This window comes from Aegilops tauschii, chromosome 5 (assembly GCF_002575655.3).
Source record: "Aegilops tauschii subsp. strangulata cultivar AL8/78 chromosome 5, Aet v6.0, whole genome shotgun sequence".
Lineage (NCBI taxonomy): Eukaryota > Viridiplantae > Streptophyta > Magnoliopsida > Poales > Poaceae > Aegilops > Aegilops tauschii.
Window position 1 is genome coordinate 394,366,508 of NC_053039.3, and position 72,089 is coordinate 394,438,596.

The 72,089-nt window shown below is 44.6% G+C and overlaps 2 protein-coding genes and 1 long non-coding RNA gene across 10 annotated transcripts; 1 reads left to right on the plus strand and 2 right to left on the minus strand.

Annotated features, from left to right (window-relative positions):
* Positions 1 to 2,100: 2,100 nt before the first annotated feature.
* Positions 2,101 to 4,438, plus strand: LOC109777382 (cell division cycle 20.2, cofactor of APC complex). Its single transcript, XM_020336026.4, has 5 exons — positions 2,101 to 2,590; positions 2,688 to 2,954; positions 3,051 to 3,320; positions 3,409 to 3,999; positions 4,094 to 4,438. Exons 1-5 carry the CDS (start codon positions 2,459 to 2,461, stop codon positions 4,238 to 4,240), a joined length of 1,407 nt encoding a protein of 468 aa, XP_020191615.1. The 5' UTR covers positions 2,101 to 2,458; the 3' UTR covers positions 4,241 to 4,438.
* Positions 4,439 to 31,487: 27,049 nt separating this feature from the next.
* LOC109761078 (uncharacterized) lies at positions 31,488 to 32,966 on the minus strand. The gene is made up of 3 exons (XM_020319872.3): positions 32,601 to 32,966; positions 32,219 to 32,492; positions 31,488 to 32,070 (listed from the first exon to the last, which is right to left on the minus strand). The coding sequence occupies exons 1-3, from the start codon at positions 32,715 to 32,717 to the stop codon at positions 31,793 to 31,795; spliced, it is 669 nt and encodes a 222-aa protein (XP_020175461.1). The 5' UTR covers positions 32,718 to 32,966; the 3' UTR covers positions 31,488 to 31,792.
* Positions 32,967 to 40,193: 7,227 nt separating this feature from the next.
* On the minus strand, positions 40,194 to 45,836 carry LOC141023457 (uncharacterized). 8 transcript variants are annotated; one of them, XR_012184978.1, is made up of 7 exons: positions 45,168 to 45,836; positions 44,431 to 44,621; positions 41,791 to 41,941; positions 41,433 to 41,487; positions 41,235 to 41,312; positions 41,037 to 41,155; positions 40,194 to 40,791 (listed from the first exon to the last, which is right to left on the minus strand). It is a non-coding gene; the product is annotated as an uncharacterized lncRNA (long non-coding RNA). The 8 variants fall into 8 exon arrangements; XR_012184974.1 differs by having other exon boundaries at positions 41,433 to 41,506; XR_012184973.1 differs by having other exon boundaries at positions 41,433 to 41,506; positions 44,431 to 44,707; positions 45,168 to 45,830.
* Between the last annotated feature and the right edge of the window lie 26,253 nt (positions 45,837 to 72,089).

Genomic DNA, 72,089 nt, shown 5'->3' on the forward strand with positions numbered 1-72,089 from the left:
GTTCTATTCGATGATCTTCTTTTGTGGTGTGTTTGTTGGGATCCGATGAATTGTGGGTTTATGATCCAAACATTTATGAATATTAAATGAGTATTCTCTGAACTCTTTTATGCATGATTGTTATACCTTTGTATTTCTCTCCGATCTATTCGTTTGGTTTGGCCAACTAGATTGATTTATCTTCATTGTGAGAGATGCTTTGTAATGGGTTCAATCTTGCGGTGCCCTATATCCCAGTGACAGAAAGGGACAAGACACGTAATTGTATTATTGCCGTTAAGGGTAAAACGATGAGGTTTATTCATATTGATTGGGTTTACTTTGGCTACATCATGTCATCTTGCTTAAGGCGTTACTCTGTTTTATACTTAATAGCATAGATACATGCTGGATAGTGGTCGATTGGTGGAGTAATAGTAGTGGATGTAGGTAGGAGTCGGTCTACTTGTCTCGGATGTGATGCCTATATACATGATGATTGCCTTGAATATCGTCATAACTATGCGCTTTTCTATCAATTACTCAACAGTAATTTGTTCACCCACCGTATGCTATGTGCTCGAGAGAGAAGTCTCTAGTGAAAACTATGGCCCCGGGTCTACTTTATCATATATGAAAACATAAAAAATACCTTGCTGCTATTTTATTTCTTTTATTTTGTTTTGCAATTTACTTTATTACCTACCACTACGAGATTTAATCCTTGCAAGTAACCACCGAGGGGATTGACAACCCCCTTGTTTCCGTTGGGTACAAGTATTTGCTTTTGTGTGTGTGCAGGTGTTGTTCACGAGGCTTTGTGTGATTCTCCTACTGGATTGATAACCTTGGTTCTTAACCGAGGGAAATACTTATCTCTATTGTACTGCATCATCCTCTCCTCTTCGGGGAAATCCCAACGCAGCTCACAAGTAGCAGCTATCTATCTCAACTTGTCTCAAATTCATTCTTGCTATATAAAAAACTTGAACAAATTCTTATCGGACCCTTCGGGTGAGGAGCACTCGGAGCCACCGATCTGATTACAACTGGCATCCAAAACCTTCTAAGTGTATTTCGGTTAGACTAACCCACTCCTATTCGGTCCCACCGATTGCATTTAGATTGATCCAAACTTCCATCTCGGTAAGACCGATATGAAAATCTCCGTATCACCGATGCTCTCTGTCTCCGGCAGTTATGCATCTCGGTGAGACCGATTTGTTTTGATCGGTTCTACCGACAACACATGGGTATATATCGCGTGGACCGTATGTTGAAAATTCCTTCAACCGTTTCGCTCCTGCACCCCGTTGCTGTCGTCGCCCCTGGTCTTCGGATTGTCGCTGTTGTCTCCAGTGCGCCCTCGCCGCCAGATTCCGTCGCCGTCAACGGGATTCCTCGCCGCCGTTGCCGCCGTAGCGGATCTCCGCCGAGTTAGGGTGAGATTCGAACCCTAGTGCTTTGCCCTTCCGATTTTTGCACTAGTGATTTGCGCCCACAGTTTTCCCACAGATTGAAACTTCTGTCCAACATTGATTCCTAAAACTAGGTTTGAGCAAAATTTTAGGTTTAGGGTTTCTCAGAGTTCACCTCGGAGCAAACGAATTGAACCCACTTGGAGTCACCGATCTGGCCTCGACCATTGCACTTAGTACGTTTCGGTGTAACCAAAATAAACTAATCGGTGAGACCGAGTTTGTCTCTCTGTTGTACCATATGCGCTTCGGTGAAACCAGGATTCACATCGGTCTGACCGAAAAAGTGAAACCCTAGTTTCAGTTGCTGCTTCCGCACTTCAAGGAGGAGGGAGCACTTTGGATGAAGGCCGGTCTACTCAAGGTGATGTGCACAGTTTCAAGGAGGGTAACACTCATTTCATCAAATAGAAAAGGAGGGTAACGCACGTGGGCAGGTCAGGAGTAGTTCGTTTAGATTTTTGGGGTGGCGCCGGATATGTTCCTCATGTAAATATATTGTAAAACTGTGGAGCTTCGGGGAGTCTTCCCCCTTCTTCTTTAATGAATGACTATTCAAGGAAAAAAATAAACATTTCTATTTTTTCAATTATTAATTTTTCTTTCCCATATCATCAGGCGGTAATAATCCCCCTCTCTTCCCTGGCAACTAGCCGTTGCGAGCTTGCGGCCGCCCCTGTCGTCGACCCCTACAAATACCGCTCCCAATCAAATCCCTAAATCTCACAAGTCATCGAGCAATCTGTGACTTTCTCTCTCTCCCCTTCCCTCTCGTGCTCGCCGCCGCCGGTCCGGGGGAGACGAATCCCTCTCGCTCTCGAAAGATCCCCGTCTCCTGTCGCCAGTCCGCTCGTTGTTGAATCACAGCATCCCGTTCGCGTGCTAATTTTTGCCCGATCGATCGATCCATCGATCCGCGTTTACTTCTGCAGCTCCGCGCCGCCTTTTCTTGTTGCGATTACTGTTATTTGTTTGCCTGTTCTGTTTCTTCTACTCTAACCATGGATGCAGGCTCCCGCTCGATCTCCTCCGGCAAGAACCGCGCCGCCGTGCAGCGGCCGCCGCTCCAGGAGGCCGGATCCCGCCCCTACATGCCGTCGCTGAGCACGCGCAACCCGTCGGCTAAGTGCTACGTAAGTTCTTGGATCCGAGATCCCGCAGATGCGTGTGCGCGTACGGTGTTCGACGGAATGCCTGACCGGGTTTCTTTTTCCCCTTCTGTGCGTGCAGGGAGACAGGTTCATCCCGGACAGGTCAGCGATGGACATGGACGTGGCGCACTACCTGCTCACGGAGGGCAAGAAGGACAAGGAGAACGCAGCGGCATCCCCGTCCAAGGAGGCCTACCGGAGGCTTCTGGCCGAGAAGCTGCTCAACAACCGGACACGGATCCTCGCCTTCAGGAACAAGCCGCCGGAGCCCGAGAACGTGTTTGCTGCCGACACGGTTTCTTCTCACCAGGCCAAGCCGGCCAAGCAGAGGCGCTACATTCCCCAGGTATGGGCATCCTCGTGGTTCTACTAATGCATTGAAGCAAAGCTACAGATGTGGTAGCATTTGGTGGTGGTTATTGATGTCAGTTGACAATTGCAGTCTGCCGAGAGGACTCTGGATGCACCTGACCTCGTCGACGACTACTACCTCAACCTAATGGACTGGGGGAGCAGCAACGTGTTGTCCATTGCGCTGGGCGACACCATGTACCTGTGGGACGCCTCAAGTGGATCCACATCTGAGCTCGTGACAGTCGAGGAGGACAACGGCCCCATCACCAGCGTCAGCTGGGCTCCTGATGGCCGGCACCTTGCTATCGGGCTCAACTCGTCTGACATCCAGCTCTGGGACACCAGCTCCAGCCGCCTGGTTAGCATACACTTCCAGCATCCCAAAATGTTGTCCATGTCCTAACGAGGTTGATCAGATGCTTAATTACATTCTTCTTTGTATGCAGTTGAGAACTCTGAAAGGTGTGCATGAGTCAAGGGTCGGTTCGCTGGCATGGAACAACAACATCCTGACGACCGGCGGCATGGACGGCAGGATCGTGAACAACGACGTGAGGATCAGGGACCATGCCGTGCAGACTTACCAGGGGCACAGCCAGGAGGTGTGCGGGCTCAAGTGGTCTGGCTCAGGGCAGCAGCTGGCGAGCGGTGGCAACGACAACCTTTTGCACATCTGGGACGTGTCGATGGCTTCGTCCATGCCGTCTGCAGGCCGCAACCAGTGGCTGCACAGGCTTGAGGACCACACGGCTGCCGTGAAGGCGCTCGCATGGTGCCCATTCCAGAGCAACTTGCTGGCAACCGGCGGCGGCGGTAGCGACCGGTGTATCAAGTTCTGGAACACACACACCGGCGCATGCCTGAACTCGGTTGATACCGGGTCACAGGTGTGCTCTCTTCTGTGGAACAAGAATGAGAGGGAGCTGCTGAGCTCACACGGGTTCACTCAGAACCAGCTGACATTATGGAAGTACCCTTCGATGGTCAAGATGGCTGAGCTCACTGGCCATACCTCCCGCGTTCTTTTCATGGCACAGGTACATTCCCATCGCCATTTTGATTCTTTGCAGATACTATCAACATGTTAACCTGATCGTTGTTTGATCGTCCTCTTGTGGTGTGAAACTGCAGAGTCCTGATGGTTGCACGGTAGCGTCGGCTTCTGCGGACGAGACCCTCCGCTTCTGGAACGTGTTTGGCACTCCTGAGGTGGCCAAGCCTGCACCCAAGGCTTCCCACTCCGGCATGTTCAACAGCAGCTTCGCCCATATCCGCTAAGATGAACAATGCGAACAATCTCTTGAACTGGATATAGTCCTATGGACCGCTGTGTTGTGTGTACAGATAACAGGCTAAATACCTGGGTGTATATACCGCTGATGTACTGCCTAAACTGTGGATAAGATAATATACGGATGGAGCCGCCGAAATTCGGCTCCCGGGGACGTAGGCACATTGCCGAACCTCGTTAACAAATGCCTGTGTCTTTGTTGGTTGGCTGTGATTGCTTTACTTTGTGTGCATATATTTTGTTCATGGTATATTTCTCGAATTCGCACTTGCGCCTTCCCAGCTTAATCATGCTCAGCTTGGGCTTGTGATTCATCCAGCTTAGACTTGTGTAGTTCATCCAGAAGATTTAGGGGTATGCTATTTCTTTTTCTTAGTGTGATGTTTCTTCCAGAATCGCCCTTTGGCTGAGCAGATGACCTGAAGGAGCATGGAACTCGTAGCCATATGCAATGCAACTTTGCTGTAATCAAGCTCCACTGCACGGAAGTTGTGCATAATAATCTTTGTCTGGAAACTGAACCTGTTGCTAGGTGCTACCTGTCCGAGCAACACGGCTTTGCTCTTGCCCAACTCAGTCTCTCAGTGGTACGACCTCGAAATGTAGAGCCTGGTCAGACTGTAACTTCAGATAAGATTGATTTCATTCGTTTGATTTAGTTTGTTCTCTGGGGACGAGCATCAATAGAAGATCAGTAAACAAGTTTGCCAACTCCGCGGCAGGTCTGAACCTATTGCCGAATTGAATATATGGTGCCTCAATTGAAATTTAAATGGAACTTTCCACTCTACTGAATCTGTGTGTGTTGCCTCATCTATGTACACTGTAGGAGGTCCTTTGCAGTGTAAGCAATCTTCAATTCAAACATCACATAGCACCAGAATGATTTTTGGTTGCATGTTTCGATTTCGTACCGCATACTTCATGAGCCTGACCAGGGAGTTTTGATTCGGCGAGGGTTGAGATGTGTGTAGGTTTTCTGTTATTTGGTTTAATAATTCGTCTATGCTTTGTATTTGTAAGGCCAGCTCTAACCGATTCCGTAAAAGTTAAAAGGAGGATCCGGCTGAGTAAAGTTAGGTGGTCGCACCTATCTGGTCCCCTAAACTTTAGTGGAGTTAAAAGAAATTTACTCCTCTACATTTTTTGTTCTAGCCGCATGAACTTATATTTAGTAAGGAAGGGAGTATATCATAAAAACATTGAAATGAAAACATGCATAACATAACGTTATAACATATAGTTTTATCATCGCGATTTTCAAATTAAGACATGCATAGTACATCCAAAAGGCATCACTTCAGATACAAAGTTTGATCTAAAACCACCATGAACATAACATGTGTATGGTATGGACTGAGCCAACCAATGGCATGCACGAACTCAAACAAGATGGTTGCCGAAGAAGACATCACTGCTGCCACCACAACCATCCTCTGGGCCGGCGCCACCACCACCACCATCCTCTCGGCTGGCACCACCACCACCACCACCATCCTCTCGGTTGGTACCAACACCACCACCACCATTCCGAAGAGAGCCTTCCACTTGGGTCAAGATCTCCCCACGAGTGAGCTCCCAATACTTTCTTGTGGTTTCATCCGTTGTGGTTGGATTCATGAACATGATAGCACATTCTTTCGCCTTCTTGGCATCACGAATCCTCTCCTTCTCAAGTGCAAAGCCTACACTCCTCCGCCTTCAACTTTCTCTCTTCCTCCGCCAACTTAGCCTTCCATTTCTCATCCTCCAACACCTTGAGCTCATTCCACCTCGCCATCTTCTCTTCTTTGCGTTCGGCCGCCAACACCTTCTTGGCCTCAATCACGACGACAAGTTCTTCTTTGTATGTGCGACTGTACGCATTTCTCTTCTCTTCTTTCTTTTGCAATTTTGTTCCCTTCCAGTCTATTGTTGGCCTATTCATCAATCTCGTCCTCCTCAACGGATACGCTCAATCCTTGATCTCTTTGGAGTGGTCTTCAAAACTCTTTGAATCCACTTCTTGTTCTTGCATATTACTTTTGTGGCAATGATGCAACGTGAAGGGTTTGTGGCCGAACTTCGTGTTCCTATGCTTAAATAGTTCTTGGATGTAGGAGCCATACTCCGCCACTTGCGCACAGCTTGGTGGTGCATGATTCACTTGATTGATGCACCCGGAACATCGGTTGCATTCATCATGAATGGTGCTCCAACGATGCCCAAGAGAACTTTGCGTACGGCTTGATTGCACCTCCGTGAAGTTATTGTAGTGGTCTGTAATTCTCTCCCAAAACATGGTCTTAATTTGATCCGTTCCAATGGATGCATCCATGGAGATGTTCATCTAAGCATCGTAAAGAGCAACATCTTCAATTTGATTGTAGTTGGCAGTGCATGACCTTGATGACCGGGTGCTTGCTTTGGTTGCCTCCACAACCTCCTCTTCATTGACCACCTCCTCATCAGCGACCTCCTCTTCTTCGGCCGCCTTCGGATGATCCCAGATTGGGTCATAGTTGAGATCATCTAGCCCCATTGTCACCGAGGACTCCAAAGACCCTAAGAATTTGTTGGGGAATGTAGTATTTCAAAAACTTTCCTACGATCACGCAAGATCTATCTAGGAGAAGCATAGCAACGAGCGGGGAGAGTGTGTCCACGTATCCTCGTAGACCGAAAGCGAAAATGTTTAGTAACGCGGTTGATGTAGTCAATCGTCTTCACGATCCAACCGATCCAAGTACCGAACGTACGGCACCTCCGTGTTCAGCACACGTTCAGCACGATGACGTCCCTCGAGCTCTTGATCCAATTGAGGACGAGGGAGAGTTCCGTCAGCACGACGGCGTGGCGACGGTGATGATGAAGTTACCGGCACAGGGCTTCGCCTAAGCACTACGACGATATGACCGAGGTGTTAACTGTGGAGGAGGGGCGCCGCACACGGCTAGGAACAATTGATGTGTGTTCTAGGGGTGCCCTCCCCACGTATATAAAGGAGGGAGAGGGAGGGAGGCAGCCTAGGGGGCGCCCAAGTATGAGGAATCCTACTTGGGCCCCTAGTCCAATCCCCCCCCCCCCCCCGACCATATTTGGACAAGGGGGAAAGGAAGGAGGGGGGAGGGGAAGGAAGTAGGAGTCCTACTTCATACTTTCCTTTTCCTCCTCTCCTTTCCCTTTCTCCCCACGTGGCCGGCCCTATAGGGGGCGCACCAGCCCCTTGTGGGCTGGTGTGTTCCCTTACTTGGCCCATTAAGCCCATATCTTTGCTGAGGGTTGCCCGGAACCCCTTCCGGTGACCCGGTATCACCCGGAACACTTTCGGTGTCCAAATACCATTGTCCTATATATGACTCTTTACCTCTCGACCATTTCGAGACTCCTCTTCATGCCCGTGTTCTCATCCAGGACTCTGAACAAACTTCGGTTCATCAAATCACATAACTCATAATACAAATCATCATCGAACGTTAAGCGTGCGGACCCTACGGGTTCGAGAACTATGTAGACATGACCGAGACACATCTCCGGTCAATAACCAATAGCGGAACCTGGATGCTCATATTGGCTCCTACATATTCTACGAAGATCTTTATCGGTCAAACCGCATAACAACATACGTTATTCCCTTTGTCATCGTTATGTTACTTGCCCGAGATTCGATCGTCGGTATCATCATACCTAGTTCAATCTCGTTACCAGGAAGTCTCTTTACTCGTTCCGTAATGCATCATCCCATAAGTAACTCATTAGTCACATTGCTTGCAAGGCTTATAGTGATGTGCATTACCGAGAGGCCCAGAGATACCTCTCTGATACATGGAGTGACAAATCCTAATCTCGATCTATGCCAACCCAACAAACACCTTTGGAGACACCTGTAGAGCATCTTTATAATCACCCAGTTACGTTGTGACGTTTGATAGCACACAAGGTGTTCCTCCGGTATTCGGGAGTTGCATAATCTCATAGTCAGAGGAACATGTATAAGTCATGATGAAAGCAATAGCAATAAAACTAAACGATCATTATGCTAAGCTAACGGATGGGTCTTGTCCATCACATCATTCTCCTAATGATGTGATCCCGTTCATCAAATGACAACACATCTCTATGGTCAGGAAACTTAACCATCTTTGATTAACGAGCTAGTCTAGTAGAGGCATACTAGGGACACTTTGTTTTGTCTATGTATTCACACATGTATCAAGTTTCCGGTTAATACAATTCTAGCATGAATAATAAATATTTATCATGATATAAGGAAATATAAATAACAACTTTATTATTGCCTCTAGGGCATATTTCCTTCAGTCTCTCACTTGCACTAGAGTCAATAATCTAGTTCACATCGCCATGTGATTTAACACCGATAGTTCACATCACCATGTGATTAGTTCACATCGCCATGTGACTAATACCCAAAGGGTTTTACTAGAGTCAATAATCTAGTTCACATCGCTATGTGATTAACACCCAAAGAGTACTAAGGTGTGATCATGTTTTGCTTGTGAGAGAAGCTTAGTCAATGGATCTGTCACATTCAGAGCCGTATGTATTTTGCAAATTTTCTATGTCTACAATGCTCTGCATGGAGCTATTCTAGATAATTGCTCCCACTTTCAATATCCAGATTGAGACTCGGAGTCATCCGGATCGGTGTAAAAGCTTGCATCAGCGTAACTCTTTACGATGAACTCTTTATCACCTCCATAACCGAGAAATATCTCCTTAGTCTTCTAAGGATAATTTTGACCGCTGTCAAGTGATCCACTCCTGGATCAATATCGTACCCCCTTGCCAAACTCATGGCAAGGTACACAATAGATTTGGTACACATCATAGCATACTTTATAGAACCTATGGCTGAGGCATAGAGAATGACTTTCATTCTCTTTCTATTTTCTGCCGTGGTCGTGTTTTGAGTCTTACTCAACTTCACACCTTGCAATACATGCAAGAACTCCTTCTTTGACTGTTCCATTTTGAACTACAAAAATCTTGTCAAGGTATGTACTCATTAAAAAATCTTATCAAGCGTCTTGATCTATCTCTATAGATCTTGATGCCCAATATGTAAGCAGCTTCACCGAGGTCTTTCTTTGAAAAATTCCTTTCAAACACTCCTTTATGCTTTCCAGAAAATTCTACATCATTTCCGATCAACAATATGTCATTCACATGTACTTATCAAAAAGGTTGTAGTGCTCCCACTCACTTTCTTGCAAATACAGGCTTCACCGCAAGTCTGTATAAAACTACATGCTTCGATCAACTCATCAAAGCGTATATTCCAACTCCGAGATGCTTGCACCAGTCCATAGATGGATCGCTGGAGCTTGCACATTTTGTTAGCACCTTTAGGATTGACAAAACCTTCTGGTTGTATCATATACAACTTTTTTTTAATAAATCCATTAAGGAATGCAGTTTTGATATCCATTTGTAAGATTTCATAAAATGTGGCAATTGCTAATATGATTCGGACAGACTTTAAGCATCGATACGAGTGAGAAAATCTCATCGTAGTCAAAGTCTTAAACTTGTCAACAACCCTTTTCGACAAGTCGAGCTTTGTAGAGAGTAACACTACTATCAGCGTCCGTCTTCCTCTTGAAGATCCGTTTATTCTCAATGGTTTGTCGATCATCGGGCAAGTCCACCAAAGTCCACACTTTGTTCTCATACATGGATTCTATCTCAGATTTCATGGCCTCAAGCCATCTGTCGGAATGTGGGCTCATCATCGCTTCCTCATCGTTCGTAGGTTCAGCATGGTCTAGTAACATGACTTCCAGAACAGGATTACCGTACCACTCTAGTGCGGATCGTACTCTGGTTGACCTACGAGGTTCGGTAGTAACTTGATCTGATGTTTCATGATCATCATCATTAACTTCCTCACTAATTTGTGTAGGCATCACTGGAACTGATTTCTGTGATGAGCTACTTTCCAATTTGAGAGAAGGTACAATTACCTCATCAAGTTCTACTTTCCTTCCACTCACTTCTTTCGAGAGAAACTCCTTCTCTAGAAAGGATCCACTCTTAGCAACAAAGATCTTGCCTTCAGATCTGTGATAGAAGGTGTACCCAACAGTTTCTTTTGGGTATCCTATGAAGACGCACTTCTCCGATTTGGGTTCGAGCTTATCAGGTTGAAGCTTTTTTTACATAAGCATCGCAGCCCCAAACTTTAAGAAACGACAGCTTAGGTTTCTTGCTAAACCACAGTTCATATGGTGTCATCTCAACGGATTTTTAGACGGTGCCCTATTTAACGTGAATGCAGCTGTCTCTAATGCATAACCCCAAAATGATAGTGGTAAATCAGTAAGAGACATCATAAATTGCACCATATCTAATAAAGTACGGTTACGATGTTCGGACACACCATTATGCTATGGTGTTACAGGGGGCATGATTTTGTGAAACTATTCCACATTGTTTTAATTGAAGGCCAAACTCGTAACTCAAATATTCGCCTCCGCGATCAGATTGTAGAAACTTTATTTTCTTGTTACGATGATTCTCCACTTCACTCTGAATTTCTTTGAACTTTTCAAATGTTTCAGACTTGTGTTTCATTAAGTAGATATACACATGTATGCTTAAATCATCTGTGAAGGTCAGAAAATAACGATACCCGCCGCGAGCCTCAACACTCATCGGACCACATACATCGGTATGTATTATTTCCAATAAGTTAGTGGCTCGCTCTATTGTTCCGGAGAATGGAGTCTTATCATCTTGCCTATGAGGCATGGTTCGCAAGCATCAAGTGATTCATAATCAAATGATTCCAAAAGCCCATCAGCATGGAGTTCCTTCATGCGCTTTACACCAATATGAGCTAAACGTTAGTGCCAAAAAATAAGTTGCACTATCATTATTAACTTTGTATCTTTTGGCATCAATATTATGTGTATCACTTTGATCGAGATTCAATAAACCATTTACATTGGATGTAAGACCATAGAAGGTTTTATTCATGTAAACAGAACAACAATTATTCTCTGACTTTAAATGAATAATTGTATCGCAATAAACATGATCCAATCATATTTATGCTCAACGCAAACACCAAATAACATTTATTTAGTTCCAATACTAATCACGAAGGTAGAGGGAGTATGCGATGGTGATCTTATCAACCTTGGAATCATTTCCAATACACATCGTCCCTCGCCCTCAACTATTCTTTTGTTCATTTTGTAACTCCTGTTTCAAGTTACTAATCATAGCAATTGAACCAGTATCAAATATCCAGGGGCTACTATGAACACTAGTAAAGTACACATCAATAACATGTATATCATATATACTTTTGTTCACTTTGCCGTCCTTCTTATCCGCCAAGTATTTGGGGTAGTTCCGCTTCCAGTGACCATTCCCTTTGCAGTAGAAGCACTCAGTTTCAGGCTCAGGTCTAGCTTTGGGTTTCTTCACGGGAGCAGCAACTTGCTTGTCGTTCTTCTTGAAGTTCCCCTTCTTCCCTTTGCCCTTTTTCTTGAAACTAGTGGTCTTGTTAACCATCAACAGTTGATACTCCTTCTTGATTTCTACCTCCGCAGCTTTTAGCATCGCGAAGAGCTCGGGAATTGTCTTATCCATCCCTTGCATATTATAGTTCATCATGAAGTTCCAGTAACTTGGTGATAGTGACTAGAGAACTATATCAATCACTATCTTATCTGGAAGATTAACTCCCACTTGATTCAAGCGATTGTAGTACCCAGACATTGTGAGCACATGCTCACTGGTTGAGCTATTCTCCTCCATCTTGTAGGCAAAGTACTTGTCAGAGGTCTCATACCTCTCGACTCGGGCATGAGTCTGAAATACCAATTTCAGCTGTTGGAACATCTTATATTCTCCTTGGCGTTCAAAACATTTTTGAAGTCCCGGTTCTAAGCCGTAAAGCATGGCACACTAAACTATCAAGTAGTCATCATATCGAGCTTGCCAAACGGTCATAACGTCTGCATCTGCTTCTGCAATAGGTCCGTCACCTAGCGGTGCATTAAGGACATTATTCTTCTATGCAGTAATGAGGATAGTCCTTAGATCGCGTACCCAGTCCGCATCATTGCTACTATCATCTTTCAACTTATTTTCTCTAGGAACATATCAAAAAATAAACGGGGAGCTACATTGCAAACTATTGATCTTCAACATAGATATGCAAATACTATCAGGACTAAGTTCATGATAAATTGAAGTTCAATTAATCATATTACTTAAGAACTCCCATTTAGATAGACATCCCTCTAGTCATCTAAATGATCACGTGATCCAAATCAACTAAACCATGTCCGATCATCACGTGAGATGGAGTAGTTTTCAATGGTGAACATCACTATGTTGATCATATCTACTATATGATTCATGTTCAACCTTTCGGTCTCAGTGTTCCGAGGCCATATCTGCATATGCTAGGTGCCGGTGTCAAAACCGGCAGATCTCGGGTAGGGGGTCCCGAGCTGTGTGTCACAGATTGATGGGTAACAGGAGATAGGGGACACGATGTTTACCCAGGTTCGGGCCATCTTAATGGAGGTAATACCCTACTTCCTGCTTGATTAATCTTGATGAATATAGAGATTACAAGAGTTGATCTACCCCGAGATCATATGTTGTGGTCTAAACCCTAGGGGTATGATGATTAATGTCATAATAATCTATCGACTAGCATGGCCTTGGCTTATATAATGCACCAGAGGCCTAGGATAACAAGAGTCCTAGCCGCATATGTTGGTGGAGAGGAGTCTTTGTCTTGATCACCAAGTATTGTGGAATACTCCTTGTATGCGGCATGGGCTGCCCGAAGTGGCCCATGAGTGAACCGCCATGGGGGTCCTCGGCCCGATCCACATAGTCGGGAGATGATGTGGTGAGTACCCCTAGTCCAGGACACCGTCAGTAGCCCCCTGAACTGGTCTTCAAGTTGGGGACGCTCCTCGATCCTTCCGAACTGTTCTTCATCTTCGGTCGTCGGTCTTGAAAACTGGTTCAACAAATCTTCTCATCTTCGATCTTAAGGATCGCCAAAGTAAATCCGAAGAGTTTACACGTTGGGTATCCGAGGAGCCCCTTTAAGTTATCGGCTTTTATCAATGCCTTGTTATTTTTACGCCCACCTCGGGTTTGAAGTTGTTCCCGTGCAGTGGTGTCCTCTTGCATCCGAGCCCCAACGCCGGACTGCATTCGAGGTATCTTTTGCAGCCGAGCATCAACGCCGGACTGTATCCGAGCTCCAATGCCAGACTGTATCCGAGCTCCAACGCCGGACTATATCCAAGGTGTCATAGATCACCTTGCTTCAAAAAGTTTTAGCCGAGCTTAATGCCGGAAATGCCCTCTAAAGAGCCAGCCACTTGCATCCGAGGTGGCTCAGCACCTCGGTCATGGGCTGATTGTTTGTGGATTTTATTTCCGATGCGTATAAATTTATTTGCTGACAAGATGTATTGCCAGTAGCCCTCAATGTGTCTGTCGCCTAAAATCCGAGATGCACTTGAAGGAAAATATGAAACAGTTGATCCTAGTAGCTTCTGAGACTCGGGTCGTGAAATCGGCCTGAGGATCAACTCCTAGCTCGGCAGCATACATAGGAATAGAAATGCAGTGTAATATATTAGAGGTAATAGTGATCGGCGGACGGGCCCCTGAGAGAGGGTCTGTTGGGAATCGTAGCAGAAATTTAAAATTTTCTACGCATCACCAAGATCCATCTATGGAGTTTACTAGCAACGAGAGGGAAAGAGTGCATCTACATACCCTTGTAGATCGTGAGCGGAAGCGTTCAAGTGAACGGGGTTGATGGAGTCGTACTCGTCGTGATCCAAATCACCGATGACCGAGCGCCGAACGGACGGCACCTCCGCGTTCAACACACGTACGGAGCAGCGACGTATCCTCCTTCTTGATCCAGCAAGGGGGGAGGAGAGGTTGATGGAGATCTAGCAGCACGACGGCGTGGTGGTGGAAGTAGCAGGGATCCCGGCAGGGCTTTGCCAAGCGCAAGCGGGAGGGAGAGGTGTCACGGGAGGGAGAGGGAGGCGCCAGGGGCTAGGGTGCGGCTGCCCTCCCTCCCCCCCACTATTTATAGGGGCCCTGGGGGGGCGCCGGCCCCCTGGAGATCCCATCTGAAGGGGGGGCGGCAGCCAAGGGGGTGGCTTGCCCCCTAAGCCAAGTGGGGCGCCCCCCACCCCCAGGGTTTCCAACCCTAGGCGCAGGGGAGGCCCAAGGGGGGCGCACCAGCCCACCAGTGGCTGGTTCCCCTCCCCACTTCAGCATGGGGCCCTTCGGGACAGGTGGCCCCACCCGATGGACCCCTGGGACCCTTCCGGTGGTCCCGGTACAATACCGATAACCCCCGAAACTTTCCCGGTGGCCGAAACTGGACTTCCTATATATAATTCTTCACCTCCGGACCATTCCGGAACTCCTCGTGATGTCCGGGATCTCATCCGGGACTCCGAACAACTTTCGGGTTTCTGCATACTAATATCTCTACAACCCTAGCGTCACCGAACCTTAAGTGTGTAGACCCTACGGGTTCGGGAGACATGCAGACATGACCGAGACAACTCTCCGGTCAATAACCAACAGCGGGATCTGGATACCCATGTTGGCTCCCACATGTTCCATGATGATCTCATCGGATGAACCACGATGTCGAGGATTCAATCAATCCCGTATACAATTCCCTTTGTCAATCGGTACGTTACTTGCCCGAGATTCGATCGTCGGTATCCCAATACCTCGTTCAATCTTGTTACCGGCAAGTCACTTTACTTGTACCGTAATGCATGATCCCGTGACCAACCACTTGGTCACTTTGAGCTCATTATGATGATGCATTACCGAGTGGGCCCAGAGATTCTCTCCGTCAAACGGAGTGACAAATCCCAGTCTCGATTCGTGCCAACCCAACAGACACTTTCGGAGATACCCGTAGTGCACCTTTAGAGCCACCCAGTTACGTTGTGACGTTTGGCACACCCAAAGCACTCCTACGGTATCCGGGAGTTGCACAATCTCATGGTCTAAGGAAATGATACTTGACAATTGGAAAAGCTCTAGCAAACGAACTACACGATCTTTGTGCTATGCTTAGGATTGGGTCTTGTCCATCACATCATTCTCCTAATGATGTGATCCCGTTATCAATGACATCCAATGTCCATAGTCAGGAAACCATGACTATCTGTTGATCAACGAGCTAGTCAACTAGAGGCTCACTAGGGACATGTTGTGGTCTATGTATTCACACATGTATTACGATTTCCGGATAACACAATTATAGCATGAACAATAGACAATTATCATGAACAAGGAAATATAATAATAACCATTTTATTATTGCCTCTAGGGCATATTTCCAACAGGGTCGTGAGAAGTCGTCGTGATATATCAGCTTGATGCCGAATAAGTCCCATATGGTACTTATTGTCGTCCGAAGACGTGCCTGTCCACAGTTCGGTTATGCCGAACACTGAGCACTTTGAATTTTTTGCATTGAATAGGCAATGCAGTAGCCCCCGAGCCACTGGTCGGGTGGCAACACCAGATCAGGGGATCGATGTGCCCCTTTAATATTTATAAATAATGAGCGCAAAACCCAGTAGCCCCCGAGCCTTAATGTGGGCACGGGTGGCCGAATTAAGGATCAAAATCCGTTTGACAGAAAAAATTTGTTGTGTTGAACACAAACTTTTTGAAAAGAGAATAAAGATCTTTTAAAGGAGCTAGAGCCCGCGAAAGCTGGGCTCGCCAAGGTTGGCCCCAAGGGGCTTAATAGATAGGAAATCGATGCCACTTGGGATTTAGGAGAGCTTTATGTAAGTTGCTCAGTTGTCTCAGCGAGATTGTGCCCCTTGGTCTTTAAAAGATGAGCTGCAATAAATCGACTTTACTCGCAATTTATGATCCTACGTATCCAAGTATTTTACATCATTAATGCTCGGATCCGCATTGTACAAAACTTTGTTGACCGATCATCGGCTTCAACCTCCTCGGCCAGCAGCCGGGGAGTGTTTGTCCTTCTTTATAAAGCCTTTATAAGAGCAAAGATTTATGACAAACAAGGCAATCTGGTCCTATGGTTTTATAAACAAAGGTACGCAGAGGACCAATTATATCCTTTAAGATCGCTAGCTTTCGGCTTCACCCAGTCTGAGGTACTAACTTGGATGACCCGGTAGTAACAATCACAGAGGTGCTCCCTTTACCGCCTAGCCGAACAATCGGGAACGTAGGGGTAAGCACAGGAGCCAGGCAACCAAGCTTGGCCAAAATCTTAAGTCAAATTGATGCATATTTATGGCTTTATATAACGATAATTACGGAAGGCAACACTTGTATAATGAATACAAACGCTGATGATATATACTTATTTTGACTCCATTGCGACCGTTTATCCGTTGAAAGTAGCCCATCGTCAGCTTCTACCCGTTTGTAGATACTACGCAGGGTGTTTCCGCAATAACAAGACAACCCCTAGCCGACGTCTCGGTGCCCGAAGGCGGTTGTGTTAGCGGAAACGAGGCAATCAGATATGCGGGCTTTATAACTTTCACTTAGTCATAGGAGTTTTAAACTGGGGAAGCTAGCTACGAGCCCCCGGTTAGTTTTCGGCGACAACCGAGGTCAAGCTGTAAACACTTCGGACAATGTTATGAATGGCCCGTCATTTAACATAGTCATCGGATCGCTGACTAGTTTACGCTTATTGTGACAGTCAGTTTTCGGCTTTCTCCACTGAGGTGCTTAACCATGCAAGCTGGAAGCACAATCGCAGTGGTTCTCCCTTTGCACACCTAGCCAAACAAAGCGGAACGTAGGAGGCAAGCACAGGAGCCGGGCAACCCAACTATTGACCAAAGACACAATTCGAAACTGATGCATATATAGCAATATCCGAGAATGTTTTTGCCGAATCTCTAAAGGTGTTCGGCGTTGCACTGCGAGACTTATGCTGGAAACACACAAATGTTTAAAAGTGCTATAGGCTTGGAAAACCAAAAAACTTCAGTAAAAACTTGAAGTCCGAACTAGATCAAGTGTTCGGTGCCAATCCGAAAATTGGTCTTAGAAAAAAAAGTGCTTCTGTCGTACTTTAACATGACACATCCGATCTCAAGACTTCAAGCGGGTCAGCCTACGGCCTCAAGCTCCTTATCCCGAAGGCGGAGTGCTTCTCCGAGGCCAGTTTAGTGAACTAAACTCGAGTGACTTTAGAGAGAAGCTAGGCTATCCAGCTATTGACCATGCACTCGAGTCGAAAAAGGAGCTGTAGAAAAAGACTTCGCAATGACCAAGAAGAAAACACATTTACTATAAAATGGCTCATATAAATTTTAAGAGCCCCCAGTTAATATGGGTAAAGGGAGTTTCTTTTAACAAACAACGTATGTGAGCATGGTCGAACCAATCATAATTTAAAAATTTAAAACTTTGAGCATGAAAGTAACTTAGCTGGTTAATGTGTTCGGCATCGATGACGCGGTCCGAGCTTACGGCGGGACGAGGTCGCAGCCCCTAAGCCGGTCTTGAGCTGGCGGAGCGAAGAGCTCGGCACTCCAAAGTGGCGACATAACACGGCCAATGTGGCGAGGTGGAACCCACAGTCCGTCCGAGGCGACGGAGCAGGCCGGCAGTATGATGCCGAAGTTCCCGGCATGGGTTAATGAAGTGATGACGAAGCCCCAGGTCCAGCCGAGGTGACGTGGTACGTCAGTACGCCGAGGTGACAGCGCTGCCCCACCCGGATAATTCACCCTCCTGATGATGCCGAAGTCCCCGAGGCAACCGAACATGTCGGTATAGCAATTCGACCAACAAGGTGATCATGTGAGCCGATTTATGCCAATTGGGACGACGACGTCGGCTTGCCGAAGTGACCGCATGACGCAGTCGAAGTCGATTACTTACACACATAAAATAGTGCGGTCCAAAAAATAATAATATTAAAATATTAAAATCCTTGCATAATTGCTTTACGTAAAAATAATTTATTTAAAGAGATGTGGCCTAGCGCCGAAGCCAATGTCGATGCAGGGCGTCGGGGTGACGCAGTGAAGGCGTGACAAAGCCTGAATTTGCAGGGCGGTCCGGGCTCTAGATGCGGCGTTCGCCGAACTGCGGACGGGAAACTGACCGAACCATCACGCAACCATCGTTAATGCAGCCATCCTTTGACAGACCCGTGTACAGATGATGGAACAGACCATAGTAATAATTTCTCGGAAAAATAACCCCAAGCAAGAAAAAATTACTAGGATTAATAGCACCTGGTTTATCTGTTGTAGCAATCTGAAAAAAGGTTACTCCCAAAATTGGGACTTGATTCGCACACCCATTGCCTGATGAGCGATGAAGCGGCGGCATGGCGATGCTGGCAATGGATGGCTTGCCGAGGCAAAGCCCCCGGTCCAGCTAATGTGACGAAGCTGGTCGGCGGGTGACGCCGAAGTTTCCGGAGTAGGTTGATGAAGAGATGGTGAAGCCCCCGGTCTAGCCCAGGTGACGGAGCGGGTCGGTAAGGAGATGTTGCAGTTGCCATGTCAGCCGAGGTGTTGAAGCAATTTGGCGTGATGGACATCGGCTTGAAGAAGCAACAGTGCGGTCATGCCGACGCTGGTCATAACTTGTGACGCGGTCAAAGCTGGATTGATGAAGTGACCAAAGGGCGATGCCAGTGTGCCCGTTCCGTGTAATCCGTGGGGCGGCGTTGTTGGTGATGATTTATCCTTCGTGATGCCGAACTCTTTTTCGGCTCGCTGAGATGATGATCCGAAGAAGATGAGCTCGGCTCAACAAAGCGACCACGTGTCTAGCATAGGTCGGTAGCCGTGGAGCAATGTTACCGGACTGGTTTGGCACCAGCGTGAAGGTGAAGAGTACCTCAGAGAAGGCTTAAAATTTTATGGGCACGCGTTAAGAACAACGCACAATACCCTAGAAGAAAGTTCTTTAAAAAATGTTGTCCAATATCACGTTCATAAAGAAACATGAATTTGGGTCGGATTCGTATTCGCGTAGAAAACAGATCAGAAAATTGGTCCACTCATCGGAAGGTTCCCGGAGTTTGAACCGTCGGATCAAGCTGAAATTTTGACAGGTGGTAGATATGGGAATTCCGCAGCAGATGAACGGTTGGATCTTCCTCCGAGCTTGGCTCTGGAGACCACGCCCTAAAATCGTCCAGATTCCCGTCTAGATTTGACAGGGCTCCGGTATATCGTAGATTGCCGGAGATTCCTCCATCGGATCTCGACGAAATTTTGCATGGTTGTTGTAGACTTAATTCTGCACAATTCCACTGAAGCAATCGTTAAAACGACACTCGAGGAGTCGGTGGCAGTGGATACAAGTTCGCTGTCCAGAAAAATAGCACGGTCGCTTAAGGGCAATGTTGACGTTGAGCCCCCAAGCGCCATGGATGATTCCTCCATGATCATGATAGAGATCGGAGTTGATGTTGATGAAGGCCCTCATCCGAACATGACGATCGGAGGTGGGGCGCAGTCCTCGGTCAAGCCAAGGTGACCAGTCGAGCCAGCGACGAAGATGCCGATGTCGCAGTTGATCTGCAGTCGAGCCATTGATCCTTTGCCGATCACACAGCGGAACTCTCAATGAAAGCACCATTGTCGGTGTCAAAACCGGCAGATCTCGAGTAGGGGGTCCCAAGCTGTGTGTCATGGATCGATGGGTAACAGGAGACAGGGGACACGATGTTTACCCAGGTTCGGGCCCTCTTAATGGAGGTAATACCCTACTTCCTGCTTGATTGATCTTGATGAATATAGAGATTACAAGAGTTGATCTACCCCAAGATCATATGGTGTGGTCTAAACCCTAGGGGTATGATGATTAATGTCATAATAATCTATCGACTAGCCTGGCCTTGGCTTATATAATGCACCAGAGGCCTAGGATAACAAGAGTCCTAGCCGAATACGTTGGTGGAGAGGAGTCCTTGTCTTGATCACCAAGTCTTGTGGAATACTCCTTATATGCGGCATGGGCTGCCCGAAGTGGCCCATGAGTGAACCGCCATGGGGGTCCTCGGCCCGATCCACCTAGTCGGGAGACAATGTGGTGAGTACCCCCTAGTCCAGGACACCGTCACTAGGCTCATCAAGTTTAACCCGAGTATTCTGCGTGTGCAAAACTAACTTGCACCCGTTGTATGTGAACGTAGAGCTTATCACACCTGATCATCACGTGGTGTCTTAGCACGAAGAACTGTCGCAACGATGCATACTCAGGGAGAACACTTATACCTTGAAATTTTAGTAAGGGATCATCTCATAATGCTACCATCGTACTAAGCAAAATAAGATGCATAAAAGATAAACATCATATGCAATCAAAATATGTGACATGATATGGCCATCATCATCTTGTGCCTTTGATCTCCATCTCCAAAGTACCGTCATGATCTCCATCGTCACCGGCATGACACCATGATCTCCATCATCTTGATCTCTATCAACATGTCGTCACATGGTCGTCTCGCCAACTATTGCTTTTGCAACTATTGCTATCGCATAGCAATAAAGTAAAGCAATTATATGACGCTTGCATCTTATGAAATAAAAAGACAACCATAAGGCTCCTGCCAGTTGCCGATAACTCTAACAAAACATGATCATCTCATATAACAATTCATATATCATCACATCTTGACCATATCACGTCACAACATGCCCTGCAAAAACAAGTTAGACGTCCTCTACTTTGTTGTCGCAAGTTTTGCGTGGCTGCTACGGGCTTCAAGCAAGAACCGTTCTTACCTACGCATCAAAACCACAACAATTTTTCGTCAAGTGTGCTATTTTAACCTTCAACAAGGACCGGGCGTAGTCAAACTCGATTCAACTAAAGTTGGAGAAACAGACACCCGCCAACCACCTGCGTGCAAAGCACGTCGGTAGAACCAGTCTCATGAACGCGGTCATGTAATGTCGGTCCGGGCCACTTCATCCAACAATACCGCCGAATCAAAGTAAGACGTTGCTGGTAAGCAGTATGACTATTATCGCCCACAACTCTTTGTGTTCTACTCGTGCATATAACATCTACGCATAGATCTGGCTCGGGTGCCACTGTTGGGGAATGTAGTATTTCAAAAAAAATCCTACGATCACGCAAGATCTATCTAGGAGAAGCATAGCAACGAGCGGGGAGAGTGTGTCCACATACCCTCGTAGACCGAAAGCGGAAGCATCTAGTAACGCGGTGATGTAGTCGAATGTCTTCACGATCCAACCGATCCAAGTACCGAACGTATGGCACCTCCGTGTTCAGCACACATTCAACACGATGACGTCCCTCGAGCTCTTGATCCAGTTGAGGACAAGGGAGAGTTCCGTCAGCACGACGGCGTGGCAACGGTGATGATGAAGTTACGGGCGTAGGGCTTCGCCTAAGCACTACGACGATATGACCGAGGTGTTAACTGTGGAGGGGGCGCCGCACACGGCTAGGAACAATTGATGTGTGTTCTAGGGGTGCCCTCCCCACGTATATAAAGGAGGGAGAGGGAGGGAGGCAGCCTAGGGCGCGCCCAAGTAGGAGGAATCCTACTTGAGCCCCTAGTCCAATTCGCCCCCCTACCATATTTGGACAAGGGGGAAAGGAAGGAGGGGGAAGGGGAAGGAAGTAGGAGTCCTACTTCATACTTTCCTTTTCCTCCTCTCCTTTCCCTTTCTCCCCACGTGGCTGGCCCTGTAGGGGGCGCACCAGCCCCTTGTGGGCTGGTGTGTTCCCTTACTTGGTGATACGTCTCCATCGTATCTATAATTTTTGATTGTTCCATGCCAATATTCTACAACTTTCATACACTTTTGGCAACTTTTTATACTATTTTTGGGACTAACATATTGATCCAGTGCCCAATGCCAGTTCCTGTATGTTGCATGTTTTTGTTTCGCAGAATATCCATATCAAACGGAGTCCAAACGGGATAAAAATAGACGGAGATTATTTTTGGAATATTCAGAGAATATGGGAAGGAAAATCCACGCAAGACGGTGCCCGAGGGAGGCACGAGGCAGGGGGGCGCGCCCCACCCCCCTGGGCGTGCCCCTGACCCTCGTGGGGCCCCCGTAAGGCGGTTGCTGCTCTACTTTAGACGCAAGAAAACTAATTTTGGAGAAAAATCTGGGCGAAGGTTTCAATCCAATCGGAGTTACGGATCTCCATATATACATGAAACGGTGAAAGGGCAGCAGACCAGAATGCAGAAACAGAGAGAGACAGAGAGACAGATCCAATCTCGGAGGGGCTCTCGCCCCTCCCACGCCATGGAGGCCAAGGACCAGAGGGGAAACCCTTCTCCCATCTAGGGAGGAGGTCAAGGAAGAAGAAGACGAAGGCCCCCCCTCTCCCCTTCTCTTCCGGTGGCGCCCGAACGCCGCCGTGGCCATCATCATCACCGCAATCTTCACCAACAACTTCACCGCCATCATCACCAACTCTTCCCCCTCTATGCAGCGGTGTAACCTCCCTCTTACCCGTTGTAATCTCTACTTAAACATGGTGCTCAACGCTATATATTATTTCCCAATGATGTATGGCTATCCTATGATGTTTGAGTAGATCCGTTTTGTCCTATGGGTTATTTGATGATCAAGATTGGTTTGAGTTGCATGTTTTATTATTGGTGCTATCCTATGGTGCTCTCCATGTCGCGCAAGCGTGAGGGATTCCCGCTGTAGGGTTTGCAATATGTTCATGATTTGCTTATGGTGGGTGGCATGAGTGACAGAAGCACAGACCCGAGTAAGTAGGTTGTTTGCGTATGGGATAAAGAGGACTTGATGCTTTAATGCTATGGTTGGGTTTTACCTTAATGATCTTTAGTAGTTGCGGATGCTTGCTAGAGTTCCAATCATAAGTGCATATGATCCAAGTAGAGAAAGTATGTTAGCTTATGCCTCTCCCTCAAATAAAATTGCAATAATGATTACCGGTCTAGTTATCGATTGCCTAGGGACAAATAACTTTCTCGTGACAAAAAGCTCTTTACTAAAACTAATTTAGTTGTGTCTTTATCTAAACAGCCCCTACTTTTTATTTACGCGCTCTTTATTATCTTGCAAACCTATCCAAAAACACCTACAAAGTACTTCTAGTTTCATACTTGTTCTAGGTAAAGCGAACGTCAAGCGTGCGTAGAGTTGTATCGGTGGTTGATAGAACTTGAGGGAATATTTGTTCTACCTTTAGCTCCTCGTTGGGTTCGACACTCTTACTTATAGAAAGAGGCTACAATTGATCCCTTATACTTGTGGGTTATCAAGAACTTTTTCTGGCGCCGTTGCCGGGGAGTCATAGCGTGGGGTGAATATTCTCATGTGTGCTTGTTTGCTTTATCACTAAGTAATTTTTATTTGTTGTTCTTAGTTGTTTTCTATCTTTAGTTATGGGTAGGAAACGCAAAATACCAAAAAAATTAGTTGTACCTACTGAACCAATGGTTGAAGAACCACTCAAAATCTATCACACTCCTGAAGCTTATTACTTGGATCATCTTCGATCCCTATGTGCTCGTGCTAAAACCCCAACTAGCTTAGTTGATGGCAAATCTTTAGATGAGAATTCTTGTTATGTGCGACACCGTATATCTGAAAAAGGGAAACTTTTACTGGGTCAAATTCATCGTTTGCAATGCTATGCTTGGAATTTATGTGAAATATATGATTTTACTTGTTGTTCTAAAAACCCTAAGAAACACCTTCCCTATCAATGTGAGTTTAGTGATAATGGAATCGTATCTTCGTATGCTAAAGGTGTTTATAATTACTATGATGTTCAACAAATTGAAGAATTTGTTGCTTTTAAGGGTGCTTATGAAATTGCTTCTTTGATTGAAAAGTATGATGCTACTCTTTACAAGTCTGAAAATTTTGCCATACTTAAATATTGCTATGATAATTATGCTTTTAATGCCTATGTTGAACCATATATTGAGGACTACCCCGCTGTCCAAGAAGAGACTAATACTTTGCAGAAGTCTATGGAAGAAGAAATTGATGAAACTGTGAGCTCATTGGATGAAAAAGATGACGAGGAGAGCGAAGAACAAAAGGAGGAAGAGCAGATTAGCTACCCGTGCCCACCTTCTAATGAGAGTAACTCTTCAACTCATACATTGTTTAATTTCCCTTCGTGCTTACCGAAGGATGATTGCTATGATGATTATTATGATCCCGTTGATTCTCTTGAAATATCCCTTTTTGATGATGCTTGCTATACTTGTGGCCATGATGCCAATATGAATTATGCTTATGGAGATGAACTTGCTATAGTTCCTTATGTTAAACATGAAATTTTTGCTATTGCACCCACACATGGTAGTCCTATTATCTTTTTGAATTCTCCAAACTACACTATATCGGAGAAGTTTGTGCTTATTAAGGATTATATTGATGGGTTGCCTTTTACTACTACACATGATGATTTTGATGAGTATAATATGCATGTGCTTGCTGCTCCTACTTGCAATTATTATGAGATAGGAACTATATCTCCACCTCTCTATGTTTTCCACACGATAAAATTGCAAGAAACTGTTTATACTATGCATTGGCCTTTACTATGTGTGCATGAATTGTTCTTTTATGACATGCCGATGCATAGGAAGAGAGTTAGAATTCGTCATTACATGATATATGTTGCTTTGTGCTCACTACTAAATTACAAATCATTGTTAATTAAAATTGCCTTTGATATACCTTGGGATCCGGGTGGATTCACCACTTGAGCATTATATGCCTAGCTTAATGGCTTTAAAGAAAGCGCTGCCAGGGAGACAACCCGGAAGTTTTAGAGAGTCATTTATTTCTGTTGAGTGCTTTTTTATAGTTTAAAAAAATAAAAAATAAAGAGAGGAACCCGCAACTTTTCAAAAAGAAAAGCGGAAGTGAGAAAGACGAGCATTGTTGAAGTGGGAGCTAGCCTTGAACTTTGTTCATGCTCACGGAAACTTTGTGAATCTTGATTACAGAAAATTTTCAATAAAAATAATTATCCCCTTTTACAATTCCATTGTATTATAAAAATAATGTGCCAAGGTTTGCCTTTAGGATGTTTACAATGCTTGTTGGTTTGTACGGTGCAGGACAGAAACTTTGGCTGTAGTGCGCGATTTTTAATTTTTTTATTGGAACGTCAAACGGTTCTGATTTTTTTTTGCACTGTCTTTCTATACAAATTGTTTATTTTTCCTAATTTTTGCAGAATTGTTCAAGTATTATAAGTATGGTGAATGATCAGATTGTTACAGACTGTTCTGTTTTAGACATATTCTGTTTTTGATGCATAGTTTGCTTGTTTTGATGAAACTATCAATTTATATCAGTGGATTAAGCCATGAAAAAGTTATATTAAAGTAGCTATAATGCAAAAACAAAATATGAATTGATTTAAAACAGTACTTAGAGTAGTGATTTGATTTATTATACTAACGGATCTTACCGAGTTTTCTGTTAAAGTTTTGTGTGGATGAAGTGTTCGATGATCGAGAAGGTCTCGATGTGAGAAGAAGGAAGAGAGGCAAGAGCTCAAGCTTGGGGATGCCCAAGTCACCTCAAGTAAATATTCAAGGAGACTCAAGCGTCTAAGCTTGGGGATGCCCCGGAAGGCATCCCCTCTTTCTTCAACAAGTATCGGTATGTTTTCAGATTCGTTTCGTTCATGCGATATGTGCAAATCTTGGAGCGTATTTTGCATTTAGTTTTCATTTTTCTTTTATGCACCATGCTGTTATGAGATAGTCCTTGGTTGATTTATAGAATGCTCTTTGCACTTCACTTTTATCTTTTGAGTATGGCTTTATAGAATGCTTCATGTGCTTCACTTATATCATTTGAAGTTTGGATTGCCTGTTTCTCTTCACATAGAAAACCGCCATTTGTAGAATGCTCTTTTGCTTCACTTATATTTGTTAGAGCGTGGGCATGTCTTTTGTAGAAAGAATTAAACTCTCTTGCTTCACTTATATCTATTTCGAGAGTTGACAGGAATTGGTCATTCACATGGTTAGTCATAAAATCCTACATAAAACTTGTAGATCACTGAATATGATATGTTTGATTCCTTGCAATAGTTTTGCGATATAAAGATGGTGATATTAGAGTCATGCTAGTAGGTAGTTGTGGATTGTAGAAATACTTGTGTTGAAGTTTGTGATTCCCGTAGCATGCACGTATGGTGAACCGTTATGTAACGAAGTTGGAGCATGAGGTATTTATTGATTGTCTTCCTTATGAGTGGCGGTCGGGGACGAGGGATGGTCTTTTCCTACCAATCTATCCCCCTAGGATCATGCGCGTAGTACTTTGTTTCAATGACTAATAGATTTTTGCAATAAGTATGTGAGTTCTTTATGACTAATGTTGAGTCCATGGATTATACGCACTCTCACCCTTCCATCATTGCTAGCCTCTTCGGTACCGTGCATTGCCCTTTCTCACCTCGAGAGTTGGTGCAAACTTCGCTGGTGCATCCAAACCCCGTGATACGATACGCTCTATCACACATAAGCCTCCTTATATCTTCCTCAAAACAGCCACCATAGCTACCTATCATGGCATTTCCCTAGCCATTCCGAGATATATTGCCATGCAACTTCCATCATCATCATATACATGACTTGAGCATTTATTGTCATATTGCTTTGCATGATCGTAAGATAGCTAGCATGATGTTTTCATGGCTTGTCCGTTTTTTTATGTCATTACTACGCTAGATCATTGCACATCCCGGTACACCCTCGGAGGCATTCATATAGAGTCATATCTTTGTTCTAGTATCGAGTTGTAATATTGAGTTGTAAGTAAATAAAAGTGTGATGATCATCATTATTAGAACATTGTCCCATGTGAGGTTATCAAAATAAAAGTGGCCAAAGAAGCCCCCCCCCCCCCCAAAAAAAGAGAGAGGCCAAAGAAGCCTAAAAAGAGAAAAAAAAAATAAATGAGAGAAAAGAGAGAAGGGACAATGTTACTATCCTTTTACCACACTTGTGCTTCAGAGTAGCACCATGTTCTTCATATAGAGAGTCTCTTGAGTTATCAGTTTCATATACTAGTGGGAATTTTCATTATAGAACTTGGCTTGTATATTCCAACGATGGGCTTCCTCAAATGCCCTAGGTCTTCATGAGCAAGCAAGTTGGATGCACACCCACTTAGTTTCAGTTTGAGCTTTCATACACTTATAGCTCTAGTGCATCCGTTGCATGACAATCCCTACTCCTCACATTGACATCAATTGATGGGCATCTCCATAGCCCGTTGATTAGCCGCGTCGATGTGAGACTTTCTCCTTTTTGTCTTCTCCACACAACCTCCACCATCATATTCTATTCCACCTATAGTGCTATGTCCATGGCTCACGCTCATGTATTGCGCGAAAGTTGAAAAGGTTTTAGAACGTCAAAAGTATGAAACAATTGCTTGGCTTGTCATCGGGGTTGTGCATGATTTGAATATTGTGTGTGGTGAAGATGGAGCATAGCCATACCATATGATTTTGTAGGGATAACTTTCTTTGGCCATGCTATTTTGAAAAGACGTGATTGCTTTATTATTATGCTTGAAGTATTATTGTCTTAATGTCAAATGATAGACTATTGCTTTGAATAACTCGTGTCTTAATATTCATGCCATGATTAGATTACATGATCAAGATACGTCTCTGTCGTATCTATAATTTTTGATTGTTCCATGCCAATATTCTACAACTTTCATACACTTTTGGCAACTTTTTATACTATTTTTGGGACTAACATATTGATCCAGTGCCCAGTGCCAGTTCCTGTCTGTTGCATGTTTTTGTTTCATAGAATATCCATATCAAACGGAGTCCAAACGGGATAAAAACGGACGGAGATTATTTTTGGAACATTCGGAGAATATGGGAAGGAAAATCCATGCGAGACGGTGCCCGAGGGAGCCACGAGGCAGGGGGGCACGCCCACCCCCTGGGCGCGCCCCTGACCCTCGTGGGGCCCCGTAAGGCGGTTGCTGCTCTACTTTGGACGCAAGAAACTAATTTTTGGAGAAAAATCTGGGTGAAGGTTTCAATCCAATCGGAGTTACGGATCTCCATATATACACGAAACGGTGAAAGGGCAGCAGACCAGAACGCAGAAACAGAGAGAGACAGAGAGACAGATCCAATCTCGGAGGGGCTCTCGCCCCTCCCACGCCATGGAGGCCAAGGACCATAGGGGAAACCCTTCTCCCATCTAGGGAGGAGGTCAAGGAAGAAGAAGACGAAGGGCCCCCCTCTCCCCTTCTCTTCCGGTGGCGCCGGAACGCCGCCGTGGCCATCATCATCACCGCAATCTTCACCAACAACTTCACCGCCATCATCACCAACTCTTCCCCCCTCTATGCAGCGGTGTAACCTCTCTCTTACCCGCTGTAATCTCTACTTAAACATGGTGCTCAACGCTATATAATATTTCCCAATGATGTATGGCTATCCTATGATGTTTGAGTAGATCCGTTTTGTCCTATGGGTTATTTGATGATCAAGATTGGTTTGAGTTGCATGTTTTATTATTGGTGCTGTCCTATGGTGCTCTCCGTGTCGCGCAAGCGTGAGGGATTCCCGCTGTAGGGTTTGCAATATGTTTATGATTTGCTTATGGTGGGTGGCGTGAGTGACAGAAGCACAGACCCGAGTAAGTAGGTTGTTTGCGTATGGGATAAAGAGGACTTGATGCTTGAATGCTATGGTTGGGTTTTACCTTAATGATCTTTAGTAGTTGCGGATGCTTGCTAGAGTTCCAATCATAAGTGTATATGATCCAAGTAGAGAATGTATGTTAGCTTATGCCTCTCCCTCAAATAAAATTACAATAATGATTACCGGTCTAGTTATCGATTGCCTAGGGACAAATAACTTTCTCGTGACAAAAAGCTCTTTACTAAAACTAATTTAGTTGTGTCTTTATCTAAACAGCCCCTACTTTTTATTTACGCGCTCTTTATTATCTTGCAAACCTATCCAAAAACACCTACAAAGTACTTCTAGTTTCATACTTGTTCTAGGTAAAGCGAACGTCAAGCGTGCATAGAGTTGTATCGGTGGTCGATAGAACTTGAGGGAATATTTATTCTACCTTTAGCTCCTCGTTGGGTTCGACACTCTTAGTTATCGAAAGAGGCTACAATTAATCCCCTATACTTGTGGGTTATCACTTGGCCCCCCATATCTTTGCCGGGGGTTGCCCAGAACCCCTTCCGGTGACCCGGTATCACCCGTAACACTTCCGCTATCCAAATACCATCGTTCTATATATGAATCTTTACCTCTCGACCATTTCGATATTCCTCGTCATGTCCGTGATCTCATTCGGGACTCCGAACAAATTTCGGTTCATCAAATCACATAACTCATAATACAAATCATCACCGAACGTTAAGCGTGCGGACCCTACGGGTTCGAGAACTATGTAGACATGACCGAGTCACATCTCCGGTCAATAACCAATAGCGGAACCTGGATGCTCATATTGGCTCCTACATATTCTACGAAGATCTTTATCGGTCAAACCGCATAACAACATACATTATTCCCTTCGTCATCGGTATGTTACTTGCCCGAGATTCAATCGTCGGTATATCATACCCAGTTCAATCTCGTTACCAGAAAGTCTCTTTACTCGTTCCGTAATGCATCATCTCATAACTAACTCATTAGTCACATTGCTTGCAAAGCTTATAGTGATGTGCATTACTGAGAGGGGCCAGAGATACCTCTCTGATACATGGAGTGAAAAATCCTAATCTCCAACCCAACAAACACCTTTGGAGACACCTGTAGAGCATTTTTATAATCACCCAGTTACGTTGTGACGTTTGATAGCACACAAGGTGTTCCTCCGATATTTGGGAGTTGCATAATCTCATAATCAAAGGAACATGTATAAGTCATGATGAAAGCAATGGCAATAAAACTAAACGATCATTATGCTAAGCTAACGGATGGGTCTTGTCCATCACATCATTCTCTTAATGATGTGATCTCATTCATCAAATAACAACACATGTCTATGGTCAGGAAACTTAACCATCTTTGATTAACGAGCTAGTCTAATAAAGGCATACTAGGGACACTTTGTTTTGTCTATACATGTATCAAGTTTCCGGTTAATACAATTCTAGCATGAATAATAAACATTTATCATGATATAAGGAAATATAAATAACAATTTTATTATTGCCTCTAGGCCATATTTCCTTCAGAATTCGACCATGTTCATCTCCGCACTACGAAAACAGAACAAACAAACTACATCACCATTGGCCACCAACAATCCCTTTTGGCCGAAATGCGGAAGATGTTTTTCGTTACCTTGTCAGCATTTCATCGAGCACTTGGTGGTAGCGGCTGCCGAACGCACCGGAGCAGTGGCCGTAGGGATTGCCGGAGACGCTACACGAGACGCCGGCCATGGACGGGGCGCCGTTATGGCCTTTTTCTTCTTCTGCGCAGGCCGCGGCCTCGTCGGCGAGGGGTGCCGCCGCCATTGGTTTTCTAGCTCTTTTTGCTCCAGCGGGAGGGCAGTGGGCCGTCGCCACCCCGGCGGCCATTGCCATGGTTCGAGCTGGAGCTTGAACCCGATGGACCTTTTTCATCCCTAAACTTTTCTTCGGTGCTGGCGGAGGCGGTGGTTTCCGATGGCGACGAGCCGCCGGGCGTGGCCTGTGGGGTGACGGAAGGGTCCGGGTTGTCCACTCCGAAGGTAGGGCCAGTCATCGATGTCGGCGGCGGGACATGACGGGAATGAAGCCGTCGCCGCGAGGGCGGGGCATTTTCCTCAGCCGCGTGAATAGTGAGGATATTTAGGAAGATTGGAGGGGTGTTTCGGCAAAGCAAGGAAAGCCGAATTTATCCTCCCCTACAATCTGACAGGGGATTGGTTAGAGTTGCCCTAACCTCGTTGTATAAGCATTAAGAGGAAGGCGCAAATTAAATTTTCCAATTTACTCCTCTACTGTAATACTCCCTCCGTTCCTAAACATAAGCCTTTTAGAAATTTCAATATAAACTACATACGTAGCAAAATGAGTGAATCTCTAAAATATGCCCATATAAATCTGTATGTAGTTCATGTTAAAATCTCTAAAAATCCTTATATTTAGGAACAGAGGGAATACTTATCAAAACTGGAGCTAGAAATTTCCCTATCGCGAGCACTTTGAAGGAAAGGAGTAACGCGAAATGCAGAGGGACTCGACTTCTTTTGTAAGCATTGGGACTCGGGATACAGCATACTACACCTCTGCTCTGGTCCAAACCAGAATCTCCTGTCTAGTGTTCGGACCCACTGTGGAGACCACCGTCGCCCCCCTCCCGCTAAAACGGACGACGTCAACAGGCCATCTCCTGCTCTCCGCACCTCCTCTGCTCGCACCATGGAAGCAGAGCAGCGCCGCAGACCAAAACCACCGTTGAAGAACACTACTACGGACACCCGCACCTACGGATTCTCCTCCTAACACTACACTGGCGGCGCTTCACCATGACCACGCCACCGGGATCGGCTGCTGCTGCACCATGTAGTTGTAGTGCTGCTGCTGCGGCCACTGGGGCATGGAAAGCTGCTGGTCGACCCTGTCCTGCTCGACCTCCATGGACGCGCCCTCGCCGTCCTCGGCCTCCATCATCTCCGCCGCCGTGGACGCCGCCTGCGCGCGGGGCGGCGCCCAGGGGACCATCGCCATGTTCGAGGTCTCCGTTCCGGCGAGCCCCTCGAACAGCGCGCGGCGGTTGCTCGCCTCTTGCAGCGTCGTGCCTGCGTAATCGAATCGACTTGCAGATTAGATTCGTTGATCCAAAGCAACACATCAATGGAATTGAACCGACGAAGCTCCAACGGAATGAGCCCCAAACTAATTAACGGCTTAACTCTAGGAAATGGGGGAAAGCGCGGAGGCACGTACCGTTGAGCGCTTGGATCCACTCGGGGCTGACGCGGAGATGGCCGCCGGGCCGGAGCGGGCCCAGCAGAAGCCTGCGCTCGGCGTCCGCGGGCCGGTACAAGACGATCGCCCTCTCCTCGTTGGCCGCCACCTCCGGCGGCGCCACGTCCACCGGCACGTCGCCGCACATCGGCGCCTCCTCCACCACCCCGAAGCCCGCCACCGGCTGCGTCTGTGGGAGCGTCTGCGGCGGGGGCACGACCGCGCCGGGCACGACAGGCAGCACATCCGCGTTCTGCGCACACCCAAGACCAACCACAAGCACCACCGCCTGTTAGCAAGTTCGAGAAGAGGAGAACGGGGAGAGGGAGTCGGGTCGGGTCGCTAGCTAGGGGAGACGTACCAGGCGGCGGATCTTGGTGGCGCGGGAGGCGACGGGGAACCCAGGGCCGACGTCATCGTCCACCCAAACCTCCGGCGCGTCCTTCCTCTTCAGCGCCGGCGCCGCGTCCACGTCCATCGATCACGACCGACCGTCGATCGGCTGGCCCCGGTGCCTATCGAACCGAGAAGCTAATCACTCAATCCAGAGCAGGGCGAGGGGAACGGTTGTCTGTCGTGTGGGAGTTCTGCGGCGGCGGTGGCCGCGGCGGCGAGTGTTAAGAAAGGGGGGAATGGAGATTTGGAGAAGGTTCGGGTTGGCGCTCGCGACGCCTCTAGAACGTCTCCTCTGTTCCTTCCCGTGCCTACGTGTGCGCACCGGATTGTTTCCGCGGGTGGCTCCCGCGCTGTCTGCGTAGATATTTCCGTTTCTCGGGCGCTCGTTGCGGTTGATGGCTACAGAAAGGAGTTGTTCGTCACTCCTCCATCGGGTGCTCTGGGTTCCAGCACCCAAACTGGACAGCGTTTTCCCCCTCAAAAAGGATAGAAACGGATAGCGCTGCATGATTGGGCCGAAATCACTGTTCTCACCTTGTGAGCATTTATCGTCGTAAACTGAACCGGACGTGAAAGTATTTCACGATTTGACCCTTTTAGAAACGCCAGAGCCCGCGGCGTTGCTGACCAACACTGAAACGCCGACCCAGCTAGCGTTTCTGCCCTGGCCCACTGCCAGGCCGAGAACGCGTTGCTTGCTGACATGGCGGGCCACAAACGCCGAGGCAGCTAGCGTTTCTTCAAACGCCATTATCTATGGCGTTTCTGGTGCAGATATTTTAGGTGGCCGTGGGCCTTTCACCCACCACTCACCACTCACCACTCACTCTCTTCTCCCCCATTGGCCTATCCCGAGCTCTTGCCTTTTTCCCCTTTGTGTCCCTCACGTAGCCCCTCTCAAATCCTTGCAAATCGATTGGGTTGGTCCGTGGATCCGGTGTCATTTCCGTTCGTTGAGGTAACCTCCTTCATTTGGATTGGATTGGGTTGGATTTGTCCATTTGGATTGATTTGTTCTTATTGTTCCTAACCCTAGTTTTGAACATGGATCTATAATGTGATTTTGAGTATTGTTGTTCCAACAGTGTTGCATTGTGATGTTGGTGAGCATACCTTATTGTTTGGGTTATGGCTAATGTTAAGATTTAGGGTTAGGGTTATGCCTAATGTTAAGATTTAGGGTTAGGGTTAGTGGTTTTGTTAGCAATGTGGTATATTTAGCATTGTACATTTCTTATACTTATGTTCCCCTTTTTTAGATGGACAAGATTGTGAACATTCATGATGTTGACAAAGAGGCATTCATGAATGTGGATATTGTTGACAAGTATGAGGAAGTGTTGATATTTCTTGAGACTCCTAGTTATGAAGAGGCTGTGGAAGAAACACGAATAAGATTAAAGTGAGTGGATGCAAGTGACCAAGTTGAAAATTAGTAGGAAGATATGATGTTGGGTCGGCACACAAGTGTCGAATGAAGACAATGCCTATCAAGTCCAATTTGCATTGGGTTGCATATAAGGAGGTTGTTGCATCCTCGACAGTCAAGTCACTCGAAGTCTTTGCAACTAAGGTGTCAAGGCTCCTCTCTTTCATGTTGACTTGAACCAAACCTTAGTAGATGATGTGAGCCCGGTTAGTAGTGTGCCGCCTATTGTTGAGCATAAAATTGAAGTGGAAGCCAATGAGTATCCCCAATATGAGTTCGGAGGTAGTGCACCGATCAAAGATGATGGTGATGACTCCGACGAAGAGTATGAGAGGCACCACAACATTGTTGGTGACGTAGAGGCTGAAGTAAGGCACAAGTACATGGATCCTGACATTATCTATCAGCGTGCTTGTGTGGATGACTCGGATGATGAAGGCCCGGTGAATGAGTTGGACGAGGATGATGGTACAACCCAAGGGTAGAAGGAGAACAAAGCGATACAAGAATGATATGGATGAACTCGTGAGCACTAGAGAGTTTGGTAGTGGACATTTCATGGAGCCACGTGATAGGAACCAATGCGGTGGTTGCAATGAAATGACACACAACAAAAGGACTTGCAAAACAAACAAAACTTCAAAAGGGCACAATGCTTCTTCAAGTGGTGGCCGAGGTTCCGGTGATGGACTTGGTGGTGGCCGAGGTTCCGGTGATGGACTTGGTGGTGGCCGAGGTTCCGGTGATGGACTTGGTGGTGGCCGAGGTTCCGGTGGTGGACTTGGTGGTGGCCGAGGTTCCGGTGGTGGACTTGGTGGTGGCCGAGGTTCCAGTGGTGGCCGAGGTTCCGGTGGTGGCCGAGGTTCCGGTGGTGGCCGAGGTTCCGGTTGTGGCCGAGGATCCAGGGGTGGCCATGGTAGAGGACGAGTTACCGGTGATGGTGCTCATGGTAGGGGTAGAGGTTCGGGTGGTGGTAGAGGAGGTTTCATGGGCAGAGGCCGTGGTAATTCTAGAGGAATGTTTGGATACCTAAATGGACCATTTCCGTACGTGGCTACATTTCATAATTATTTTCATGTCTCCCAATATTATTTTCATGTTGTTTTTGTCCTTACTAACTAATGTCTTGCAATTTTTCATAGATATGGCAGCTTCTCAACCCAACAAGGCAACAATGCAGGGGGTTGAGGATGGCGAAGGTGAGATGGCGGGGTGGTGGGAGAAGGCTGCGAAGAAGCTAAGAGAGGAGGATGCAGCCGCACTTGAGAAGAAGAAGCAAGAGGAGCTCGAAGAGAAGAGGAAGGAACAAGAGACAGGACTTTTTGAGTGTCTCGCTAGGGAGCAAGCATTGAAGAGGAAATGTGAGGAGGCACAGAAGAAGCGTCTCAAGGATTTTGAAGAAAGAATCTTGAAACTTTGGGCATTCGAAGCTGAAAAGAAAGAGAGGGAGAACAAGATACTCATGGAGAGGGTGGTTAAGGAGGCTCACCGCATAAGGAAAAGGTGTTGGGAATCGTTGCATGGAAAACAAAAAAAATTCTACGCACGCGCAATGATCTATCCATGAAGATGCATAGCAACGAGTGGGGGAGTGTGTCTACTTACCCTCGTAGACCGTAAGCGGAAGCGTTTCTCAACACGGTTGATGTAGTCGAACTTCTTCGCACTTCAACCGATCAAGTACCGAACGCACAGCACCTCCGCGTTGTGCACATGTTCAGCTCAGTGACGTCCATCGCCTTCTTGATCCAGCAAGACGTCGAGGTAGTAGATGAGTTCCGTCAGCACGATGGCATGGTGACGGTGATGGTGAAGTGATCCTTGCAGGGCTTCTCCTAAGCACTATGAAAATATGACCGGAGGTGTAAACGGTGGAGGGGGGAGGCGCCGCACACGGCTAAAACAATTCTCTGGGGTGTGCTAGCCCCCCCCCCCCCCCCCCCCGTATATATAGATGGGAGGGGGAGGGGAGAGGCCAGGAGGCGCCCCAAGTAGGACCGAGTCCTACTTGGGCTCCTCTCAAGCCGTGCGCCCCCCTGCCATATATATCAGAGGGAGAAGGAAAGAGGGGGAATGGGGAAGGAAGGGGGAATCCTATTCCCTTTCTTTCCTTTCCTCCTTCCCTTTCCTTCTCCACCTTGGCCGACACATATGGGGGGCGCACCAACCCCTTATGGCTGGTGCGTTTCCCCTCTTGGCCCATAAGGCCCATATCTTTTGCCCGGGGTGCCCGAAACCCCTTCCGGTGATCCGATATGTACCCGGTACCCTCCGAAACACTTTCGGTGTCCGAATACCATCGTCCTATATATCAATCTTTACCTCTCGACCCTTTCAAGACTCCTCGTCATGTCCATGATCTCATCCGGGACTTCCAACAACATTCAGTCACCAAATCACATAACTCATATTATATTATATCGTCAACGAACGTTAAGCATGCGGACCCTACGGGTTCGAGAACTGTGTAGACATGACCGAGGCACCTCTCCAGTCAATAACCAATAACGAAACCTGGATGCCCATATTGGCTCCTACATATTCTATGAATATCTTTATCGATCAAACCTTTATGACAACATACGTAATTCCCTTTGTCCATCGGTATGTTACTTGCCCGAGATTCGATCGTCGGTATCTTCATACCTAGTTCAATCTCGTTACCGGAAAGTCTCTTTACTCGTTCCGTAATACATCACCTCATGACTAAGTCCTTAGTCGTTTGCTTGTAAGCTTATTATGTGTATTACCGAGAGGGCCCAGAGATACCTCTCCGATACTCGGAGTGACAAATCCTAATGTCGATCTATGCCAACTCAACAAACACCTTTGAAGATACCTGTAGAGCATCTTTATAATCACCCAGTTACGTTGTGACGTTTGATAGCACACAAGGCATTCCTCCGATCTCCGGGAATTGCATAATCTCATAGTCGAAGGAATATTTATTTGACATGAAGAAAGCAATAGCAATAAAATTGAACGATCATTATGCTAAGCTAACGGATGGGTCTTGTCCATCACATCATTCTCCTAATGATCTAATCCCGTTATCAAATGACAACACATGTCTATGGTTAGGAAACCTTAACCATCTTTGATCAACGAGCTAGTCTAGTAGAGGCTTACTAGGGACATGGTATTTGTTTATGTATTCACACATGTATTTAGGTTTCTGATCAATACAATTCTAGCATGAATAATAAACCTTTATCATGAATAAGGAAATATAAAATAACAACTTTATCATTGCCTCTAGGGCATATTTCCTTCAGTCTCCCACTTGCACTAGAGTCAATAATCTAGTTCACATCGCCATGTGATTAACACTCATAGTTCACATCGCCATGTGACCAAGACCCAGAGAGTTTACTAGAGTCAATAATCTAGTTCAAATCGCCATGTAATTAACACCCAAAGAGTAGTAAGGTGTGATCATGTTTTGCCTGTGAGAGAGGTATAGTCAACGGGTCTGTCACATTCAGATTCGTATGTATTTTGCAAATTTCTATGTCTACAATGCTCTGCATGGTGCTACTCTAGCTAATTGCTCCCACTTTCAATATGTATCCAGAATGAGACTCAGAGTCATCCGAATCAGTGTCAAAGCTTGTATCGACGTAACTCTTTACGACGAACTCTTTATCACCTCCATAACCGAGAATCATTTCCTTAGCCCTCTTTAGGTACCTAAGGATAATTTTGACCGCTGTCCAGTGATCAACTCCTGGATCACTATTGTACCCCCTTGCCAAACTCATGGCAAGGCACACAACATGTCTGGTGCACAACATGGCATACGTTATAGAACCTATGACCGAGGCATAGGGAATGACTCTCATTCTCTCTATATATTCTACCATGGTCGGGTTTTAAGTCTTACTCAACTTCACACCTTGTAACACAGGCAAGAACCCTTTCTTTGACTAATCCATTTTGAACTTCTTCAAAACTTTATCAAGGTATGTCCTTTGTGAAAGTCCTATCAAGCGTCTTGATCTATCTCTATAGATCTTGATGCCCAATATATAAGCAACTTCACCGAGGTCTTTCATTGAAAAACTCTTATTCAAGTATCCTTTTATGCTATCCAGAAATTCTATATCATTTCCAATCAACAATATGTCATCTACCTATAATATTAGAAATGCTACAGAGCTCCCACTCACTTTCTTGTAAATACAGGCTTCACTAAAAGTCTGTATAAAACCTTATGCTTTGATCACCTCATCAAAGCGTATATTCCAACTCCGAGATGCTTGCACCAGTCCATAGATGGATCGCTGGAGTTTGCACACTTTGTTAGCACCTTTAGGATTGACAAAACCTTCTAGTTGCATCATATACAACTCTTTTTAAGAAATCCATTAAGGAATGCAGTTTTGACGTCCATTTGCCAGATTTCATAATCATAAAATGCGGCAATTGCTAACATGATTCGGATGGACTTAAGCATCGCTACGGGCGAGAAAGTCTCATCGTAGTCAACCCCTTGAACTTGTCAAAAACCTTTTGCGACAAGTCGAGCTTTGTATACAGTGACATTACCATCAGCGCCAGTCTTCTTCTTGATGATCCATTTATTTTCTATGGCTTACTAATCATCGGGCAAGTCCACCAAAGTCCACACTTTGTTCTCATACATGGATCCTATCTCAAAATTCATGGCCTCAAGCCATCTGTCAGAATCTGGGATCATCATAGGTTCTTCATAGTTCGTAGGTTTGCCATGGTCTAGTAACATGACTTCATAACAGGGTTACCGTCCCACTCTGGTGCGGAACATGCTCTGTTCGACCTACGAAGTCCATTAGTAACTTGATCTGAAGTTTCATGATCATCATCGTTAGCTTTCTCTCTAGTTGGTGGAGGCATCACAGGAACATATTTCTCTGATGTGCTACTTTCCAAATTGAGAGAAGGTACGATTACCTCATCAAGTTCTACTTTCCTCCCACTCACTTCTTTCGAGAGAAACTCCTTCTCTAGAAATGTTCCACTCTTGGCAACAAAGATCTTGGCTTCAGATCTCCGGTAGAAGGTGTACCCAATTGTTTCCTTAGGGTATCCTATGAAGGCGCACTTCTCCGATTTGGGTTCGAGCTTATCAGGCTGAAGCCTTTTGACATAAGTGTCGCAACCCCAAACTTTAAGAAACAACAGCTTAGGTTTCTTGCCAAACCACAGTTCATATGGTGTCGTCTCAACGAATTTAGACGGTACCCTATTTAACATGAATGCAGTTGTCTCTAATGCATAACCCTAAAACGATAGTGGTAAATCGGTAAGAGACATCATAGATCGCACCATACCTAATAAAGTACGGTTACGACATTTGGACACACCATTACGCTGTGGTGTTCCAGGTGGCGTTAGTTGTGAAACTATTCCACATTGTTTTAAATGAAGGCCAAACTCGTAACTCAAATATTCACCTCCACGATGAAATCATAGAAACTTTATTTCTTGTTATGATGATTCTCAACTTCACTCTGAAATTCTTTGAACTTTTCAAATGTTTCAAACTTGTGTTTCATCAAGTAGATATACCCATACCTACTCAAATCATCTATGAAGGTCAGAAAATAACGATACCCGCCGCATGCTTCAACACTCATCGGACCGCATACATCGGTATGTATTATTTCCAATAAGTCATTAGCTCGCTCCATTGTTGCGGAAAACAGAGTTTCAGTCATCTTGCCCATGAGGCATGGTTGGCAAGTATCAAATGATTCATAATCAAGTGATTCCAAAAGTCCATCTGCATGGAGTTTCTTCATGCGCTTTACACCAATATGACCTAAACGGCAGTGCCACAAGTATGTTGCACTATCATTATCAACTTTGCATCTTTTAGCATCAATATTATGAATATGTGCATCACTACGATCGAGATTCAATAAACCATTAACATTGGGTGTATGACCATAGAAGGTTTTATTCATGTAAACAGAACAACAATTATTCTCTGACTTAAATGGATAACCGTATAGCAATAAACATGATCAAATCATATTCATGCTAACGCAAATATCACATAACATTTATTTAGATTCAGCACTAATCTCGAAGGTAGAGGGAGTGTGCGATGGTGATCGTATCAACCTTGGAATCATTTCCAACACCTTGCCGTTAACTAGTCTTTGTTTTATTCTGCAACTCCTGTTTCGAGTTACTAATCTTAGCAACAGAACCAGTATCAAATACCTAGGGGTTACTACGAACACTAGTAAAGTACACATCAATAACATACTCCCTCCGTTCCGAAATAATTGTCGTTGGAGGAGGTTTTCCGACCAGGTGAAAATGAGTGAAATTACCAAACTGCCCCTCCCCCACCCACCGATTTGAAATCGCACGGGCTGTCGTCTTCCTCCTTCGCTCCTTCCCTCCGCCAGGACTCCGTCGTCTTCCTCCATCGCTCCTCCCCTCCGCCAGGCTCCTCCGTCGTCCACATCTCCGGCGCCCTTCCCCGCCGGTTGCCTGCGCCGCTCCAATCGAGAGCCCGATCCCCTCTGGTCGCCCTTCCCCGCCGCGATCCAAAGCTCCCTCGCCGCGGTCCGGAGCTCCCTCACCGGCGGCCGCCTTTCCCCACCGGTTGCCTGCTCCGCCGCAGCTCCGAATCCTTCCCCGCTGGCCGCATATCCCTCGCCGGCCGCCTCCCTCCACTCCAACCGAGAGCTCGAGGTCAGCCGCCGCTGCTGCTCGCTGCTCCTTTTTGCTCCTGCATACGCACAATGATTTTGATCAGAATTGCTTGGATTTCTGCTGGATGAACACAGAGACAAAATAATTACTCCGTGTGTCCCTCTTCTGCTGGATGAACACAGAGTAATTATAATTATTCTGCTGGATTTCTGCTGGAGTAGTATACAGAATAAATTTTGGATTTCCTGTAATTTTGGAAACATCTTGATTGAACAGGAGTACTAGTATGAACAATAGTTTGATACACCAATGCTGCAAAACCTGCAATGCATCACTGGCATGTTACTTGTTCATCCAGTAGGCGTCCATGTTCCATTTGCTACTGGGATTGTGGAGCATATTAGCATTGCCCAGTAGCCATCCCACGAGCCGCCAACTCTCTACAGCAGAAATTCGTTCAAAACAGGCCGGTAGCTGGAATGTTAGGAAACAGGGAGATGTGGTGACCGTGACAGGTACCTGAACCATTGTATACTGGAATATCTCTTCTTCCTCCAGGCGAGCTCCTCGGACTCAGACTCTCTGCTTAAACTGGTTCTGCCGGCACAATGAGATCGAGGGCATAACCTTCGTTAAAATTTGGACAGAAGAGACTAGTACTCGTGAATTTATTTAAGCGGCCAATTTGAACAAATAAAAGGATGACAAGGGGAAAACCTCTTCGACCCATAGTCTGCTTAATATCTCTCTTTCTTTGTGGCCAAGCAGCACTCTGTAAGTCGAATGGAGCACTAAATGGCAGAATGATTAGCTAAAATGAATGTGAAATGTGAATAAGCCAATTCATTCTATTACCCCTGTTTGTGTAGAACAGAATAGAATAACAATTTGTCTATTCTTTTATTAATGGTTTTCTACCAGAAAGCATTGTACTCTGCACCTGTATGGGTTCAGGAAATTGCAACCAGGACACATCCAAAATTTCAAAGTATTACCCAAATTGCCACATGTAACGAGGGTTAAGCCAAAAGGCTCTTTGTGACAGGTTTCTTTCCGACGAGTCATTAGATCATACCTGGAAATAGTTGCATGACCACATCAGCAAGCTTCAACATAATTATTCAGCCATAGATCAGCAAGACAAAGTTGGCTAACGCTGCTCGACCACCAAGGATAGAGTCCGGATGTCTTATATTGTGAGAAAATCACACTTCACCAACAGCTAGCTGCAGAACATGATGTTTGGTTATGATAGCATACCTTCAGCAAAATATGACAACAAAATAAAAGTATTGATGTGCTTGTAGCTGCAAAACATTAGGATTTGATCATTAATTCATTATTATCAATGAAAGTAGATTGTCATGTATATGTGCTTCGAATGGTTTGTTTGTTTGTGTGTACCGAATGGAAACTACTATATTTTGGGCCACTGAGTTGTACAATGAAAATCAGTCAACACCACGAATACACAACCTTATGCATATTGCAGGACAACAGGTAGAACACAAATGAACAGACAAATCTTTACCCCTGTTTTTCAGGAGAAGAAAATGTTTCAGTTAGTTTAATTAACAGAAAATGTTTTAGTTAATTTAAATTAACTAAAAAGGTTCCAGTTAGTTTAAATTAACTGAAAGGTTGCAGGCAAAACTACTCCTAATGCTACTGATGTATGGCAATATTTGTTGCTGATATTGATGCAAAACTACTCTTAATGCTACTGATGCATGATAAAGGAGTTCCTGCTACTCCTCTATACCATCTACTACTGCTTAATGATGCATCTTATACTACTGCTTCAAGATGTAGGAGTACTGAACATTTTCAATTAACAAGTTTCAGGAGAAAATGGATCTCCCAGATCTCAACTTCACTCCACCCGCCGAAGATGTGGATGAAATGGATGAAGATGCGGGAAATGAAATGGAAGGAGATACAGGAGAGGGGATGGAAGGGGATGAAATTGTTCAAAATCCAGGTACAGTTACAGTTGATCATTCCATCATTTCATCACTTGATCATTCCATCACTTCATCACTTGATGTTGGTACAGTTACAGGTGTTGGGCAAGTTGCTAGGAAATATAAAACCCTCAATGACCAGCAAAAAATTGCTGCTTATGTAGCAATGCTTGAGATGAGGCTTGTTCAGATGCTTGAGATGAGGCTTGTTCAGATGCTTGCGATGAGGCTTGTTCAGATGCTTGAGACGATGGTTCAGATGCTTGCGATGAGGCTGTGATGCTAGTGATGATGCTTGTGATGCTTGCGATGAGGCTGTGATGCCAGTGATGATGCTTGTGATGCTTGCGATGAGGCTGTGATGCTAGTGATGATGCTTGTGATGCTTGCGATGAGGCTGTGATGCCAGTGATGATGCTTGTGATGCTTGTGATGAGGTTGTGATGCTTGTCATGTTTGTAATAATCCATATTTGAGTATGTTGGAGTATGTTGTTTGTGTGGAGTATGTTGGAGTATGTCTAACTCCACTTGTATGTGTAACTCCATTTAAATTTTTACTCCAAGTATTTTTACTCCATATAATTTTACTCCATGTATTTTTTACTCCATATATTTTTACTCCATACTCCATTTGTATGTGTATATTTCTACTACTCCATTTGTATGATCACTCTCTGATACTCCATAATCCATAATAATCCCAAGAGAAGAGAAGCGAAGCGAAGAGAAGAGAGCAATAGTAGAGAAGAGAAGAGTAAGAGAAGAGAAGAGAATTCTTTGCACTGCTCCTCTTCCTACTCCAAGAACTACTCCTACTCAAAGAAATTAAGTTAATTAACTTAAAAAATATTTTTCAGTTAATTAACAGGAGTAGTTCTAAGGTGCAGAGTAGTTTAGTTAATTAACTATTCCTACTCCTAAATTTAATTTACTGAAGAGAAGAGAAGTGAGTAGAGGAGAAGTGAAGAACACTAAATTCCTACACTAAATTACTCAAGCCTTGCTAAACATCAAATCCTATACTCCAGCACATAAAAATAAGTCAAGTTTGACTGGCTAATCAGTCCAGGGAAGCACTGATGAAATAAGTCTACTTGGTCAATGCAACTAGTTCTCCTGTGTGGTGGTGTGCCTTTGTCTTTGTGGTTGGGCACAGTTTGGCACAATCTGGCCCCAGCAGACCATCTGATCTGACCAAAAACAGAAAAGGTAGGCAGATACATATCTGAATTCTGAATTTCTTCAGTAGATATCTTCAGATTGTGTATTCTGAATTTCTTTTATTCTTCTTCAGAAATCGAAAAAATATGCATGGGCCATATGGTGTATGCTCTCTTTTTTTTTTCCTGAAGAAATTAAACATGCTCTTTTCATGGTTTCCTGTGTTTGAAGATCTATAAACAGGTTTGTCTACAGTTTACACCAAAGTAACCAACTCAGACAGACAAGATTTGTTTTGGTTTTTATTTTACCACAAAATGATAGCAGCTGCCTGTACATCACAACTCTGGAAGCATGTACAGTACGTAGTTGCTTAATGTTTAGAAAGTGCTGGATTCGTAGAGTAAGATTCTTGCAGGTTTGACATCTTCACCTGAAGCATCTTCTTCAGAAGCAATGCCAGAAAATACACTAAATTAAGTGTGCAAGAGTTTACTTTAATCGAACTGTACCTTCACTAAGAGCAGAAAATACACTAAATACACTAAATTTAAATGAAAGAGAAGAGAAGAGAAAAGTTAACTGTACCTTCACTAAGAGCAGAAATGACAGTAAGATGCAGATGCAGCAATCATCACTTTGTATGCTCAACACTCACTCCAACCACAACCCAATCTTCAGTCATCTAACTGCTGTTGCAGGTTCAGCGTGATGACAGTGCTCGACCGTCTCCGTTATTGACTTGCTGATGATCTTGATTGCTTGGAACGGCAAGGCTGCTGGCAGTACCAAAAAGATGAGTTGTAAGCTACCACTATCAGCTTCCTAATTGATTAAAGAGCAGCATTTGTTAGTTCTGAGAAACCTGAAAATAAAAATAAGAAACATTAGGCACGGTAAAGAGAATGAGAAACACAATAAAACAGCAAAACGAAATTCAGTAAACAAAAACACTAGACATAGTCCATCAATGTGTATTTCTGAAACTGAAATAAAATAGTGAAATGTCATATGGACAACACATTTATTTTCTCGGCTTGATTGTATTCGTAGCAGGAGTATCAAGATTCAGTTTCAGGCTTTTGTCAGTTGGTCATAACATTTGAGGCTAGATATCCTACAAGTTTTAATACAGTGGTCAACAGATAAACATAGCTGGGCATCCTTTGTGCCTGCTCACTCAGAAACATGGCTGTTGGACCATCTCCGTTATTGACTCTGATGATCTTGATTGCTTGGACCGGCAAGAATTAGAGAAAGAATTCAAATCAAGTGTAGCTACAGCACATCGCAGCGGAGAGGGCTGCCGAATCGAATCGAATCACCTTGAACTTGAATTACTCCATGGCTGGCAGGGCATCTCCGAGGAGCGCGTGGCGGCAGGGTGCAGGAGATGGAGCGCCGGACCAAGCACTCCTCTTCCTCCTCAGGGTCGTCGGCGACCCCGACATGTTGCGCCGCCTCGCGAGCAGCCCAGGTAGCGGCCACGGCCAGGACGAGGGCGCGCGGGTCAACAGGCCGGGGCTGCTTCTCGACAGCAGGGAAGAACAGAAGCCCGCTGCGCCTCCGTCCTCCTCCCGCTGCTCCAGCACGGATCGAGCACCGCCGCCCGTGTAAAAATATCACCTTTGACCGGATCGAGCACGGCTTCTGCTGGCGTGGGCGGGAGGCGGGCGCAGCTGCTGCTGTCCGCCTGTGCTGCTTCTGGTGGTGCGGGAGGAGCGGCCGGCCGGAGGACGGGATTGGGACGGGGAGAGCTGGAAGCTCGGTGGTGGTGCGGCGGCGTCCTGGTGGCGCTGGGTGGCGTGGTCGCCGGAGGAAGAGGCAGTCTCGGTAGGGTCGTCCTCATCCGGCTGCTCCAGCTTGTGGATGGGCGCCAACGTGGGGGTCGTTGGAGCTGGCGGTGGGCGGTGGTGGGCAGGGTGAGGTCGACGGATCTGGGGTGGGGAGGAGGCGAGTGGTAGCCGGGGGCCTGTCGGGGAGAGAGCGAGTGCAAGGGCAAAAGGGGAAAGCGGAGAAATATTACAACGTGACGAAAAATGAACTGGTTATCTCCAGCGACAGTTATTTCGTAACGGAGGGACTATATATCAAATATACCTTTATTCACTTTGTCATCCTTCTTATCCGCCGAGTATTTGGGGTAGTTCCGTTTCTAGTGCCCATTCCTTTTACAGTAGAAGCACTTAGTTTCAGGCTTAGGTCCAGCTTTGGCTTCTTCACGGGAGTGGCAACTTGCTTTCCATTCTTCTTGAAGTTTCCTTTCTTTCCCTTGCCATTTTTTCTTGAAACTAGTGGTCTTGTTAACCATCAACACTTGATGCTCTTTCTTAATTTCTACCTTCGCCGATTTCAGCATCACGAAGAGCTCGGGAATCGTTTTCGTCATCCCTTGCATATTATAGTTCATCATGAAGTTCTAGTAGCTTGGTGATAGTGACTAGAGAACTCTATCAATCACTATCTTATCTGCAAGATTAACTTCCACTTGATTCAAGTGATTGTAGTACTGATACGTCTCCAACGTATCTATAAATTTTGATTGTTCCATGTTGTTATACTATCATTCTTGGACGTTTTATAATCATTTTATATCATTTTTTGGTACTAACATATTGACATAGTGCCAAGTGCTGTTTTCGGCATGTTTTTTACATCGCAGAAAATCAATACCAAACGGAGTCCAAACGCGAATTTTTTTTGGATTTTTTTGGACCAGAAGACATCCAATGGGCTGGAGAAGCGCCTGGGGGTGCTCCGAGGGGAGCACTACCCACCAGGGCGCGCCAGGAGGCCCAGGCGCGCCCTGGTGGGTTGTGCCCACCTCGGGTGCCCCCTAAACCGACTCTTTGCTTTATAAATACCCCAATATTCTAGAAACCCTAGGGGAGTCGACGAAAATCAATTTCAGCCCCCGCAGAGTCCAAGGCCACCAGATCCAATCTAGACACCATCACGGAGGGGTTCACCACTTCCATTGGTGCCTCTCCGATGATGCGTGTAGACCTACGGGTCCGTAGTTAGTAGCTAGTGTTGGAAATATGCCCTAGAGGCAATAATAAATAGGTTATTATTATATTTCCTTGTTCATGATAATCGTTTATTATCCATGCTAGAATTGTATTGATAGAAAACTCAGATACATGTGTGGATACATAGACAACACCATGTCCCTAGTAAGCCTCTAGGAGACTAGCTCGTTGATCAATAGATGGTTACGGTTTCCTGACCATGGACATTGGATGTCGTTGATAACGGGATCACATCATTAGGAGAATGATGTGATGGACGAGACCCAATCCTAAGCCTAGCACAAGATCGTGTAGTTCGTTTGCTCAGAGCTTTTCTAATGTCAAGTATCAGTTCCTTGGACCATGAGATTGTGCAACTCCCGGATACCGTAGGAATGCTTTGGGTGTACCAAACGTCACAACGTAACTGGGTGACTATAAAGGTGCACTACAGGTATCTCCGAAAGTGTCTGTTGGGTTGGCACGAATCGAGACTGGGATTTGTCACTCCGTGTAAACGGTGAGGTATCTCTGGGCCCACTCGGTAGGACATCATCATAATGCGCACAATGTGACCAAGGAGTTGATCACGGGATGATGTGAGTTACGGAACGAGTAAAGAGACTTGCCGGTAACGAGATTGAACAAGGTATAGGGATACCGACGATCGAATCTCGGGCAAGTAACATATCGATAGACAAAGGGAATTGCATACGGGATTGATTGAATCCCAGACATCGTGGTTCATCCGATGAGATCATCGTGGAACATGTGGGAGCCAACATGGGTATCCAGATCCCGCTGTTGGTTATTGACCGGAGAACGTCTCGGTCATGTCTGCATGGTTCCCGAACCCGTAGGGTCTACACACTTAAGGTTCGATGACGCTAGGGTTATAGGAAAAGATATACGTGGTTACCGAATGTTGTTTGGAGTCCCGGATGAGATCCCGGACGTCACGAGGAGTTCCGGAATGGTCCGGAGGTAAAGATTTATATATGGGAAGTCCTGTTTTGGTCACCGGAAAAGTTTCGGGTGATATCGGTAATGTACCGGGACCACCGGGAGGGTCCCGGGGGTCCACCAAGTGGGGCCACCAGCCTCAGAAGGCTGCGTGGGCCAAGTGTGGGAGGGGACCAGCCCCAGGTGGGCTGGTGCGCCCCCCACCAAGGCCCAAGCGCATGGGAGAGTGGGAGGGGGCAAACCCTAGGTCCAGATGGGCCTTAAGGCCCATCCTAGTGGCGCCCCCCCTCTCCTCTCCTTGGCCGCCCCCCTAGATGGGATCTAGGGCTGGCCGCCAGCCCTTGGGGGTGGAAACCCTAGAGGGGGCGCAGCCCCTCCCCCCTATATATAGTTGAGGTTTGGGGCTGCCCAAGACATGAGAACGTCTCTCTTTCGGCGCAGCCCTACCCCTCTCCCTCCTCCTCCTCTCCCGCGGTGCTTGGCGAAGCCCTGCGGGATTGCCACGCTCCTCCACCACCACCACGCCGTCGTGCTGCTGCTGGATGGAGTCTTCCCCAACCTCTCCCTCTCTCCTTGCTGGATCAAGGCGTGGGAGACGTCGCCGGGCTGCACGTGTGTTGAACACGGAGGCACCGTTCTTCGGTGCTTAGATCGGAATCAACTGCGATCTGAATCGCTACGAGTACGACTCCTTCATCCGCGTTCTTGCAACGCTTCCGCATCGCGATCTACAATGGTATGTAGATGCACTTCCCTTCCCCTCGTTGCTAGATTACTCCATAGATTGATCTTGGTGATGCGTAGAAAATTTTGAATTTCTGCTACGTTACCCAGCAGCTAGATGGCTTCCTCTCTCTCGTTTGATTCTCAATACAATGGTCTCTTGGAGATCCATATGATGTAACTCTTTTTGGGGTGTGATTGTTGGGATCCGATGAACTTTGAGTTTATGGTTACATCTATCTTTTTATCCATGAAAGTTATTTGAGACTTCTTTGATCTCTTATATGCATGATTGCTTATAGCCTCGTATTTCTTCTCTAATATTTGGGTATTTTTGGCCAACTTGATTTATTTATCTTGCAATGGGAAGAGGTGCTTTGTAGTGGGTTTGATCTTGCGGTGCTTGATCCCAGTGACAGAACGGGAATCGTCACGTATGTATTGTTGCTACTAAGGATAAAACAATGGGGTCTATTTCTACATAAATAGATCTTGTCTACATCACATCATCGTTCTTATTGCATTACTCCATTTTTCCATGAACTTAGTACACTAGATGCATGCTAGATAGAGGTCGATGTGTGGAGCAATAGTAGTAGATGCAGGCAGGAGTCGGTCTACTAATCTTGGACGTGATGCCTATATAATGATCATTGCCTGGATATCATCATGATTATTTGAAGTTCTATCAATTGCCCAACATTAATTTGTTCACCCACCGTTTGCTATTTCTCTCGAGAGAAGCCACTAGTGAAACCTACGGCCCCTGGGTCTCTTTCTCATATTATTTGCCTTTGCACTCTATTTTATTTGCCTTTTATTTTCAGATCTATTAAACAAAAAATACAAAAATACCTTGCTGCAATTTATTTTATCTGGCGTTCAATCTATCAATATTTACAACTCTCTCGCGTCCGTTTGCCAATTTCTGGCGCCGTTGCCCAAAGGGATTGACAATGCCTTTAATACGTCGGGTTGCGAGTATTTGTTATTTGTGTTCAGGTGTTGTTTACGTAGTGTTGCTTGGTTCACCTACTGGTTCGATAACCTTGGTCTCATCACTGAGGGAAATACCTAACATCGCTGTGCTGCATCATCCCTTCCTCTTTGGGGAAATACCGACGTAGTCCTAGCAGACATCAAAAGGAATTTCTGGTGCCGTTGCCGGGGAGACATCATCAACATCTACCAGGTTCCTAATCACAAATCTCATCTCCTCGCAATTTACATTATTTGCCATTTGCCTCTCGTTTTCGTCTCCCCCACTTAACAAAAATTTGGCGTTTTATTCGCCCTCTTTTTTGTTTGCCTTTTTCTCGTTAGATCTCTTGTTTGCTATCTCTACTTGTGTCACCATGTGCCTTCTATTTGCTTGCATCTTTGCTTGCTAAAAATTTATTGATATGGATCCTCATCCACTTGCTAATCTTTTCAAAAGATCCAATTATGATGAACCAATTGCTAGTGAATTGAATGCGCTAGATTATCTTTATGAAGTTTTGCTTGAGATTCATGAATCTGAAAAATTGTGATGAAGTGTTAAAAAAGGAATTTCTAACGTGATTCACGATAGCTCCTTGGATGAAAAGCATGATTGTAATGATGTTATTATAAATTCTATTAATGTCAATTATGCTAATGATATGCAAAACCCCAAGCTTGGGGATGCTAATATTGCTATGCCCACTACTTATTGCAATGATCATGATTGGGGTGATTCTTCTTATGATCTTGAAAATTTATTTAAGCCTCATGATGAATATGTTTGAGATAATATTGAAAGTGGATTTGGAAGAGTTTCAACTCTAGGTGATAATGATCCCACTACTTTGGAGAATAATCAATCTTATGAACTTTTTGATAAAAGTGGGCTTGGAGAGGTCATGACTTTATTTGATGTTAATCCCACTATCTTGGAAATAAAACTTTTATGCATGTGGATCATGAAGAGAAAATTTGATGTGATAGCTATATTGTTGAATTTGATTATGATCCAACATATAATTATTATGAGAGAGGAAAATATGGTTGTAGAAATTTTCATGTTACTAAATTACCTCTCGTTATGTTGAGATCGTCAATGTTTTATTTCCTTCTTTGCATATGTTAGATGTTTCTTGTCTTGATAATTTGTTTGCTTATAAAATTCCTATGCATAGGAAGTATGTTAGACTTAAATGTGTTTGTCATATGTTTCATGATGCTCTCTTTGTGTTTCAATTCTTATCTTTCGTGTGAGCATCGTTAAAATCTTAAGCCTATCTTAATGGCTATAAAGAAAGAGCTTGTTGGGAGGCAACCCAATGAATAAAATTTATTTTTGTTTTTTTGCTTTCTGTTCTTGAGTGTTAGCACAATTATTCCTCTGATTAGATGTGTTTTTGTGGTTTTAATTAGTGTTTGTGCCAAGTAAAGCTTTTAGGATCTTCTTGGGTGATAGTTGTTTGATCTTGCTTAAAAACAGAAACTTTTGCGCTCACGAAAATAATTTTCATTTTTAACCAGAGCGTGATAAAATACCAATTCTTTTTGCAGAAGATTAATATACAAATTGCCCAGGTCGTCCTAGTTTTTCATAATTTTTGGAGTTTTAGAAGTATTTGAAATATCCAGATTTCTACAGACTGTTCTGTTTTTGACAAAATTTGTTTTCTTTGCGTTGTGTGCTTGTTTTGATGATTCTATGGTTTTCTTTGATGAGTTTTTGCCATAGAAAAGTTGGAATACAGTAGATATAATGCAAGAATAAAATATGAATTGGTTTGCAACATTACTTATAGTAGTGATTTGTTTTCTTATACTAACGGATCTCACGAAGGTTTTGTTGAGTTTTGTGTGATTGAAGTTTTCAAGTTTTGGGTTATCTTATGATGGATGAAGGAATAAGGAGTAAGAAGAGCCTAATCTTGGGGATGCCCATGGCACCCCAAGTTATTATCCAAAGAGAAGCAAGCAACTAAGCTTGGGGATGCCCCGAGTGGCATCCCCTCTTTCTTCTAACGACCATCGGTATTTTACTCGAAGCTATATTTTTATTCGTCGCATACTATGTGTTTTGCTTGGAACGTCTTGTATGATATGAGTCTTTGCTTGATTTTCTTTGTGTTTTTAGTCTTCATCACTCGCTGGACACACTTGTTTGAGAGAGCCAAAATTATGCCATGACTTGTTAGAATTGCTCTCTATGCTTCACTTAAATTTTTATGAGCTATGGATTTGCTCTGGTGCTTCACTTATATCTTTTTGAGCACGGTGTGCTTTAGTACTTTTGAAGAAATGCTCTCTTGCTTCACTTATATTTATTTGAGAGTGAGTAAATTTTTTAAGAAATTCTCTCTTACTTCACTTAAATTAATTTGAGAGAAAGAAAAATTATGCTCATGATCTTCACTTATATTTGTCTGAGCTTATCAAAAGCAACACATGAAAATTAGTCCCAAAGTGATAGATATCCAAGAAGGATATAATAAAAACTTTCATGAAGATCATTGGACAAAATAAACTTGATTCTTAGTAATAGTTTTGAGATATGATGATGTGATATGTGAGTCATGTTGATGAGTAATTATGCTATAGTAAGAATATTGGTGTTAAGGTCTATGATTCCCTATGCAAGCACGAAAGTCAATAGTCATGCAACGAAATTACATCCTACATGTGGTGCATTATTCGGTGTTAATTATGCTTAATGCTCGCTTATGTGATTATTCTTTTCTTGGTTGGTCGCTTCTCAATCTTTTGCTAGCCTTCATTTTACACTAAGTATGATCACTACTTGTGTATCCAAAATCCTTTAAACCAGTTTTGCCACATGAGTCCACTATATCTACCTATATGCGGTATTCTTTTGCCATTCTAAGCAAATTTGTATATGCCATCTCTAATATTCAAAATAAATTTCTCTTTTGTGTGCTCGTACCGCTCGCGAGGCAGTGAGGGGTGGCTAATATTTTCCATGCTAGATGTGTTATTCTCACGATGGGTGTTTATTCACTTGTCATTGCACGAGAGTAAGGCAAAGGTATTAGGGATGCCCAGCCCCGAAATGAAAAATGAATTTACTTTATGTTGTCAAATAATAAATTCCTTGGAAAGTGTTGGTATGGAAGGCACCCGTGGATACAGTTAGCCATGGAAAGTGAAAGTATGGTGAAAAAGGAATAAACTTTATTTTCTGTTTGGGAACCGCCTATGATATATCTAGCATGGAAAGTGTTGGGAGATCTAAGTCATTTTCGTTGGTGGGAAAAGTATGCCTCTCAAAATGTTTTTATCTCTCAATTTTCTCTTTGAGCTCTGGCATCTCTACAAATCCCTACTTCCCTCTGTGAAGGGCCTTTCTTTTACTTTATGCAATCTTTATTTTTATTTTGAGTCGCCATCTTCTCTTATAAGGCACCAACTAGGGGGCACTATGATCGTACTTGAGCATTGGGTGTAGCTAATATGCGAGTGTGTTTCATGAATGGATCAATGATTGAGCATGATGGGCTAGGGATAGCTTATTTTAGCGTTGATATTTTGAAAGACATGGTTGCTTGTTGGTATGCTTGAGTATTTAAGTCCTCATGTCAAAACTAGACTATTGCATTGAATCGTATAAAAGTCCAGATGTCCATGCTATAAAGAAAAGAATACGAGATGGCATGTTAGGCAGCATTCCACATCAAAAATTCTGTTTTTATCATTTACCTACTCGAGGACGAGCATGAATTAAGCTTGGGGATGCTGATACATCTCCAACGTATCTATAATTTTTGATTGTTCCATGCTGTTATACTATCATTCTTGGATGTTTTATAATCATTTTATATCATTTTTGGTACTAACCTATTGACATAGTGCCAAGTGCCAGTTGCTGTTTTCGGCATGTTTTTTACATCTAAGGAAATCAATACCAAATGGAGTCCAAACGCAGCAAAAAAATTTGTGGATTTTTTGGACCAGAAGACACCCAATGGGCCGGAGAATCGCCTGGGGGGGGGGGCTTCGAGGGGAGCACAACCCACCAGGGCGCGCCAGGAGGCCCAGGCGCGCCCTGGTGGGTTGTGCCCACCTCGGGTGCCCCCTAAACCGACTCTTTGCTCTATAAATACCCCAATTTTCTAGAAACCCTAGGGGAGTCGACGAAAATCAATTCCAGCCGCCGCAGAGTCCAGAGCTACCAGATCGAATCTAGACACCATCACGGAGGGCTTCACCACTTCCATTGGTGCCTCTCTGATGATGCGTGAGTAGTTCTTTGTAGAGCTACGGGTCCGTAGTTAGTAGCTAGATGGCTTCCTCTCTCTCGTTCAATTCTCAATACAATGGTCTCTTGGAGATCCATATGATGTAACTCTTTTTGCGGTGTGTTTGTTGGGATCCGATGAACTTTTAGTTTATGATTAGATCTATCTTTTTATCCATGAAAGTTATTTGAGACTTCTTTGATCTCTTATATGCATGATTGCTTATAGCCTCGTATTTCTTCTCTGATATTTGGGTTTTGTTTGGCCAACTTGATCTATTTATCTTGCAATGGGAAGAGGTGCTTTGTAGTGGGTTCGATCTTACGGTGCTTGATCCCAGTGACAGAACGGGAACCGACACGTATGTATCGTTGCTACTAAGGATAAAACGATGGGGTCTATTTCTACATAAATAGATCTTGTCTACATCATCTCATCGTTCTTATTGCATTACTCTGTTTTTCCATGGACTTAATACACTAGATACATGCTGGATAGCGGTGGATGTGTGGAGTAATAGTAGTAGATCCAGGCAGGAGTCAGTCTACTAATCTTGGACGTGATGCCTATATAATGATCGTTGCCTGGATATCGTCATGATTATTTGAAGTGCTATCAATTGCCCAACAGTAATTTGTTCACCCACCGTTTGCTATTTTTCTCGAGAGAAGCCACTAGTGAAACCTACGGCCCCCGGGTCTCTTTCTCATATTATTTGCCTTTGTGATCTATTTTATTTGCCTTTTTATTTTAAGATCTATTAAACCAAAAATACAAAAATACCTTGCTGCAATTTATTTTATTTGGCGTTCGATCTATCAATATTTACAACTCTCTCAGGTCCGTTTGCCAATTTCTGGCGTCGTTGCCCGAAAGGGATTGACAACCCCTTTAATTCGTCGGGTTTTGAGTATTTGTTATTTGTGTGCAGGTGCTGTTTACGTGGTGTTGCTTGGTTCTCCTACTGGTTCGATAACCTTGGTGTCATCACTAAGGGAAATACCTATCGTCGGTATGTTGCATCATCCCTTCCTCTTTGGGGAAATACCGACGTAGTCCTAGCAGACATCAAGTACCCAGACATTCTGAGCACATGGTCACTGGGTGAGCTATTCTCCTCCATCTTGTAGACAAAGTACTTGTCAGGGGTCTCATACCTCTCGACACGGGCAGGAATCTGAAATACCAATTTTCAGCTCTTGGAACATCTCATATGCTCTGTGGCGTTCAAAACGTTTTTGAAGTCTCGGTTCTAAGCCGTAAAGCATGGTGCACTAAACTATCAAGTAGTCATCATATCGAGCTTGCAAAACGTTCATAACGTCTGCATCTGCTACTACAACAGGTTTGTCACCTAGCGGTGCATCAAGGACATAATTCTTCTGTGCAGCAATGAGGATAATCCTCAGATCACGGACCCAGTCCGCACCATTGCTACTATCATCTTTCAACTTAGTTTTCTCTAGGAACGTATCAAAAATATATAGGAGCTATATCGCGAGCTATTGATCTACAACATAGATATGAAAAACTATAAGACTAAGTTCATGATAAATTAAGTTCAATTAATCATATTACTAAAGAACTCCCACTTAAATAGATACCCCTCAAGTCATCTAAGTGATACGTGATCCAAATAAACTAACCCATGTCCAATCATCACGTGAGATGGGGTAGTCATCAATGGTGAACATCTCTATGTTGATCATATCTACTATATGATTCACGTTCGACCTTTCGGTCTCCAGTGTTCCGAGGCCATGCATGTCTGTACATGCTAGGCTCGTCAAGTTTAACCCAAGTATTCTGCATGTGCAAAACTGTCTTGCACCCGTTGTATGTGAACGTAGAGTCTATCACACCAGATCATCACGTGGTGTCTCAACACGACGAACTGTAGCAACGGTGCATACTCAGGGAGAACACTTTTACCTTGAAATTTGGTGAAGGGATCATCTTATAATGCTACCGCCGTACTAAGCAAAATAAGATGCATAAAAGATAAACATCACATGCAATCAAAATATGTGACATGATATGGCCATCATCATCTTGTGCTTTTGATCTCCATCTCCAAAGCATCGTCATGATCTCCATCATCACCGGCTTGACACCTTTATCTCCATCGTAGCGTCATGGTCGTCTCGTCAACTATTGCTTCTACAACTATTGCTAACACATAGCGATAAAGTAAAGCAATGACATGGCTCATGCATTTCATACAATAAAGAGACAACCATAAGGCTCCTGCCGGTTGTCAGATATCTTACTAAACATGATCATCTCATACAATAACGTTTATCACATCATGTCTTGACCATATCACATCACAACATGCCCTGCAAAAACAAGTTAGACGTCCTCTACTTTGTTGTTGCAAGTTTTACGTGGCTACTACGGGCTTCTAGTAAGAACCATTCTTACCTACGCATTAAACCACAATGGTGTTTCGTCAAGTTTGCTGTTTTAACCTTCTTCAAGGACCGGCCACAATCAAATTCGATTCAACTAAAGTAGGAGAAACAGACACCCATCAGCCACCTTTATGCAAAACTAGCTGCATTTCTGTTGGTGGAACCGGTCTCATGTGCGTGGACATGTAAGGTTGGTCCAGGCCGCTTCATCCCACAATACCGCCGAATCAAAATAATACGTTGGTGGTAAGTAGTATGACTATCACCACCCGGAACTCTTTGTGTTCTACTCATGCATATCATCTACGCATAGACCTGGCTCATGATGCCATTGTTGGGAATCGTTGCATGGAAAACAAAAAATTCTACACACACACACACAATGATCTATCCATGGAGATGCATAGCAACGAGCGGAGAGTGTGTCTACATACCCTCGTAGACCGTAAGCGGAAGCGTTTCTCAACGCGGTTGATGTAGTCGAACTTCTTCGCGCTTCAACCGATCAAGTACCAAACACACGACACCTCCGCGTTCTGCACACGTTCAGCTCGGTGACGTCCCTCGCTTTCTTGATCCAGCAAGACGCCGAGGTAGTAGATGAGTTCCGTCAGCAAGACGGCGTGGTGATGGTGATGGTGATGCTGAAGTGATCCTCATAGGGCTTCGCCTAAGCACTACGAAAATATGACCGGGGGTGTAAACGGTGGAGGGGGGCGCCGCACACGGCTAAAACAATTCTCTGGGGTGTGCTAGGCGCCCCCCACATATATATAGGTGGGAGGGGGAGGGGAGAGGCCAGGAGGCACCCCAAGTAAGACCGAGTCCTACTTGGGCTCCTCCCAAGCCGCGCGCCCCCTGCCATATATATCGGAGGGGGAAGGAAAGAGGGGGAAGGGGGAATCCTATTCCCTTTCTTTCCTTTCCTCCTTCCCTTTCCTTCTCCAACTTGGCCGGCCCCTATGGGGGGCACACCAGCCCCTGTGGCTGGTGCGTTTCCCCTCTTGGCCCATAAGGCCCATATCTTTTGCCGGGGGTGCCCGGAACCCCTTCCGGTGATCCGATATGTACCCGGTACCCTCCGAAACACTTCCGGTGTTCGAATACCATCGTCCTATATATCAATCTTTACCTCTCCACCATTTTGAGACACCTCGTCATGTCCGTGATCTCATCCAGGACTCCGAAAACATTCAGTCACCAAATCACATAACTCATATAATATTATATTGTCAACGAACGTTAAGCGTGCGGACCCTACGGGTTCGAGAACTATGTAGACATGACCGAGACACCTCTCCAGTCAATAACCAATAGTGGAACCTGGATGCCCATATTGGCTTCTACATATTCTAGGCAGATCTTTATCGGTCGAACTGTTATGACAACATACGTAATTCCCTTTGTCCATCGGTATGTTACTTGCCCGAGATTCGATCGTCGGTATTTTCATACCTAGTTCAATCTCGTTACCGGCAAGTCTCTTTACTCGTTCCGTAATACATCACCTCATGACTAACTCCTTAGTCGTTTGCTTGCAAGCTTATTATGTGTATTACCGAGAGGGCCCAGAGATACCTCTCCGATACTCGGAGTGACAAATCCTAATCTCGATCTATGCCAACTTAACAAACACCTTTGGAGATACATGTAGAGCATCTTTATAATCACCCAGTTACGTTGTGACGTTTGATAGCACACAAGGCATTCCTCTGGTATCCGGTAGTTGCATAATCTCATAGTCAAAGGAATATGTATTTGACATGAAGAAAGCAATAGCAATTAAACTGAACGATCATTATGCTAAGCTAACGGATGGGTCTTGTCCATCACATCATTCTCCTAATGATGTGATCCAATTATCAAATGACAACACATGTCTATGGTTAGGAAACTTTAACCATCTTTGATCAACGAGCTAGTCTAGTAGAGGCTTACTAGGGACATGGTATTTGTTTATGTATTCACACATGTATTTAGGTTTCCGATCAATACAATTCTAGCATGAATAATAAACCTTTATCATGAATAAGGAAATATAAAATAACAACTTTATTATTGTCTCTAGGGCATATTTCCTTCAAAAGGGAGGAGGAGGAAGAAGAAGAGAGGAAGAAGAAGAAGGGAAAGGGGCCTTGCTCTACACAATAGAGCAATGTGGTTCTCATCATGTTGTGAACTGTGCCATGCACTCCTTCATGTGCATTTTATCTTGAACCCTTCTTGTTGCCTAGACTCCTTTATGTGGTGAACTATGTGTACTCTAAATTGCTTTGGACTCCTCTATGTGTACTCCTTTATGTGGTGAACTATGTGTACTATAAAAAATTTTGTACTCCTCTATGTGTACTACTTTATGTGGTGAACTATGTGTACTCTAAATTCAAGTGTACCACAAAATGTGATTGGAAGTTTGTTGGCACATACTGTTCTAACTCAAACGCCAAACCTTATGGCATTTCTGTAATGGTTGGAAACACCACTGCCCCTGGCGTTTCAAAGCTATCTGGAAACGTTTATCTCAGCCTGGCATTTCTTTAAAATAGAGGCTGCCTGGGACATGTCTATGAAACGTTGCTATGTGGATGTGAAACGGCAACACCTTTGGCATTTGTAACCTACTTTGAAACGTTCAGCCTGACCTGGCATTTCTTTAAGACAGGGGCTGCCTGGGACACGTACACGAAACATTTCCGTTTAAGGCAGAAACGCCAGACACTGTCGGCGTTTCAAAGCTACCATGAAACGCCATTGGCTTTGGCGTTTCTACCCAACTATGCAGATCACAGGAAACCTTCCTGCCCATTCCATTACAGGTAGCAAAGGGACATATTTTCACAATATAAATGCCAAGTCCAGCAACAGATAGCAATGGGACATATTTTCACAACGAACTTAACATGATCCAGCTGACATAGAACTAACAAGTCCACCAGACATAGAACTAACAAGTCCACCAGACATAAAACATAACAAGTTCACACATTCTTCTTCCCTGGCTACATTACTAGTTCACATGATATAAAGCATCAATGATCGCTTCACTTATTCCCTCTTTTCGCAGCCATCTTCCCCTGTTGGCGTAGCCCTCTGGAGTGTTCTGCCATCCAGGACGTCGGATGGTTCTTGAGCTAACTTGACGTGCTTCTTCAGAAGGTTGAGTTGGATGTGGAACTTCTTCCATCTGCGAAGCCCCAAGCTCCATATAGTCCAGATCTGCATCGTCGTCTGTCTCCTCCTCTTCATCTTCCTGTTCATCAATCCGTGCTCGGCTGGAAGATGGACAGGCGGAATAAGCACGTGCTCGGCTGGAAGATGGATGAGCAGAAGAAAGCACACCCATTCTATACTGAGCACGTGCACGCACATCCATGGATGAACCACCATGGCAAGAGAGTAAAGCTGCTAGTGTGCGGCAACGATTCACAACCTTCTGCACAAGCAAAGACATTAACATGTAAATATGCAAAAATAGTTACGATGAAAGAAAGCACATGTTCATATTACGAAGGCCTCTAACCTGTAGAGTACTCCTAACAAGCCCGTCCGTTTCTGGACTAGGTGCACCGCCAAGCACCACATTACTATCATTGATACATCTCCATAGCTCCGTGCCCTGAATAAAACATATGTGACACACCACTCACGAAGAAATGACACATGTTCATATTTCAAAAAAGAGACAAGAAGGACATACCACTCGGTCATGCAGAGGGCCATAATCTAGGTGCGCTCCAATGGTCTCCCTAGTAGAGTTGTTGAATGCACCATCAGCAGCCTCACTTGGCATTACTTCCAAGAAATCGGCACGAGTCCAAGCACCCTTATGGATAACTCTGTACTCTTTGCGAAGCCACTCCAAATGCCTTAAATATGCCCCCTCGTCATTGTCAGGTGTGTGATCATCTTCAACTCGGGCATTCCTCTGAGCATTCCACATGTCCACCCACATAAGAGGGTGATCCTCCCAATTAGTGGCATTCTTGTTGTTTTGCCGGCTCGTCCTACAAAGCATGAGAAGAATTGGTATCAATTTCATTTTTCCGTGGTACACATTGATCAACATATGGTACACAAAACTCTCACCTATGTAGCACCACACTTGTCTCAACATAATTCGGCGGGGTGCGTTGTTGTACTCCAAATTGCTTCGAAACACGATGTGGAAGATGCCACTCGACCGCAAAAAAACATATCATGGGGCAACGCACACGCCAAAGATGTTGGTCACGAAGGCACATATTGCTCAAAGGAAACTGCCTAAGTACCATGTACGACCTCCAATTGACCTACATCACAACATGTCACTCGCTCATGCACAACAACAAAAAACTGTAATGATGGCAAGGTATTTGATAATTACCTGATTGTAACTAAGCATGTCAAGCTCGCTTAGCCTTGTACCACCCCATGGCGGCGATACTCGACACTTGGACATTAGCTCACGTGTATGCGATAGTGGGGTACCGCTCCTCATCCCCGTCATAAGGCCACTCCCAAGGTTCTTCTGGAGCAATGGTGATGTTACGGCCCATAGGGATACGCTCCCGCATCCAAATCTGTAGGGCCCAAACGAAACCACCAAGACAAGATTTAGGCTTACTCCTCATACATGCTCCATCCAACTGCACATTTGTACACACGTTAAAAGATCACATGCAAAAATCTCTTTCATATAATGAGAATGCATCATAGTAAGCATTACCTGACGGTACAAGAAGGCTAGTGCCGCCGACCCCCAACTCCACTTAACATCCCAGTTACGAAGAGGGTCCAAGAACATCCACGAGGCTGTGTCTCCCGTGCCGTCAGGAAACACCACTTGGGTCAAAAGATTCCATAAGTAAGCCCTGGCGTACCTCTCCACAACAGCCCGACTGGCATTCTCTGGGCAGTCGTAAAAATGATCTTGTAGCCACGAGAACAAAGCACCGGATGGCCTAGGATCCTTCTTTGTTTCATGAATCCACGGGACAGGTTCAACACCAACCAATCCTGCAACCCGTTGTCGCCACCCCTCAAACTTCACCTTCTCGGTAACAGCCCTGCCCTCGATCGGAAGCCCAGAGATCATCGCAATATCCTCCAAAGTGACGATCATCTCACCGAGAGCAAGGTGAAAAGAGTGCGTCTCCGGCCTCCAACAGTCCGTAAGGGCAGTAATGGCCGTCGAGTTCAGCCATGGTGGTGTGCCTTTAAAGTTGAGCACAAACCGGAGAAGATCCATTCTTCTAAAATAAGGCTCATAGTGACGGTCATACTTCAGGGACTCACGTGGGTTGTGGCCTCTCAACCGAAGTATTGGAGGAACCTACAAAGAACACACGCACAATTTATATACTTCTCTAAACTACTCACAATATGAGAATCAACAATGTAGATACATAATTACCTCCCCTCTTTCCACTAGCACAACACGATTCTTCTCCTCGTAATAATCATCAAGGCCGGGATATTTATCCGGCTCAAACACCCTACAAAATAAGGTCAATGGATTCATTATGATATATGCTTAAAATTATGACCACATCATAGACAAAATTGTGTGAGAAACTACTACAAATTATCCCAAAGATACAAATCACGAACGACATTACCAGCACCAATTCTTTTCAACCTATTTTATCCCAAAGAATGTATCACAACTAATTATGAACAAATAATAGGTTCGACCTAATCCAAAAAAATGGTCCATCTCTAAATCCAATACTACACAAGTTAACTAAGAATACTTTAACACAAGGAGTACATGTCTTCTTTCTAAACATAATCTAACCAAAATATTCATCAAACAAATCACTAATAACTCATCTTAGGGTTCCACCATGTTTGAAAAAATGCACCTACAATAGCCAATCTTGACTGAAAATAAATGGAGGATTGGGAAGAGAATACCTCAAGCAACTCGGGGATGCTCCGATCTACTCGTCTTGATGGTCAAAATAGCAGATTTGGGGGGGATTTGGTGAAGAAGAGGGAGGGGCGGCCGCCAGTTCCTCATGGGACGAATTGCCCGACCGGGGCTGTGAGTGGGCTGGGTGCGGCCCCCGCGGCCCCGCACGCATTACTTGATCCAGGCCAGAAATGCCAGGGACATTGGCATTTCAGACGTGCCACGTCAGCGAAAACAGCGGGTTTGGACTGGACGTGGGCCAGGGCAGCAACACAAGCTTCCTCGGCGTTTCCATGTTGGCAAGAAACACTAGCTGGGTTGGTGTTTCAGTGTTGGTCAGCAACGCCGCGGGCTCTGGCGTTTCTAAAAGGGTCAAATCATGAAATACTTTCATGTCGAGTTCAGTTTGCGATGACAAACGCTTACAAGGTCAGAACAGTGATTTCGGCCGCATGATTGCACATCGTTGTTGTTTCTTCTGGATGCACGACCGGGCGACGATAGACTAGAATACGGCGCTCTTCAGCAGTTGATTTGATATTTATTTGAAGATCATGGAGTGCTACCTCTTGAGCACTGCGTTGGTTTTCCCTTGAAGAGGAAAGGGTGATGCAGCAAAGTAGCGTAAGTATTTGCCTCAGTTATTGAGAACCAAGGTATCAATCCAGTAGGAGGCTACGCGCGAGTCCCTCGCACCTACACAAAACAAATAAATCCTCGCAACCAACGCGATAAGGGGTTGTCAATCCCTACACGGTCACTTACGAGAGTGAGATCTGATAGATATGATAGGATAATATTTTTGGTATTTTTGTGATAAAGATGCAAAGTAAAAGCAAAGGAAATAACTAAGTATTGGAAGATTAATATGATGAAGATAGACCCGGGGGCCATAGGTTTCACTAGTGGCTTTTCTCAAGAGCATAAGTATTTTACGGTGTGTGAACAAATTACTGTTGAGCAATTGACAGAATTGATCATTGTTATGAGAATATCTAGGTATGATCATATATATAGGCATCACATCCGAGACAAGTAGACCGACTCCTGCCTGCATCTACTAGTATTACTCCACTCATCGACCGCTATCCAGCATGCATCTAGAGTATTAAGTTCATGAAAACAGAGTAACGCCTTAAGCAAGATGACATGATGTAGAGGGATAAATTCATGCAATATGATAAAAAAACCCCATCTTGTTATCCTCTATGGCAACAATACAATACGTGCCTTGCTGCCCCTACTGTCACTGGGAAAGGACACTGCAAGATTTAACCCAAAGCTAAGCACTTCTCCCATTGCAAGAAAGATCAATCTAGTAGGCCAAACCAAACTGATAATTCGAAGAGACTTGCAAAGATAACCAATCATACGTAAAAGAATTCAGAGAAGATTCAAATATTGTTCATAGATAAACTTGATCATAAACCCACAATTCATCGGTCTCAACAAACACACCGCAAAAGAAGATTACATCGAATAGATCTCCACGAGAGAGGGGGAGAACATTGTATTGAGATCCAAAAAGAGAGAAGAAGCCATCTAGCTAATAACTACGGACCCGAAGGTCTGAGGTAAACTACTCACACTTCATCGGAGGGGCTATGGTGATGATGTAGAAGCCCTCCGTGATGGATGCCCCCTCCGGCGGAGCTCCGGAACAGGCCCCAAGATGGGATCTCGTGGGTACAGATGGTTGCGGCGGTGGAATTAGGTTTTTGGCTCCGTATCTCGTCGTTTGGGGGTACGTAGGTATATATAGGAGGAAGGAGTACGTCGGTGGAGCAATAGGGGGCCCACGAGGGTGGAGGGCGCGTTGGGGGGGGGGGGTAGGCGCGCCCCTACCTCATGGCCTCCTCCTTTATTCTTGACGTAGGGTCCAAGTCTCCTGAATCTTGTTCGTTCTGAAAATCACGTTCCCGAAGGTTTCATTCCGTTTGGACTCCGTTTGATATTCCTTTTCTGCGAAACTCTGAAATAGGCAAAAACAGCAATTCTGGGCTGGGCCTCCGGTTAATAGGTTAGTCCCAAAAATAATATAAAAGTGAATAATAAAGCCCAATAATGTCCAAAACAGTAGATAATATAGCATGGAGCAATCAAAAATTATAGATACGTTGGAGACGTATCAAGCATCCCCAAGCTTAATTCCTGCTCGTCCTCGAGTAGGTAAATGATAAAAACAGAATTTTTGATGCGGAGTGCTACTTGGCATAATTTTAATGTAATTCTTCTTAATTGTGGTATGAATATTTAGATCCGAAAGATTCAAGACAAAAGTTTAATATTGACATAAAAATAATAATACTTCAAGCATACTAACAAAGCAATTATGTCTTCTCAAAATAACATGGCCAAAGAAAGTTATCCCTACAAAATCATATAGTCTGGCTATGCTCTATCTTCACCACACAAAGTATTTAAATCATGCACAACCCCGATGACAAGCCAAGCAATTGTTTCATACTTTTGACGTTCTCAAACTTTTTTAATCTTCACGCAATACATGAGCGTGAGCCATGGACATAGCACTATATGTGGAATAGAAAGGTGGTTGTGGAGAAGACAAAAAGGGAGAAGATAGTCTCACATCAACTAGGCGTATCAACGGGCTATGGAGATGCCTATCAATAGATATCAATGTGAGTGAGTAGGGATTGCCATGCACGGATGCACTAGAGCTATAAGTATATGAAAGCTCAACAAAAGAAACTAAGTGGGTGTGCATCCAACTCGCTTGCTCACGAAGACCTAGGGCATTTTGAGGAAGCCCATCATTGGAATATACAAGCCAAGTTCTATAATGAAAAATTCCCACTAGTATATGAACGTGAAAAAATGAGAGACTCTCTATCATGAAGATCATGGTGCTACTTTGAAGCACAAGTGTGGTAAAAGGATTGTAACATTGTCCCTTCTCTCTTTTTCTCTCATCATTTTTTTATTTGGGCCTTTTCTTCCCTTTTTTATGGCCTCTTTTTTTTCGTCCGGAGTCTCACCCCGACTTGTGGGGGAATCATAGTCTCCATCATCCTTTCCTCACTTGGGACAATGCTCTAAAAATGATGATCATCACACTTTTATTTTCTTACAACTCAACAATTACAACTCGATACTTAAAACAAAATATGACTCTATATGAATGCCTCCGGCGGTGTACCGGGATATGCAATGAATCAAGAGTGACATGTATGAAAGAATTATGAACAGTGGCTTTGCCACAAATACGATGTCAACTACATGATCATGCAAAGCAATATGACAATGATGGAGCGTGTTATAATAAACGGAACGGTGGAAAGTTGCATGGCAATATATCTCGGAATGGCTATGGAAATGCCATGATAGGTAGGTATGCTGGCTGTTTTGAGGAAGGTTTGTGGTGGGTGTATGATACTGGCGAAAAGTGCTCGGTATTAGAGAGGCTAGCAATGGTGGAAGGAAGAAAAGTGCGTATACTCCATGGACTCAACATTGGTCATAAAGAACTCATATACTTATTGCAAAAATATACAAGTTATCAAAGCAAAGTATTACGCGCATGCTCCTAGGGGGATAGATTGGTAGGAAAAGACCATCGCTCGTCCCCGACCGCCACTCATAAGGAAGACACTCAATAAATAAATTATGCTCCGACTTCATCACATAACGGTTCACCATACGTGCATGCTACGGGAATCACAAACTTTAACACAAGTATCTCTCAAATTCACAACTACTCAACTAGCATGACTCTAATATCACCATCTTTATATCTCAAAAACAATTATCAAGCATCAAACTTTTCTTAGTATTCAACACACTCATAAGAAGTTTTCTTTTATTAATCTTGTATGCCTAGCATATTAGGATCATTTAAGAAAATTACCATGCTATAAAAGACTCTCAAAATAATCTAAGTGAAGCATGAGAGATCAATAGTTTCTATAAAACAAATCCACCACCGTGCTCTAAAAGATATAAGTGAAGCACTAGAGCAAAACTATATAACTCAAAAGATATAAGCGAAGCACATAGAGTATTCTAACAAATTCCAAATCATGTATGGCTCTCTCAAAAGGTGTGTACTGCAAGGATGATTGTGGTAAACTAAAAATCAAAGACTCAAATCATACAAGACGCTCCAACCAAAACACATATCATGTGGTGAATAAAAATATAGCTCCAAGTAAAGTTACCGATGGAAGTGGACGAAAGAGGGGATGCATTTCGGGGCATCCCCAAGATTAGGCTCTTGCCACTCCTTGTTCCATAATCCATCTAATCTTTCACCCAAAACTTGAAAACTTCACAACACAAAACTCAAAAGAAAATCTCGTGAGCTCCGTTAGCGAAAGAAAACAAAAGACCACTTCAAGGTACTGTAATGAACTCATTCTTTATTTATATTGGTGTTAAACCTACTGTATTCCAACTTCTCTATGGTTTATTAACTATTTTACTAGCCATAGATTCATCAAAATAAGCAAACAACACACGAAAAACAGAATCTGTCAAAAACAGAACAGTCTGTAGTAATCTGTAACTAACGCAAACTTCTGGAACTCCAAAACATCAGCCAAAATAGGACGACCTAGAAAATTTGTTTATTGATCAGAAGCAATTGGAATCAGTATTTTATCACGTTCTGGTGAGTTTTAACAATTATTTTCGTGAACAGAAAGTTTCTGGAAATTACAACAAGATCAAATAACTATCATCCAAGAAGATCCTATAGGTTTAACTTGGCACAAACACTAATTAAAACATAAAAACACATCTAACCAGAGGCTAGAACAAATATTTATTCCTAAACAGAAGCAAAAAGCAAAAAACTAAAAATAAAATTGGGTTGCCTCCCAACAAGCGCTATCGTTTAACACCCCTAGCTAGGCATAAAAGCAAGGATAGATCTAGGTAGTGCCATAGTAATAGGATAGATCGGTGAAACTCATCTCATACTCTCTACGTTCGGTAGCAAGTTTTCTTTGAGGCAAGCAAAAGTAATCAAAAGGGCTAAATTTAATGGCAAAAGTCCCCAAGATCAATTTTAGGAGGTATAGGTTCCTCCTTCGGCCCTTCGTGTTGCACAACCAATTCATCATTATAAGCATTCTTTTGACAGAACTTTGTGAGCCTATACTCGAGAGAATATCCTAGCTCATTATTTCGAATAGCCAAATCATCATTAAGTTCAGAAATTCTATCAACTAGAACATTGGTAGGGACCTTTTTTCTAAGGTTTTCATTGAAAGCAACATAGTCTAGAGATTGAAAACGCATTATTTCTTCTTGATCAAAGAGGATAGCTTCTATGGGAGGACGGCCAGCGTCCACCCTATAATGCGCAAAGATTTCTTTGGCCTCTTTTATTATAAATCCGAACTCATTAGCCAAAAAGATAGTAGCGACGCGCTTAACAGAAGAGTTCTCTATATTAGAAAATTCTAGGAAAAATCCTTTGTATGCAAGGGTGCATGTGCATAAATTGCCTTTCAAGTTCAACTATAAGAATGGCAATAGCGTCCGCAAGACTACTAGTTCTATGAAGAATAGGACCGCCCATAGAAGGCAAAGCACCGGCACAAGTAAAGAAATCTTGAATAACCCCTTTTCCAATAATATTACCACTACTAATTCGAATTTTTTTGTATGCAAGGTAGGGGGTTCTTCAGCAGGAGCATCAGAATTTTCCATGATATTATTATTGTCCATATCGGCAATAATTTCCCCAATTTCAGACATAACGAGAGAAAGAGCGAGGGGCAAAAAGAAGAAGGCGAACGGAAAAGAGAGGGCGAACAAAATGGCAAGGGTGAAGTGGGGGAGAGGAAAACGAGAAGCAAATGGCAAATAATGTAGTGCGGGAGATAAGGGTTTGTGATGGGTACTTGGTATGTTGACTTTTGCGTAGACCTCCCCGGCAACGGCGCTAGAAATCCTTCTTGCTACCTCTTGAGCACTGCGTTGGTTTTCCCTTGAAGAGGAAAGGGTGATGCAGCAAAGTAGCGTAAGTATCTCCCTCAGTTTTTGAGAACCAAGGTATCAATCCAGTAGGAGGCTACGCGCGAGTCCCTCACACCTACACAAAAACAAATAAATCCTCGCAACCAACGCGATAAGGGGTTGTCAATCCCTACACGGTCACTTACGAGAGTGAGATCTGATAGATATGATAGGATAATATTTTTGGTATTTTTGTGATAAAGATGCAAAGTAAAATAAAAGCAAAGTAAAAAGCAAATGAAATAACTAAGTATTGGAAGATTAATATGATGAAGATAGACCCGGGGGCCATAGGTTTCACTAGTGGCTTCTCTCAAGAGCATAAGTATTTTACGGTGGGTGAACAAATTACTGTTGAGCAATTGACAGAATTGAGCATTGTTATGAGAATATCTAGGTATGATCATGTATATAGGCATCACGTCCGAGACAAGTAGACCGACTCCTGCCTGCATCTACTACTATTACTCCACTCATCGACCGCTATCCAGCATGCATCTAGAGTATTAAGTTCATAAAAATAGAGTAACGCCTTAAGCAAGATGACATGATGTAGAGGGATAAATTCATGCAATATGATAAAACCCCATCTTGTTATCCTCGATGGCAACAATACAATACGTGCCTTGCTGCCCCTACTGTCACTGGGAAAGGACACCGCAAGATTTAACCCAAAGCTAAGCACTTCTCCCATTGCAAGAAAGATCAATCTAGTAGGCCAAACCGAACTGATAATTCGAAGAGACTTGCAAAGATAACCAATCATACATAAAAGAATTCAGAGAAGATTCAAATATTGTTCATAGATAAACTTGATCATAAACCCACAATTCATCGATCTCAACAAACACACCGCAAAAGAAGATTACATCGAATAGATCTCCACGAGAGAGGGGGAGAACATTGTATTGAGATCCAAAAAGAGAGAAGAAGCCATCTAGCTAATAACTACGGACCCGAAGGTCTGAGGTAAACTACTCACACTTCATCGGAGGGGCTATGGTGATGATGTAGAAGCCCTCCGTGATGGATGCCCCCTCCGGCGGAGCTCCGGAACAGGCCCCAAGATGGGATCTCGTGGGTACAGATGGTTGCGGCGGTGGAATTAGGTTTTTGGCTCCGTATCTGATCGTTTGGGGATACGTAGGTATATATAGGAGGAAGGGGTACGTCGGTGGAGCAACATGGGGCCCACGAGGGTGGAGGGCGCGCCCTGGGGGGTAGGCGCGCCCCTACCTAGTGGCCTCCTCCTTTATTTCTTGACGTAGGGTCCAAGTCTCCTGGATCTTGTTCGTTCTGAAAATCACGTTCCCGAAGGTTTCATTCCGTTTGGACTCCGTTTGATATTCCTTTTCTGCGAAACTCTGAAATAGGCAAAACCAGCAATTCTGGGCTGGGCCTCCGATTAATAGGTTAGTCCCAAAAATAATATAAAAGTGAATATAAAGCCCAATAATGTCCAAAACAGTAGATAATATAGCATGGAGCAATCAAAAATTATAGATACGTTGGAGACGTATCATGGAGTTACAATCCTTGGCAATGAGTTCCGAGGGGGTTGGTTAAGCCAACACGGAGTGTTATCCTCATATCTCTATAGTTTGCTAAGCCATGTGCAACCCTATTCTGGTCACGGGAAACATTTACCGGAATAAAAATCTTTTTTTGAAAAGGAGTATATACCCCCTGCCTCTACACCTGGATGATGCATGCAGCCATATTATTAATTATTCACAAGGACCTTACAAAGTAACACATCAGTATGTCTGAAGCCACCATCTTAGCAACACACCTGTCGCTACACTTATCCCCTTGATGAAGGGGTGCCAAATGTCCGAGCCTAATACCAAACAGACATCACATCAAATCCTAACATCTAAAGTCGGATGCCCCAACCAAGCCACAATGTCAGGATTGGGTCACACACCGGTCTGGCGCACTCTCACAGGTCGCCGCCACCACCAACCACTGATCCATCTCCAAAACAGGTCATGACGCACCAACCTTGCCAGGCCTACCATCGACGCCACCATGGCGTCAGACAACACCACCATCCTGCGCGTGTCCATCCACGTGGAGTATTTAACAAAAAACTACCACAATTCATGGAAACGTGCCTAGAAACTACCACTTTACAAATTTGTGCCGAAAACTACCACTTTTTCTCTAATCTTTAACTTAAAACTACCGTGTCTGTAAATCGACCCATTAATTCATTTTAAACGCACTTATGACAGCCTGGCTTGCATGTAAGTACTGGCATTGTTAGTCAACGTCGTTTGTACCCGCTGCTGCTCGCCCGTTCCGCTGCGCGCCGCGGCGCCGCTCGCAGCGCCCGCCGGTGCCCGCTGTGCATCGTGCCCACTGATGCTCGCCCGTTCGCCGCGCGCTGCGCCTTGCTACTCGCCGCGCCCGCCGCCGCTGCTTGCTGGTTAGAGCTAACGGGCGCTGCAGCTCTGGCTTACGAAGTCCCAGTGCGGGCCGGCCGGCTGCGGGTCGTCGAAGGGCGGGTTGAGGTCGGCCTTGGTGATGCGGAGGTCCGGCAAGCCATTGACAGGGAACGGCTCGGTCGGCGAGTTCGCGAGCGCGTGCGGCTTGTGCATCATGACCGCCCCGCAGATGTACGAGGCGAAGCCGCCGATGCCGGTGCGAGCACGTCCACGAACGTCGGCCCGAGTGCTGCCACCGCGGAGACGAAGTCGACGAGATGTGTCGAGGATGGGAGCTCATCCGTGCTCTGCGGGGCGTCCAGAGGGGAACGGAAGCTCGATGATGTCGGCGGCTCCGGCGCCGACGAGCCCGCGCGGATGAAGGGCGCGTTTCGTGGGTTGGTGAAGAAGCTGACGGCGAAGGCGAGGCGGCGGTCGAGGAGGAGGCGTGCGAGGTGGAGGGGGATGGAGGACTGCACCTTTGATAACCCACAAGTATAGGGGATCAATTGTAGCCTCTTTCGATAAGTAAGAGTGTCGAACCCAACGAGGAGTTAAAGGTAGAACAAATATTCCCTCAAGTTCTATTGACCACCGATACAACTCTACGCACGCTTAACGTTCGCTTTACCTAAAACAAGTATGAAACTAGAAGTACTTTGTAGGTGTTTTCAGATAGGTTTGCAAGAAGATAAAGAGTGCGTAAATAAAAAGTAGGGGCTGTTTAGATAAAGACACAACTAAATTAGTTTTAGTAAAGAGCTTGTTGTCACGAGAAAGTTATTTGTCCCTAGGCAATCGATAACTAGACTGGCAATCATTATTGCAATTTTATTTGAGGGAGAGGCATAAGCTAACATACTTTCTCTACTTGGATCATATGCACTTATGATTGGAACTCTAGCAAGCATCCGCAACTACTAAAGATCATTAAGGTAAAACCCAACCATAGCATTAAAGCATCAAGTCCCCTTTATCCCATACGCAAACAACCTACTTACTCGGGTATGTGCTTCTGTCACTCACGCCACCCACCATAAGCAAATCATGAACATATTGCAAACCCTACAGCGGGAATCCCTCACGCTTGCGCGACACGGAGAGCACCATAGGACAGCACCAATAATAAAACATGCAACTCAAACCAATCTTGATCATCAAATAACCCAAAGGACAAAACTGATCTACTCAAACATCATAGGATAGCCATACATCATTGGGAAATAATATATAGCGTTGAGCACCATGTTTAAGTAGAAATTACAGCGGGTAAAAGAGGGGTTACACCGCTGCATAGAGGGGGGAAGAGTTGGTGATGATGGCGGTGATGATGATGGTGAAGATTGCGGTGATGACGATGGCTTCGGCGACGTTCCGGCGCCACCGGAAGAGAGGGGGAGAGGGCCCCCCTTCTTCTTCTTCTTCCTTGACCTCCTCCCTAGATGGGAGAAGGGTTTCCCCTGTGGTCCTTGGTCTCCATGGCATGGGAGGGGCGAGAGCCCCTCCGAGATTGGATCTGTCTCTCTCTGTTTCTGCGTTCTCTTCTGCTTCCCTTTCACCATTTCTTTTATATCCGGAGATCCATAACTCCGATTGGG

Excerpts from the sequence above, each read along its gene's own strand:
- LOC109777382 (XM_020336026.4), top strand. The coding sequence starts at position 2,459 with ATGGATGCAGGCTCCCGCTCGATCTCCTCCGGCAAGAACCGCGCCGCC. Across the intron at positions 2,591-2,687 it reads ACCCGTCGGCTAAGTGCTAC|GGAGACAGGTTCATCCCGGA; the intron begins GTAAGTTCTTGG and ends CTGTGCGTGCAG. Across the intron at positions 3,321-3,408 it reads ACACCAGCTCCAGCCGCCTG|TTGAGAACTCTGAAAGGTGT; the intron begins GTTAGCATACAC and ends CTTTGTATGCAG.
- LOC109761078 (XM_020319872.3), bottom strand. The coding sequence starts at position 32,717 with ATGGACGTGGACGCGGCGCCGGCGCTGAAGAGGAAGGACGCGCCGGAG. Across the intron at positions 32,493-32,600 it reads CCACCAAGATCCGCCGCCTG|AACGCGGATGTGCTGCCTGT; the intron begins GTACGTCTCCCC and ends GGGTGTGCGCAG. Across the intron at positions 32,071-32,218 it reads GTGGATCCAAGCGCTCAACG|GCACGACGCTGCAAGAGGCG; the intron begins GTACGTGCCTCC and ends TCGATTACGCAG.